The 72,089-nt window shown below is 33.8% G+C and overlaps 5 protein-coding genes and 1 long non-coding RNA gene across 7 annotated transcripts; 5 read left to right on the top strand and 1 right to left on the bottom strand.

Annotated features, from left to right (window-relative positions):
* Positions 1–15,290: 15,290 nt before the first annotated feature.
* LOC140044155 (kelch-like protein 7) lies at positions 15,291–22,672 on the top strand. The gene is made up of 8 exons (XM_072088635.1): positions 15,291–15,317; positions 15,723–15,869; positions 16,296–16,904; positions 17,149–17,320; positions 17,611–18,015; positions 18,131–18,341; positions 18,942–19,039; positions 22,147–22,672. Exons 1-8 carry the CDS (start codon positions 15,291–15,293, stop codon positions 22,446–22,448), a joined length of 1,971 nt encoding a protein of 656 aa, XP_071944736.1. The 3' UTR covers positions 22,449–22,672.
* LOC140049119 (uncharacterized) lies at positions 19,743–21,527 on the top strand. Its single transcript, XR_011845186.1, has 3 exons — positions 19,743–19,997; positions 20,585–20,795; positions 20,905–21,527. It is a non-coding gene; the product is annotated as an uncharacterized lncRNA (long non-coding RNA).
* Positions 22,673–27,371: 4,699 nt separating the features above from the next.
* On the top strand, positions 27,372–37,808 carry LOC140063680 (3-oxoacyl-[acyl-carrier-protein] reductase FabG-like). The gene is made up of 9 exons (XM_072110136.1): positions 27,372–27,610; positions 28,503–28,642; positions 29,392–29,484; positions 30,191–30,329; positions 30,919–30,959; positions 31,167–31,236; positions 34,554–34,590; positions 35,314–35,368; positions 36,955–37,808. Exons 1-9 carry the CDS (start codon positions 27,577–27,579, stop codon positions 37,120–37,122), a joined length of 777 nt encoding a protein of 258 aa, XP_071966237.1. The 5' UTR covers positions 27,372–27,576; the 3' UTR covers positions 37,123–37,808.
* Positions 37,809–38,446: 638 nt separating this feature from the next.
* On the bottom strand, positions 38,447–40,772 carry LOC140063679 (glycoprotein-N-acetylgalactosamine 3-beta-galactosyltransferase 1-like). 2 transcript variants are annotated; one of them, XM_072110134.1, is made up of 4 exons: positions 40,653–40,772; positions 40,006–40,329; positions 39,211–39,890; positions 38,447–38,772 (listed from the first exon to the last, which is right to left on the bottom strand). In XM_072110134.1, exons 2-4 carry the CDS (start codon positions 40,304–40,306, stop codon positions 38,611–38,613), a joined length of 1,143 nt encoding a protein of 380 aa, XP_071966235.1. In that variant the 5' UTR covers positions 40,307–40,329; positions 40,653–40,772; the 3' UTR covers positions 38,447–38,610. The 2 variants fall into 2 exon arrangements, with proteins under 2 accessions (XP_071966235.1, XP_071966236.1); XM_072110135.1 differs by having other exon boundaries at positions 40,731–40,765.
* A 343-nt stretch (positions 40,773–41,115) lies between these two features.
* LOC140049110 (uncharacterized) lies at positions 41,116–52,561 on the top strand. The gene is made up of 10 exons (XM_072093940.1): positions 41,116–41,174; positions 42,040–42,148; positions 42,631–42,742; positions 43,303–43,404; positions 44,335–44,399; positions 45,175–45,282; positions 49,381–49,737; positions 50,195–50,337; positions 50,815–50,974; positions 51,461–52,561. Exons 1-10 carry the CDS (start codon positions 41,116–41,118, stop codon positions 51,521–51,523), a joined length of 1,278 nt encoding a protein of 425 aa, XP_071950041.1. The 3' UTR covers positions 51,524–52,561.
* A 2,202-nt stretch (positions 52,562–54,763) lies between these two features.
* On the top strand, positions 54,764–71,540 carry LOC140063678 (uncharacterized). Its single transcript, XM_072110133.1, has 13 exons — positions 54,764–55,107; positions 57,659–58,002; positions 58,217–58,364; positions 60,471–60,607; positions 61,292–61,427; positions 63,812–63,907; positions 64,356–64,486; positions 64,691–64,785; positions 66,767–66,923; positions 67,415–67,516; positions 68,227–68,385; positions 68,818–68,913; positions 70,475–71,540. Exons 2-13 carry the CDS (start codon positions 57,682–57,684, stop codon positions 70,709–70,711), a joined length of 1,815 nt encoding a protein of 604 aa, XP_071966234.1. The 5' UTR covers positions 54,764–55,107; positions 57,659–57,681; the 3' UTR covers positions 70,712–71,540.
* Positions 71,541–72,089: the final 549 nt, after the last annotated feature.

Raw genomic sequence — 72,089 nt, 5'->3', positions numbered from 1 at the left:
GGGTTCGAATAAATTGATCATTTAGGGGATGACTGACATCACCCATTATACGCAAAGCAGCCTGTATTGATCTATAATTATATAATTCATAATGTTTTCCCCTTTGAATAAATCTTGTTTACGGGCGTACGCAAATCTTGGGCATCTCTTATCTTATCAAACGATGCCACGGTAGTGTTCCAAAAAATTGTTTTATAGTGCCAAGTCATCCATCAAATCAGAATGCCATGTTCTGTGTCTTGATACTGTATATTGTTCATTATTATTTACACTTTTTATTATGACTCCAAAACAAAATAGTGTGGTGCTCCAGCAACATTCGTGACCCCACCTTCTCTGTTGTTGGTTGTTGTAAGTTTACATCTTTTGTTCTGATTTAAAATATTAGTAATAACTGTATCATCAATTGTATAATATACATCTTCTTCGGTGCAGGTCTCTGGAGAAGTATAGAAGACACTCATTTTAGTGTTTATCTGACTATTTTCAGCGGACTGCTGTGAAATGTCGCCTGCAGACTTTCTTTTTAGTAGATATGTAAGAATAAATACAACTATTAATAGACTCAGTGTTGTTAATGTCAGTATTATTGTTGGTAATTTGTTGCAATCTTTACTGTGACATTGTCCTGCTGGTGGCATAGTACTGACATAGAGATGGCCGTTGCTATTTGTCGCTTCAGTCGTGTAAGTGGGCAACACATTATCGACAGTGAACTCTATCGCATCAGATTTGTCATGAGTACTCACCAAGCACTTGACAACGTAATCACCAGATTTTAAATTCTTGAAGCATTGTGTATGGTCATCATTTCCATCGTATTCTGTCCGTGACAGCAGTTGTCCATTTAATGTCCAGTAGTAATTATTCTGACCAGATCCCCCTTTAGCTTGACATTTAAAACAATGTTCACCAACAGCGTGTTTGTTCATAGGCTTGATTTCCACTACAAAAGGACTACTATGATAAACTGTTACTGTTACTGTGTAACACGAATTTACAAACCTGCTAATTGTGTTTTCTTTTGAAATACAATAAAAGAATATACCGTCTCCTTGTTTGTGACCTTTAAATATTTGATCAAAAACTGTTTCAGTATTCAAATGATACGACTGTGTAATGCTATGTTTTCCTTGGATCCATCCTATTGTTATTTTATAGTTTTCGTTGTTCAGTGATGTATTTGTCACTTTGCAAGTAATTACTACTTCATCACCTTCTGTCATATATTGAACGAAATCTTCACAGGAAATTCTCCAATAATAATATTCAGGGGGCTGATATTTTTTGACGTCACCTGAAGAAATCACATATTGCTTATTGTCATCGTCTTGGCATGTGTATATTCCGTCGTATTGTTCGTTGTAAGATAGAAAGTAGTGACAGTTGACTGTTTTAGACTTTCCTGGCAGATGAGCTATGTTGTCTACCGGCTGCTCATCATCTTTTGTTATATGTAACACTTCTTCAGTTATATTACCACTGTAGAATTTATTTAATGATATGACGTTCACAGGCTGCGATTGTACCCAAACATTTGTATAATAACAAGAATCAAACTCAACCAACCGTTCTTCTGCAATAGCATTTCTTACATTGAGCACACTGATTATAAGACACACATGGAGCAGCATTTTTGTTGAGTAATTCAGTAAATGCTGAGTAATGTGTATCAATATCTATCATTTGTTATTTATATTACTGATTTCGCAACACAAGGAAGTAGTATACGCGGTAGAAAATTAAACAATTTTAAAGTTTTAACCTCTGTACATACAGTGGTTTAATCAGTTCTGTAACAAGCTGACTTGCTGAAAAGTGAGGATATTTTATATTATTCTCTTTGCTTTATCATTTCAAAAAATTAAATGGAGGAAAATGTAATTTACTTCAAACAATCCTTGTTAGGATATCAGCAGGCAATGCTTCGCTCTCGTACCATCTAGGTCGTACCCACAGATGGTTCTCGAATACACAGTAATCTTGTTAGGATATCAGCGGGCAATGCTTCGCTCACGTACCATCTAGGTCGTACCCACAGATGGTTCTCGAATACACAGTAATCTTGTTAGGATATCAGCGGGCAATGCTTCGCTCACGTACCATCTAGGTCGTACCCACAGATGGTTCTCGAATACACAGTAATTTAAGCCATTTAAAATGTACGTACTGCAAGAATATAATACATTGGCGATTACAGAATAAATAGACACGATGATTTATCAACTAAAATTAGCACCTGGGAATTAATTCCGAAAGAGAAACTTGTCACAAAATGAGTTTAACTTTCGGATTTGGACTCATTTAAACAAACCTAATTTGTGTTTTGTATGTAAAATTAGGGTTGAGAGATGAGGAACAGGATGGGTACAAAGAAGAAAATTTTTTTAATATATTCTTTATCTACTCAGTAACGAAATATTTGTTCATTTTTTATATGCCTATTAATAACATACCACTAAATAAAGTAAAACATTTGCAATTTAATACTTTGTTAAAACTGTCACTGTCATAGTCGATTGAAATAGTAAAGTACATGTAACGATACACCACTACGACCTTTGTATTTGTTGTAATTATTAATTAATACAAACGTTGAGAAGTAACTGTCAGTAAGTTTATTTGTGTAATATGTGTCTTACTCATATATCTAACTGTACCCACGTACGATTAAATGGTTAATACGTATTTACAGTATTGTTGTCAAAGTATTGCAATACTATATGTAAAGTTTTTAAGTTTATCCCCTAATGGCCCATAAATTTACCTACTTGTGTTAAACCAAATAATTTTACTGAGAGATACTGAGAGATTGGAATGTTCTCTTCATCGCAAATCAATACATTTGTATAAACGTATATTAAATCTATCAAAATAGTATATTTTAAGAAGATCGGCCTGTCTTCAACATTATGATGCTGCATTCTGGCTGTTCAACCGACCTAACCCGATTTACCGAATTTTGCCCTTACGTAAATTTATATACAGATTGTAAAGATATTCCACTTTATATAACTATATTTTTTAATTAGTATAAATAGGGTATACAATAATATGAAAACAAAACCGACGCAGCGGTGACATGAGAAAAAAGGAAGAAGTTCCACGTTATATTGTTCCTTTGCGGATTTTAAAAGTCATGAGCGTTGAACAAATTTAAAATTGAGTTTCAGTGGTAAAGACAGCGCCACCTTTGATCTCATTAATTAATTTTCCAAAACAATACTTTCTGTGTGTCTGTAATGAAACAATTACTGTACCATTCAGTGTAAACGGAACTTGATAAAGGTGGGGTGGGATAGTCAGCAGTAGATTTATATAATAGTTGGTACCGTAGTGTAAATGGAATCGAGGGTTTGTGTAAGTGGTTCTGTATAATTATGTGAGGCCTATAAAGCATACTGGTATCACATATCTAAATCTAAACTCATAAAAAAGGTGGAGCTTGGCTAAAAAAAAATAGGCATAAGTCCTTCGTAAGGACTATAAACGATGATCAGTAATGGTGAATCCAATAATACATATAATGGCATATCATTTTTGTATCTCTTTCAAACTACACAGAAATCAGAAATGGCACGTGATTATTATTTAGGATCACATGAAAAAAAATGTTAAGGCGTGCTAGAGTGCTATCCTGTTATTTTTTTGTACTAAAAAATGTAAAATGTGTTTAGTTGTGTGGTAAGTATATTGAGTGTTATGCGAGATATGCATTAATATGAGATACATTTCCTCCACTGAGTTTATAGCCTCTCTACTCGAACACAAATAAGATCACAAATAAGATAGTTTACAAAAAAATTTTAATCATGTATTTTACCGCCATTTTTCATTTTTACATTTTAATTAACATCGTATCTAAAATTTGAATGAAAACAAATATGGTTAATACTGAATTCAAGCATCTTTTTATGTAAATATACCTGTATTTTACCTACTTTAAACACTTACTTTTAATTGCAAATGTACTTATACGTATATAATATATTCACCAATGAGAATTTAAATAAACGTGAGATGAACTCACACAAGACAAAAAAAAATATGAGATAGGGAAATCAGTTTGTAACGGAAGTATTCGTACTGAATTAAAAACGTTTGAAAATTCCACGGCGTATTCTCATAATTTTACCTGTTTTTTTTTTCAATTATTGATACGCCAGCGATGAGTAACCGGTAAACAATGAAATAATTCATAACGTGCCCTTATTTGGATGCCATTCTTGTAATTGACTTCACACTCGAAACATTATATTTTTTAAACAGAGCCAAAAACAGATAAAGAAACAACATTTTGGCGTAAATGTAATATTGAATGACCAGTGATATTTCCCTTCCCTCCATTTGTAGCTCCGGGTGACGTGTCAGACAAGAGATGCAGAGAGTTTTCATAAATTCCCAGGATTTTCTTTACATAAGAGAATTTAATTTATTTTTCAGACCCCGCCTTTGTTTGCTGCGCATGCGTCGATTGAAGTGATACAGTATCAAAAAACGTTTCGTCAAGACTTAGCCGAGTTGATCAACAGATGAAAATAGCCACCATTCACCAAAAACAAAACTTTCATTATAGTTGACACACTTATACTCTCATTAAAAGAAAATTTTAATTTCAATTAAAATTGAACAATATTATTTGGCTTGAAAAAATCACGTAAAAACATAAATTCACAACACTACTAAGTCTAAAGCTAGTTGAATTATTAAGATAGATTATTATTAAAAAAATTATTAATATTATATTATTATAAATATTATTATTATTAAAAAGATTATTTTTATTCATATCTAAAATAATTGTGTCTAATCTAATTATTCAAATTCAAATTCAAATTCAAATTCAAATAAACATTTATTTCTTTCATTCATATTTGAGTAAAAAAACATTATAATTTCTGATATTTTATAAATAAATATTTTTTTTTTTTTTTTTCAATGAAAGAAAACATTAAATATTTCAAAATGTGTTATGTCTTTATCACTATTTTTAATCGTTTTAACTTTTATAATAATTATTATTAATTATTACTATTATTAGTATACTGATGTACTGGGCCTGGCCGATTCCATTGGACATACGGTACATTATTATGGAACATTATAATGCTTTAGTATTATAATTATCACAATAACAATAATATATATAATATAAATATTGGCCTACAGTCTCACGTGTAAAAAAAAACACATACAATATCTATTAAGCCTGCTATATTATTTGTTGCTACGGTTACATACATTTTGATATTTACTATGCAATCATCGGTAGTTACTAGATGAAAAAATATTTGATTATAAAAAATAAGAATGTAAAATATTTACACAAGTATTTCGGCATTTGTTCATTGATATTTACTTGACCAAGAATATGACTTATATAATTTCTTTCATATATATTATCATCTTTCACGATACAAATTGTATTAATAATTGGTTTATGAAAGAAGGAATTAAGGAAGGGTGTGTATTTTTCAGGATATGTATAATTTGGTTTTTATGTTTTTAATACGCAACATGGCATTATTATGAAAAGGAAATGATTAAACAATATTAAAATGTCTGTTTGTTACTAACATCTACTCTAATTATATAATAATTTATTATTTATTAATTCATATTATAATTTCATTATATATTTGTAATTAATGCTTTCTGTAAGGGTTTATTTTCATACAGCTGAACAACTTATTTTTACTTTATTTACATCAGTCGCTACAACGACTTTATACATTCTACCTAAAAAAAAAACAAGAAACATAATTATTAATTTCTATCGTAGCTATCGCCTGTTTCTGGAAATAAAGATCAGAACATTGTGAAACTTACTCTTAAACTAATTTTAGCCACTCACCGTTTTTTTACCATACAAGACTAGCTACCTGCCCCGTATTTAATTGTGAAATTGAATGAGGTAGTTTGATTTCTCCCTAAGATAATATAACTGCATAGTGGATATTCGGTATTTAGCAATGCAAGTCATGATTTGTGGTGTCTCAGAATTGAGTTGATTAGTACTTAAGCAAGAGCATTATAATTATGGTTTTTCTTAATACTTAAAAATAAAATTACAATAATAACATTTATAACATTATAACATTATTTGGCATAATAAGTACACTCTTTCCATGAGCAAGCAATATACATAGGCCTGAACAGATTAACCTGCTCTCGTTAGAACATTAGCAAAACAATACTATTTGTGATTTAAAGTGAGCAATTAGTTAAAAATTACATAAACACAAATAGCAAATAAGTATGTAATTCTTATATAGCACTTCATTCACCATATAGATTAATACAAAGAATATAAATGATTTAAATTTAAATTCAAATGGATATATTGTCAGAAAGTCAATATAGGTCTAGTTAATATGATGAATGTTTATAATTATTCGTTCTAATCAGTAATGTCAGTGACAATCAAATACTCATTCTCCATATTGTCTGATCTCCTTCTCCGGTAATTTTCTGTGGGACCTTGAATTACTTCCAACAGATTTTGGATTATTACCATGCTTTTTGTGAGTAGACCGATGAGAATAGCAACCACTATCAAAAGGATGACTGTTGTAGAGCCCAGTATTATGGTTGGTAATTTGTAAAGGTCTTCTCTAGTGTCGACTGACAATGTTTTGTTAACAGAAAATTCTGTCACATCAGAATTCTCCCGAGTGCTCACCAGACATTTAGCAACGTAATGTCCAGTTACTAAATCCTTAAAGCATTTTTTGTTGCCATCCTCACTGTCGTAACCCGACTCTGGTTGCAATTTTCCATTCAAAGACCAGTAGTAATTCTTGCGACCAGATCCACCTCTAAGCTTACATTTAAAGCAATGTTCCCCATCAATGTTCAAATCCGTGATTTCCACAGGAGGGTAAACTGTTATATTCATTGTGTAGCAAACATTTATAAAATTTTTAGAATTAACATTATGTTCTGTTGAAGTACAATAAAAGAATATACCGTCTCCCTGCTTGTATCCTATAAATGTTTGATTAAAATAATGTACTGTGTCATTCAGATACAACGACTGTGAATTGACACGGTTTCCTTGGATCCACCCAACTATTAGTTTCCTTGTTTTGTTTTCCAGTCTTGATGTAGTTGTCACCTTGCATGGAATTAACATTTGTTCGTGTGCAAAGATGTAATCAACTAAATTGGCACAAGAAATTCTCCAGTCTTCATAATAAGCAAATGTCTTATTCAGTACGATTTCCCCTGACGGCATCAGACGCTGTTGATCGTCGTGACTTTGGCATATGCATATTCCGTCCTTCGTTCCGTAGTAAGATAGGAAGTAGTGACAGTTGGCATTTTCTGACGACTTAGCTGTTAAATGAGCTTCGTGTTGTACATTACATATGTTGTTATCTATTTCCATAACTTTCACAATCTGAAACTGAACCCAATTCGACATTCTATAGCGATAATCAAAATCAACCTTCTTGTATGCCTTAGCACTACTGGCAATGATCAAACTGACCACCATAAGATATAGCATTTTTATTTTATTCAATCAGTTCTGTGTTGAAAAATGTTTATCAATAATATCAGTGGAGATTCCCTGATATAAACCAACTGAATTGTAAATCTAACTGCACAATTTCGCTAAACAGGGAAGTATTTAAAATTATATTGTAATTAATAATATATAGTATGCTCTATTGAACAAAAGCCACGTAGGCCTACTTTTAGAAAATAAAACAATTGAAGCATAACAATATTTTAGACGAATCTATTTAAGGATTATACATTTAATTTGGTCAGATTTAAAAAAAATCTTTTTTCGCAACTCAAAAGAACTGATTCAGTTTACCAAATGAATTAGTATGGTTTCATATTCATCAACATCATTATCTTTATTTTTGTTATTTCATCTTTTTATTATCTATCTTCATTTTTACCATTCTTTACCTTTGTTGAGATGACCGTATTAACAGTATCTTGTTATTATCATATTATGACATTAAATAAGGCAGGGAAAAACTTAGAGGAACCAAAAAGGCACAAATAAGTCAATCGGGGGGGGGGGGGGGGAGAGGGGAATCCCACAACCTCGGAAAAGAAATAAAAGTAGAGTGGTAAAATGCATTGGTACGAGAACCCATATGCCTAAAAACCAATTCATAATTTCTACAAGAAACTGGTGTGGGCAACAATGCACCATCAACCAAACAATCTAAGTAGAGACATTTAATTACAAATTTAAATTGAAGAAATTGAAGTCTATGATATAACCGGGGTAGTTTGAGGAAGGTAAGCGGGCTTCGTGAGACGAACGGAGGAAATATATAGTTTAGAAATAGCCTGGAAAACATGACCTAGTGAAACGTCGTTGGATAGATTCGATTTGGTCGATGGTACATTGTTGATGTGGTAACCACGCGGGAGCTGCATATTCAATGATTGGCCTTACTATTGTTGTGAAAAGTTTTAAAAGAACAAGGTGGTCACTGGTCTTAACACAACGTTTAATAAAACCCACAAGTCTGTTACATTTAATAACATATTGGGATATAAGCTGGTTCCATTTTAAATCAGAAGTTAAAGTAACTCCAAGGTAAATTTAGTGGGACACAGTTTGGATTTGATTATTAAAGATGAAATATTGGAAAGACTTTACATTTATCAGGATTGAGGGGCATACGATTTGTTTCACCCATTTAATGATAGAGTTGAGGTCAGCCTGTAAAAAGTCACAATCAACTGGGGATTTGATTACTCTATAGAGAACAGTGTCGTCAGCATATTGTGGCATGTGGGATGAGATCAAGGTAGAAAGATCAGCAATATACATATTAAAAAGAATAGGGCCAAGCACCGAGCCCTGAGGCACTCCAGATGTAACGTGAACCGAAGAGGAAAGAGAACCTTTGTAAGAAACAGCTTGTTCATAATTCGACAGGAAAGAACTGAACCAATTCAGTAAGTTCCCACAAAAGCCATAGGCCTACTTGTGCAATTTATCCATAAAGATAGGGTGGCTAACTCTGTCAAATACCTTTGACCAGTCACGGAAAATTGCATCGATACGGTGTGGATTGCGACTATCCAAGCATTCTTTCGGTTAAAACAGGAATAACAGAAAAAGAAGAAAGTTTAAGGAATGAAGCAGAAATTCCATCAGGTCCAGGGGATTTAGAAGCAGCCAGAGAAGCAATTACTGATTTTCACCTCATCCTCACGAACCTGTAATTGTTTCATGATATCAACACCAGGATGACAGCAGAACTCAGAAACAGGAGGAACAAAAGGTGGTTGAGATTAGGAGAGAAATTGCTCTGGAAAACAGATTTGAATTTATTACCAATATTGGATGAGTCATCAACAGTGACGTTATCAACAATAAACAAAGATGGGATATTGCTTGATTATTTAGAATTAACAAAAGGCCAGAACGGTTTCTGATCTTTAGACTTGGCTAAATTTTTAACATACTCATGACAACTTGTTCTACAAGCATATTTCACAGCATTTTGAACTTTTTTATATTTAACCCAAAAGTAGGTATATTGATGTGTTCTAGCCTGTTTGAAGGCACGTTTCTTTCTTCTACTTAATTTAACTATCTCTTGAGTAATCCAAGGGGATCTTTTCTTACATCGCCCTTTACCTTTCGGAATAACCTTATCAAAAATATCAGTAAGAATTCTTTTAAAATTTGTCCAGGTGTAAATAATATCGTTATCGACAAAACAAGATTCCCAATAAGCACTTTCAAGTTCTTCATGTAAAATGCTGGGATTTAATCTAGAGAAAAGTATTTATCTCTACTATTATTTTTAGATTTGATACTGATATTTGAGGCATAGATAACAAAGGAAATTCCAACATGGTCACTATTTGCCAAACCAGGGGTTGACTCTACATACATTAACTCTTGTCTGTTTGTAAAAACAAGATCAAGAGGATGACTATCACAATGTGTTGAGTAAATATTAACCCTTCTAGTTGGAAAATTAACTAATTGTGTACAGTCCAAGGAGTTCATAGAGTCAGGAATTAAACGTTCAAAGTTATTGGTTAGCAATTGCCGTTGATTCTTCATATTAAAGTCTCCACAAAGTATAATAGCTTGATAGTAGTGGCTGATGTCCAGTGCGTCTTCCATAGCTGATGTAAAATCATTAGTGTAAGAGATAGAAGCACTGGGTGGACGATAAAAACAGCCAAGCAAGATCTTTCCCAGATATGACGAGATCAACATTTTAGACCTTTGTAACACACCCTGATGATATTCAAATTCAAAACAGATGGGTTGGGCTGTTTGTTTAGCTAGATTGCCTAGCCTAAATTGTTTGATTATGAAATTTGATTGAAGAGAATATGTTAAGTAAATAGTTCCAGGAATTATACGATTTGTTATAAATAATAAATCATTATCAATCAATTCGGAAAAAACAACAACCAAAAACCACTGAATATTCGAAGAAATAATACAATTAATATGTTGTTGCCAAAGTAAGAATTGAAATTTCATGAAAAACAATAAACCGATTAACCGATAAAAGTTCTGTGAAAATTGGATTTAAATAAGGACAAATTGTTGTCATGCGCAATTAATTTTTTTATTAAATGATCTGATTAATTAAAACATATCCTTATGAAGAAGCATATTTATCATCAGGGAGTTGTTATTAGATAACAACTCCCTGATATCATCGTGGTCATCGTCATCGCCATAGTCATAATGACCTAATCATAATCCTTATCATCATCATAATCCGATGTCTCTGACCGGAGGTGTTCAATGGGTACTAAATTCACTGATTATATTGATGAGTACTGTATCCGTTATATGAAGAGACCGCAAATGACAGGTGAATAACTGTATCGTCATCATCGTGTTATATTATTTTATGTTTTTATCATTGTTAACCCACAATAAATGAATCTAAAGTACATTAGAAATAAAGCGTTTTGACATTTATTGTGTAGCTATATCATAAAATACAATTTCAAAAGGAAAAAAGTGTTTTTTCTAATGTTACAGAAATATTTAGGTTTTTATTATAATGGGAAATACTATAATTAAAATATTTGACAACAATAATGGTAATGATTTTATAGTCCTGCGATACAAATTAATTTTTTTGCTGAAAAAAAAAGAAATTATGTTAAAAACTAATAGTCATTTATAGTAGGCTTATTAATTACCGAATATAGTATAAATTGCAAATTTATGTAAAAATAGGCCATTTGCGGCCGTGATAAATCATGATATGTAACATCTCGGAATTAAAATATTGTTTGTACGTGTGGTTATCACGAGATAATGTAAAATAGTTCCTGATATTACTTTATGATATTATATTGTATTCATAGTTGTTTTTATCAAAACTGAATTCCAAATATACAAATACTTTGCTTCTCTTTCTGTCAAAATTCTTTACACTCTTTATATATAAATAGAAAGTAGTATAGATTACTGTACGTACATTAAACTAACTGTTATTATTACGAGTCAATATCTATAAAAAGTACGCATTATTTACATTTCAACGATAACTAGATGTATAACACGGAATAGAAATTTAAAATGTCGAGATAATACTGCAAACGGATATTTAGGAGTAACAATAATATTCTCTAATTTAGTAGAATTAGCCTACAAGTAAGTAGAAATACGTATAAGAGAAATATAATTATAAAAGAAAGAATTAAAGATATCTTAATATATATTACTTGCTTCTTTTCTTCTTAAAATTAAATACCATTATACTACTTGGATTTATTTAAGTGATTTTCAAAAAAAAAGTAATTATATTTTTGGTCATTTAAAATGCCTTTTTATATTTTTTTCATTGACAATTAACAACGTAACCAGTACACACATTGTTTGCAAAAGCAGCATAGAGGTACGTATATCCACACATATTGTATAAAAAATAAGAGATATGAATATAATAATAATTAAAATACGATTAAATACAAAAATCAACACTTTTAACATTTTTTAAAATTAATCTTCTTTATAATGAAACACATTGATTTATTGGATTGGTTACATTAATCTAAGAGAGGTATTTAAACTAAATCTTCAATTTAACTAGAAATTTAACGAAGAGCACATATACCTAAGAATAGGAATCATATTAGGTAAGACATATTATTAACAAGGCCAACAGCCATAAGTCGCGTGCTAAAACCCATAGTGATACCGGACCGACAGCCAGACCGACCGACCGACATAGTGAACTATAGAGTCGCGTCCACGCGACTAAAAAACTCAAGAATAGTGTCCATTACATTTGAACGGTTGGGAACAAAATAAAGTTATAAGCTGGATAGTTATACTAATAGATTAAAAACATAAAAAAAAAAAGTAGCATGCGTTTAATTTCAGTGTAAACAGTAATTCATCGAATAATTACTAAACTGCATATTAATGTTCAGTAGTTCTGTATTCTCACTTAAGATCTAAGTAGTCGTCAACACTAGTAGTACCGTACATTCTATTCATGTATATCTGTGTTGTTTCAACCTGCTGCATGTAGTCATCTACTGTGTCTTCTAGTTTTTGGTTAAATTCACTTGTTTCATGTTCCATCTCGAACTGCATCCTCTGGTTTTGGTCAATCACTTGTTTTTAGATTCATTGGTGAAATTGCCAAAACATTTCACTTTTCGGGTTGGTTTGGGAGGTGAAATGTCATCATATATAATGGTATAATATTCGTCTTCATCTTGTTCTACATTTCTATCTGTGTTCATAGATTTACACATTACACACACTTCCAATTGTTTGCTTGTTAAAGCTTTCTCGTCAGCATCTTTTATGCTAAATGTATCTACCTCTTCTGATTGCTTTTTAATATTGGAAGGTTCTTCGCTATCTTTGATATTGATGTCGTCGTGTTCTGTTTGTTGATTTCCCGAGGTTGAATGTTGAATTGTCATGGCAATTTTTGACTGCTTGAATAGATAGATGATAATCAAAACGACTACCAATAGGCTGACCGTTGTTGACGTCATTATTATAGTTAGTAATTTGTAATAATCATCTTTACTGTTACTTGTTTCAGTTGGCAATACATTATGGACAGTAAACTCTATCTATTTAGACATGTTTTGAGTACTCACCGCCAGACACTTGACCACGTAATCACCAGCTGATAAATTCTTGAAGCCTTTCTCATGGTCATTATACCCATCGTGTAGTTGTTCATTTAAACTCCAGGAGCGGATTGCTATAAGCGGTCTATAGCCGGTCTTAGCGCTTAGCCGGCTATAATTCGTGACGTAGCAAGTAGTCTTACATTATAGACAATTGCTATACCGCGGTCTAACCTGTAAACGGTCTTTAAAATTAAAGCCTACTCGAAGGAGTCTTAAAACAGTCTTAAACCTCTCTTTTTGTTGCTTTTACGTATTATTTATCGTCAAAGACAACCAATAGAACGAGTTTTAAGTGTTAAATCAAATAATAACGGTGATTTTATTCTTATATAGCCCTAGAATAGATTTTCTTGCGTAGAAATGTACGTACTGTTATGATTGTGAATTGAACAAGCGTGACGAACATTACCTTATTTGGTATTCTACGCGCAAAGTACGCCCTCAATTTGTTACTTTACGCGGTCTTATCTAACGCCCGTATTCTTAAACCGGACTTTAGTCGTAGTTCAAGCTAAAACTAAAAAAATGACGTCATTTTAATTCATAAACCGAACTTCAACTAAATCACCGACTAAATCAGGCCAACCTTGACTAAATCGAGACGGATTTTGATCGATTTTTTTAGTCCTGGAGGGGGCGGACTAAATGGTCGACTAAATGGTTTTTAAACGATGTTTATAAAAAACGTAACAGTCATTGAGTTGTTATATTGGCCAGATATTGAAGAATGAAATATCTATATTTATATTAGCTTAATTAAATATACATTGGTATAAATTATAATAATGAAAATCATCTTTATTTACAACTGTATACAAATTACATTATTTTCTTCGCGCAAGTCCGACTTGAGCTACGTCACGCCATAGCGACAATGGGAGATGCGGCAATTCACCACGCGATGGAAGGTTTAGGGGGCCTAGCGCTTTCTTGTCACGCTATGAAGTGCGTGGTTCGTCGCGATCATACTTTGTTGGGGGCCTAGAAAATATAAAAGTTACCGTACCGCCATGGTTCCTAAATATATTTTGTAGATTTTGTTTGTTGTTAACCAAAAGTACTTCACTGTTAAATTAATACTGATCTTGTTCTAATAATTAACGATTAAAATTATTTTTCTTGTGTATAGTCCTGATGCGTAAAAAGTTTTGTAAGAAAATGGAAAGTGATATCAATGCGCAAAATTTCGTCTGCTCCACAAATACTCTCTTGTCATTGGCCAATGTATAGCCTTTAGTACCCAGACGTGTGAAACTCGACTAAAAGCTCGACTTCATTAAGTCGAACTGCAAACTTCGACTACTTCGTTTTTGAATCGAATTTGAAGTAATAGCTCGAACTACGACTTTTCCAAGTCGAACTTCGAACTACGACTAAAGTCCGGTTTAAGAATACGGGCGTCAGACTGTTTTATAGCAATGGTCTAACAGGGGTGGCTTTAGTAAGACCGTCTATCAGATAAAGCCGGCTTTAATCGGGGAGTTAAGACCATTAGTTAAGACTGTTTTATAGCAATCCGCCCCAGTATTAATTTTCCTTAATATCAGATTTACAGCTACCTTGACATATAAAACAATGTTCACCATTGACGTATCTGTGCATAGAATTGATTTCCACTAGTAATAATTATAGTAGGGTCATCTTTTATGATCTTTGTGTAACAGGTATTTAAAAATAAGTAACTATTAAAGACTCTTTATTCTGAAATACAATAAAAAAGCATACCGTTTCCCTGCTTGTAACCTTTAATTACAATATCAAAATATAATGGTAAAGATCTTGTAATTACTTTTTGAGTAATCCTGCTAACAAACAAACAAACAAACAAACAAACAAACACACAAACCAAACAGATCAACATACTTGGCCAATTTTCAATTTGGCCAAGTAACAAACACACGCTACCGATTACATATACCTCCTTGGCGGAGGTAAATAAATTATATGGATAAAGTTTTTTTTTTAAAGTATGATGCATAATAGATTCAAAATTTGAAATATGATTTAAGAATTAAATGTATTAAGTTATCATCACTATTACCTCAGTAATAAAGATAACAATTAAAAGATTATTATCGTTACATCTGAAAAAATACATATACATATTTGTGTACATCGATTTAATGAATTATGAGTTATTATGTCATACAGTAATTAGTATAATGCCTATAATATTTCACAAGAAAACCGTTTGTTATACAACATAAAGCATTATCAATCTTATGAACAAAACCACTAATTTATATAAAATTGATATTTTGTTACAAAAGAAAGTATTTTCGGGAAAAAGAAATACTTATTTAATAGGCCATGTTTCCGCAACAAAAAATAACCGATAATTATCCGATAAATTAACCGACATGTACAAAATAAAAAATTAACCAATAAAAGTTCTGTGGAAAGTGATTGGAATCAATTAATTGATTCCAACATTAATTTTGTAAAGTAATTGCTAATTTTAAAATCGAAGACAAAGATAAATTAAAAACAATAAACTCAAACTAAATAAATTGATAAATTTAAAACAATGTACAGTATTCATTCGTTACTTAAATAGCTCAGAGAAGTATTGTTATTCATGATATTTAAATTAGCATATCTTCACCACGTGTAATCAGAATTTGCATACGGCACGTTTGTTAGAGAATAGACAGCCTGTTAGAAACCTGATTACATTAGATCTACGGCTTACAGCAGGAAGGTCTGGAAAAAGTACTTGTCGAGTCACAGTTGTACAAAAGGTAGGGTAACTAATCTAGGTTTTGTCTACGCTTTCATTTCTTTGTAAAATGAGGAAAAAGATATTAAGTAGGTTAGTATTAGTAGTAGTGGGAGTTTGTGTACTGTATTCAGACCTATATTTTGCTACCTAGTATTTGAAATACAAACACGGAGGAAGACTGGCGAATATGCAATATATTATTATAGAGCAAATCCTAATGTAGAAACATTCCATGCAGTTCTACTATTTAACCGGTAAACTTCCGTTGTAAAATGGCGGTTTACAATATTGTTCCGTTTATAAAAAAAAAGACAAATAGTGTCGGTTTTTAGCAATTAATGGTTTTTTTTATTATATGATATATATTCAATTAAAGCACCTAACCACCATCGTGCGGAAAATCGTAAAAAGAATAGAACATTGGTTTTTACAAATTATTTTTCAGAGATACAGTATGAATGGGAATATCGAAACAAACAAGACTAACAGTCCTAATACTGTGTCTAGACGACGGTTAGGATCTCTTACTACAATCAACAAAATGCGTCAAAATACAGAATTATGTGACGTGACAATCTTAGTACAAAACGAGACATTTCACGTACACAGACTCGTAATGTCGGCATGTAGCGAGTTTTTTCGTGTCATGTTTAATTCTACAATGACTGAATCGTCATCCAAAACTATTCAGCTTTCGAACTATGTAACTCCGGCCGCCGTAGGTATCATAATCAATTTTGCATATACTGGTGAATTGGATATTCACCCGTCGAACGTTCAAGAAGTACTGACCGCTGCCCACTACTTTCAAATAGATGATGTCATACAAAGTTGTGTTTGTATACTTTCCAATGAACTTTCTATATCGAACTGCCTTGGAATCTGGAAACTTTCCAGTTTTCTAAACTGTGAAAGTCTTAGAACTGAATCTGAAACAATGATATGTGAATCTTTCATCGATGTGTCCAAAACTGAGGAGTTTATGCAGCTGTCACTTGAAGTGTTGCTTGAGTTGTTGGGAAAAGATGGCATTATGGTCCGCAACGAAGATGAGGTAATGTTTAATGTCAAAAGTGTTTGTTTAGAAAGTTATCCAATGCAAAAATAGATTAAAAGTAATACAATAATAACGGCCTTTACTAAATTCAAGGAAATCTATTGTAATTATGCCTCTTGTTACTTCAGTAATATTTTGTTTAAATACGCTGATAATTGCTTATGTTTCACCAATTATTACGTTTTTTCTTTGTAGTTTCTACATAATTCAAGTGAAATACCAAGTGTATTGAATCTTTCAGGTGTATAGAGCAGCAGAAAGGTGGTGGCTTCAGGATTCAGCAGTTCGCGATGTTGATAAACCATCCGTATTCTTGGCTTTAAGAACTCCGTATCTTTCAAGCGCCACTCTCCACAATGTTTGTCAAGACGAAGACATAATTGTTGAAAAAAATTGCGTCAAAAAGATATTCGGTAGGCTCAACTTGTATTTTTTTTTTAATAAACCCAAAACATTTAGTCTTTCATAAGTCACAGACACTGCACCGATAACAAGCAGCAGCAGAGCGTAACGATCAATGCCTACAAATCGATATACCCGGCGATTTGGATTGGTACTGATGCCAAAAAGGTTACCGTACTATCAACTTTTTTGTTTTTGTAAGTCTAAATGAAATATCCAAATATTAAACGCATTCAAAAGGAGAGAAAAGTCAACGAGTCATTAGTAATTAGTAATTGTATTGTATTTTTTATAACTTTAGAGGCAATTTGGTACCAAACGCTTGGTCCAAACAGAGATACCGCAAGTAACATTCCACTTAAGGACCCTGTAAAGCCTCGCATCAAGAAGTCGAACATTCAAGTGGCCTTTTTATCTGGACATCAAAACTTTAAACACAAGTTGTTCGATCCCGTGAAACTTATCTGGGCCGATGCAAAACTTAAAAAGTTGGAACGAGTTCGATTCACGGCGACAAGTGTCTCAAGTCGTGTGTACATTTTTGGAGATGTTTCATCAAGTTCTAGGCCTACAGATATAGATATGTTTGATTTCTCTACTATGCGATTGACCACTGGTCTCTTAAAGCTAAGCCCACCAAGAGATTCTGTAGCAGCATGCACAGTGGAGGAACAGTTAGTTGTCTCCGGAGGATCCAGAGACGAAGGTAACCATTTCATAGTGTTATTCAAATGAATTCAATTTGTTTACAGAAATGTTATGTAGTTTAATGAAATGTTAACATCCATCAAACCGTAATAAACTGGTTTAATTTTTTACAGGTAGAAAAACAATTCGTAATTGCGAGTATTATGATCTAAGAACAAATACTAGATTGGAAATTGCACAGATGAATAAATCACGCCATCGTCACGGACTAGTGTATACCAATGGGTTTGTGATGGCATGTGGTGGCTACATCTCAACCAATCATGAACACGGTCCACTATATGAGTGTGAAGTAATGGTGGCAAACCCAGTACCAACTGGCAGGTAAAAACATATGTTTTTCAAGTAAATTAAAGAGCTCTGAATTTCTCATTTCAAATAGTTCCTGTAATTTGGAAGAGGGCTACCCATTATTAAATATTATAGTTTTAATGAAAGTGCTTATGCTTATGCTATGGTTGGGTGTATTGTGTACACCCTGTTGCTAAGGCAGCAAAATGGATCCGTTTCTAAAAGAGTAAAATGGAGTAAATTACAATTATTAGTCTTACAGTATAATAATATCAGTTCGATTTTCTAAAACAGTCGATTAGGCTACATAGTTTCCTTACTAACAATGGCCTGAATAAAAAATGACGTACGTTTTGGCTTTACTGTATAGTCTTACAAAGTTTCACATTGAACATTCGTGTATAGGCCTAGTAATACTTATGTACGCATAAGGTATTATTATTGTAGTGCTGGCCAAAGTTTTCTAACGCGTGTAAGAATAGCAATTCCAGCGATTTGTAATTTCACAAATAGTGTTAGTTTATATTCAAGAATCAACTATTCAACTATTTTACGCTAATTATCGATTTCATAGTATGCGCTTAAGTATGATTCGGGTTGTGAAAGTACATTTTCTCTACTCAAATATTTTAGATGGCATTTGTTGTCCGGATTACATTTTGGTAGAATAGATCTAGGACTTGCAGCTGTAGATGGAAAGGTATTTGCTATTGGTGGACAAGATAGAGATGGTAAGTTCAATATATGTAGACTTAATCTCTATCTACTATTGTAAAATGATAAAGCTGATGGCGCATCTGCTGCCACCTACCAAACTATCTACACACTTAAAACTAAAGGTGCAATAAAAGGTGCAAACCTATAAAAGGGTGCTAATTTGCGCCTTTTTCTCATAAAATGGTGCAGAGTTCATAAAAGGTTTATTTTTGCACCTTTTATATCGAAAAATGCAGACAAGTATAAAAAGGTGCAGAACTGCACCGCAAAGGCCCAAGTAGGCCATGGTGACTGTGTGACAAATAAGACCTATTAGATTAATGAACGCTTCTTGATATGTTTAACTTAGGGCTTCTAAAAGCTTAAAAGGTGATGATAAGAACATTTTTTTTAGAATGACATTATTGTGGTAAGTTAAAACAAAAATAAGAAAGATTAATAATAATATAGATAGGTTTGTGGTGGGGACAGCTATCGGAATTCGAACAAATCTTTTTTTTACGGAACATTAGAAAGTCGCTGGCTTGTAACTGAAAATTAAATACCTTTAACATGATAAATTCAAAGGTTCAACTGGGCACCCTATAAGGTTTAACATCAGTTAAAAGGTGCATAATAGCACCTTTTTGTACAATTTTTGTACAAGTTTCGTACCGTATGCGCACGCAAGATGTCTGTAAACAATTGTTAAAATATTGAATTTCAGAGGTTATTTACTCTGGTTTGCTTAAGTCTAGAATAAGTAAACTTTTCTTTCATATTTAACAATATTATTAGAATATCTAATATCATAATGTAGGCATCTGTTCTAAATTTATTTGAAACAGGAATTGAACAATAATTTTAAGCGCGTGCGGTTGTTAAACATGCAGTTTGAATTGAGGAGTTTGCGCCCAAAAAAATCAGGCTATAAAATTAAACTAGGCCTAGGCCTAGCTCCCACACCTCTCCAGTGTAGGATAGCTGTTAAAAGTAAGTAACGAAGCTTTATAGGAATGTAGTTTGGTTGTTTTTATTAGATTAATTATTGTATAGGGCCTAGGCTAGTAGGGCCAGGCCTATAAGCCTAGGCTAGGCCTAGGCCTAAATAAAACTTAAAAATGATAGGCCTAGCTAAATAAATAAATAAATAAGGCTAGCTAGAGGCCTCCGATCCTACCTAGCCTATCTATGCGGCCTCTATTAGGCCTAGCTAGGCTAGGTTAAGCCTAAAGTAGGCAGTCTAGAGGCCTACTTAGCCTACAGTAGCCTTTCGGGCGGGGGCTAGACCAGGCCTAGCCTACTTACCTGGGTCTAGCTAGTAGGTTAGGCATAATAGGCTAGCTATGCCTAGGTTATTTACTAGGTAGGCGGCGGCCTACTAGGCCCAGGCCTAGACCTTAAACTTAATTAAAAGCAGTCCTAGGCCTAGCTAGCCGGCTAGGCCTATAATTAATAATAGGCCTAGCTAGGCAGGCCAGGGGCCTAATTATTAATATTAGTTATTACAGTAGCTGGGTATTATTAGGCCTAGGCCTATATTAAATTCTTATACACATTATCATTATTTTTAATTATAGTTACAGCCTACATGATGTCATGGAGGGATAAAATAAGTTTAAAACATGAAAGAGCACCTCTGCTCTAATCAGCAGCAATAAAGATGTTCAGAAAAGGAGAAAGAAATGTGACCACATGTACTGTAATACTCTAGTATACAGGGCCTACTATACTACGAGCTGAGGAAAGGGAGAGGAACATACTTTAAAGTATGTGAAGCATGTGGTCAAGGTAATTTGACTTTAAAAATCAGAACAATGTCAATAATGTATTGTATGATGTTGTCATATTAATGATAATATTAATATAATAGTTTCCCTTCCTATTTCATGCTTTTTAGGAAAGTACATAATCAGGTGAAAATGTTCGGAAAAGGTGAACCAGACATCAAGAACACTGTTTCAGATATATGGGGATAAGAAGAGAATACTGCCAAAGATGTCATCATTAGATAATTTTAACAATAGGCCTATTGTTGGTTTGAGAAGAGATGGCCACACTCTATTTAAGGTGCAGAGACTGGTAATTGCCATCCATTAATTCAGCAGTTGAATTGAATAATGTAATGTTTTAAAGTTGAATAAAATTATACAAAGCTTAATCAATATTTTTTGTATTTTAGTGATTTTTATTTGTGCACCTTTTTAACAGAAATTTGAATCTTAGAGGAGCATTATTGAACCTTTTATTAGGGTGTAAAGTTGCACCTTTATTTAGAGGTTGAATTTTGCTCCTTTGGGGAGCTGCTATTGTTGCATTTAGTTTGCACCTTTTAGGGTAGAAAATTACACCTTATATGGTGCAAATGTGAACTCCAAAGGAGCATTATAGCACCCTTTATCAGGGTTCAAAATTGCACCTTCCGTCAAAGGTGCAGTTGTGCACCTTAAAGGGAGCTGCTATTGTTGCATCGGTTTGCACCTTTTTAGGTAGAGATTTGCACCTTTTTTTTTTAGTGTGTATAATCAACTGTCTTGTTGGGCTCATGGGTAAATTATAGGCCACACGGTCATGTCATTGTATGGTTTTTGTTATTGATTTTAATTTGTTAAATCCACATTCATTGAGTTTGTCCAATTTTTGAAAGCAGCTTCCTCAATGGAAAGTGTTCTGGACGAAAAGGTGTACGAATACATTTTCTTATTAAACTTCTTAAAATGTTTTTTGGCATAATGTATTGCCCCACAAAAACATGAAAAATGAAGATTAATTAAATCAGACTTTAAATATTATTTTGTAGTTTTAATAAACATAATCACTTTCGTTGAAAAAAACGAAAACAAATGTTTTCATTTCTAAAATGACAAAATAAATTGTTAAATTCAACCAAAAACCCGGTGTCTGGCAGTTAATTAGACTTTTTTTTCTTTAAATTACCCTTTTTCAGGTAAATAATTTTGTTTCCATCCAATTTTTGGTCAAAATGAATAACTATTATGTGTAAATGGCATATTACAATTTTTTAGGGGAACAATACATCTTTAAGATCGCAAATAAAAATAAAATAAAACTACGACGAAATAGAGATTGATACACTGCAGATAAACAAAAATATAGATGCTCTTATTTTAATTTTGTTTAGGAGCCATACTAAACAGTGTAGAATATCTGGATATTTCAAAGTGCTCTACAACTGAAGATGTCAAGAACTGTAATTGGAAATTTGCTACGTCACTTCCTGTTCCTCTTACCAAAGTCAAGTGTACAGTTGTTGGAACTTCCATTTTCGTGATAGGGGGTACTGTAAAGTTTACACCTTATCAAGATAGACTAATGTACGTTTTGGAATATCAAGTGCCAGATAATTGTTGGAGACTCCATAAATCAACCCCTGCGTGTGGAAGTACTTGGGGAGCCGTAGTAACTGTAGATCTCTGTGCATAATTATAATATATGAATTTAAAATTCAAAGTTTGCTAGTTTGATTGAAATATTATAGTAACGTATTAGTAACTAGTTTTATCGTTTGTAAACAGTCGTTTCTTGAACATTTCACATTTTGTAATTGCACATATTATAGTTATTTTATTTTGAATATTTGTATAGTTATATTTTTATGTGAAATTCTTATATAAGTAAATGTATTTTAGTATTTTAATTGATATCAATAAAGTTTATGAGATAATTATATGATTGATAATTTTGTATTTCTATTATTTAATATTTACTTACTGTGATGGCGCTAGTTAGAATGACACAATTGTCTACTGGGTCCCGTTACGTGTACAGGAGAACGGATGATACATGACGTCATGCTATTGTAACAACCAAATTGTAAATACTAAATGATATATGAATCACTGACCAACATCGTTACTAAACACGAATTTCACTGACTCTTGGAGTTTCGCCCCACACTCAATAATTATTTTAGAATGTAATTTTTTTCTCCAAAATAACTGCTTGGAAGCTGTCTAGAGGTCGCTAGGTTGATAACATGATGTTGATATCTAAGGTTTACGGAGTGTTTTTATAATTGTTGCATAATTGCATAAATTGCTTGATTATTGATAAAACAGAGTTGGCAAATTGACATTCATTTGTCATTTCTTGATTTTCATAAATGATTCACTATAAATGATTAGTCACGGTTTTTTTAAACAAGTTTTGCTGAAAAAATTAGAAAGCAATCGGTCATTTATTGAGTAGGCCGATTAACGTCACTACATCGTTTTCATCGAATGATTCTCTGTATTCAAAATTTAGATTAATACGTTAAAATAACAATCTGATTATAGTAGAGATTGTTACCAAATTGGAATCTCGGAATTATGTTTTGTTTATCCCATTTCAGGGCGATATCATTTAGAATAATCTTTGAAGCGCCGACATTATTAGTAATAATTATAATTGTTCAGATACATGGAAAAAATCACGATTCTGATGTTAAGCATTTTGAATGTTTATTTGGTAGCTAAAAAATAAAAGAAGTAGTTTTGATCGTAAAACTATTGTAATGTGACAAGCTTGAATAAACAACAATGCAGTTAAAAAGTTCAATTGTAGGCCTAGGCTCAGTTAACATAAAGCAGTTGATGTTATAAAACATAGCCTACATTTCGAATCGTGTTGTTCACAGAAATTGGATAGGTTACAATGCTGACTCGACAGCAGACGGAAATCCAATTTATTGTCATCGAATCTTATAAAAATAGATTATAAATGTATGACAGCCATATATTCGATTTGAATGTAGTTTGGATATAAACCGGATATTCTATTTTAAAATTCAAATCCAGAGATACTTTACAGAGATTACGTTGGAAATCAACTACAGACCGTGAATAGAACCTTGGTGATAATAATTATAGGATGCGTACGTTTATCTATATCTGTTCTACATACAACTCGTTATAATCGTGTTCAGTAGTAGACTATTCGTGTATTTGAAACGCCAACTCAACCGCAAAATTCCAGAAATACAGAGATGCATCATTGTTAGCGTAAACGTCACATGAATTGTCTTTCTTTGTACGCGATTTCATTTCTAAGGCCGACGGGCTCCTAGACCGGTAATTGGGTTGAAATCATGGACGGTCCCAGACGTCTTCTACATTGGATATACATGTTTTTTACAGTGTAAAGTCAGCCAATTCATATGCAGTATTATAGGTGTCTTTTCTATTGTGTCGAATAATAATTGGAGTTATAAAAAATGATCAAATTTAACGAAAGTTATATAGAAGAAGAACCTGATTGGGAATTTGATATATTTGTTTATTGCCGCATTGTGTACATAATGTGCGCTGTTATTGATGTCATTGGATTCTGTGCGAATTTATTTACTATAGTTGTGCTGATTAGTCAACGAAAATTACGCAAAAAACATAATACTTTTGTTATTAACTTAGCGGTTGCTGATTGTATGGCGGGGTTTTGGGGATTTCTCTGGAACGCGTTTTTTGGCTATCAACACATTTTGAACGATAGAGAGTTGGGGATCATTGGAATTGCTGTCTGGTGTATGTTTGATTATGTTATCATGGCATCCATTTTAAGTATATTTGCTGTTTCTTTGGAAAGATTTTCAGCTGTGGTGACTCCATTAAAACATGCCCGATACACAAGCCAACGAACTTTAATATTTTATATTATTTTGATATGGATTTTTTCAATAATAAATGCTTTTGATCATTATGCTCGACCGAAGTTTTGCTATCTTGAACGGTCGGTGATACTGGTAATTGTGGCTTTAATTTGCTTTATGTACATACCTATATTTCTAATCGCTAAAAAGACTGTTGTCATTAGCAGAACTGTTCGCAATAAAGACAACATTCACACTGCCATGCGTATGTTAAAAGTGTTTGGACCAATAGTAGCAGTTTTGTGGTTAAACATGTTTCTCCAAATTGGAAATGTTATATCATGTGAACATAAATATGTTTCGAACGATTTTATATCGTATTATGTTTACACATTCTGGGCATCTTATGCCATAAACACAGCTGTAAACCCTTTCATATATTGGGGGCGCCAAACAGAGTTCAGAGAGGGCGCTTGTGACATGTTGCGGGATTTTAAACTTATGTTTCGAACTTTACCAAATAATAATAATAATCAACATACCACCACTGTTACAATAAGAGATATTTAAACTCTAGGATTTCAACGTGTTTTTGAAACTGCAAAATTTGTAATAAAATATTTGTGAAGTGTCTAATCTTGGTAGAAAATTACAAATCAAGTTTCTGTGATTTGTTTATTATCATTCATTAAGGGGTAGCTCCAGGTATATTATTTATTATAAAATGTCAACGTTTGCCACAAATATTTAATATAACCCCACTTTTTTTACAGCAGTAAAACAGAATAAGTCATTTTAAAAAGTGGGTAACTATTTTTACTGAAAAAATGTTACTGTAAATGTATGGTTGATTGATATTCTTGTTAACCTTTAACCTTTAACATGTATAGCATAAATGAAGGTCAATCTTTGTCTATCTTATAACATTACGAAACAGTCATGCACCACCACTCATGCCAAACACTTATTATGAACACTTGATCTGCTTCACCATCGTCGACAAAATAAATAGTGTTATATTATCAATGTTACAAACATTATATTTATCTTTTTTTAAAACACCTCGTATAGTAGTTACCCTTTAAGCGTTCCATCTAGAAAACCCCTTCCAATAATTGTGTTTTCCCCCGCCTGTGTGATATAAAACCTGCTTATGGTTGGTTGAAAGTTAATTGCCACCGTAGATATAAACTCCCGCTTTCTTATTTTGATTTTACCGCGTAGCGATGTTTGGAGCGCTTTGCGTCGGTTTAATCAATTTAAAGTACAGTTTATGAAATATGAATCATATTTTTGATGCAGTTATTGTGAGATAATGTGGCAAAATAGATACAAAGCCCATTACATCTGTGAACTTAGGATTAGGCAATTTAATATATGTTTTACGTTTAAACCCCCAAAACATAAAAACAGTTTGTACGACTTAATGTAGGCCTACCTTTGTATGTAACCTTATATTAATGCACTTAAGTCAGCCTTTATTTCATCGAAGGTGAAAAGGACACATATACGTAGGCGCGCCTACGAGTTCTTTAGTTTGCTCTTGTTAAAAAATCTCAATTTTTAAGTGAAACCCAATTCTTTTGTTGAAAATAGCGTACTTTAAAAATGTCTCTTTGTAAAGTGTTTTACTTCTTTAGGATTAGCCCATCTGGCATATTTCTCACATTTCTTAATCTATCTAACATGTTTGATAGACTTTGATTTCAGTATGATAATTCCGTCTAATTGTGGCTAGTAAACTTATCTCAGACAAAAAATACAATGGTTTATGATGATGGTTACATTAGAGCAACGTGATATAAATACGATCCAAGCAACGTAAACCAATATCAATTGAAATTTACAGCTCATTTTAAATTTATCTTATACAGCTTATTTAGGATGTACATTGGGTCTTATATACTGTTGAAATCCTATATCCGTGTACACACTGAATTATACGAGGACCGGAAACGAGATATTCGAATACACCATTTGAGCGCACGAGATATTTGAGCACATGAGATAGTCGAGAACACGAGATATTCGAGCACACGAGATATTCTCATGTACACGAGATATTCTAGCATACGAGATATTCTCATGCACACGAGATAACCATGCACACAAGTTGGCACACGAAATATTCATGCACATGGGATATTCGAGTGCACGAGTTATTCAGTTGTAGGTCTAGTACAACTTTAGTAGATAGTTTTATTCGCGGCAGTTTTAAATAAAACTGAAAGAGTGGTGAAAGATCATATAATGGTATGAAGTGTAACGTTGAATGCCATTCATGTGTCACTTGCGAATAGATCTACCGACACCACTCCACGTCGGTGTTGCATATTTACTATGGAACATTTTACTTCCTATAGCCGAAAAACGATCATACGGGTATAATCAAAACGAATTGGTTCATTTAATGTATATAGTTGAATATGTACATATACTATTAACAATAATAGTCCTTAGCTTGTCCCATTTCATTAGTATGTATCTATATCGTTTAAAACATGTATGTAAGGAGATGCCACGCTGTCTGTCGTTATTACGAATAAAATAAATCAGCATTATGTTTTGTAATGTAATCAATTCAGGTAATTAAAAAACCTTTAGGGCACAATTATTTGGAAACTTTGCATTATAATGACAGTCTTATATTTTCTTTGGACATAAATTGTACAATAATGTAAACATAAAAATGAAACGCAAGAAGACACGAATTTAGCAATATAACCAAACATTTTAAGCGTATATACAGTGAGAATAATATACTTAAGGGTAGGGCCGTGTTGAAAGCAAAACGCAAAAGCCTCGGACCGTATAAAGGCGTTTAACATATACCAGTACAACTAATAATTTATTCACATGTTGGTGGGTTCTATCATAGTACTATTCTGCTGGTATGTGATTTATATGTTATTTACACTTGTGAATTAACTGAAGACAATCGGAACGAAATTAGTATATCAAGACGTCACATAGACTATCACAGTGATGACATCAAGAGGGAAGGTTATTCTGATTACAGGTATATTATAGGCTTATTGTCATATCATTTTCTTTAATTATAACACTAAGCTTTGAATGATGTTATGGTTTGCAGGCTTGTTGTAGAATTTAATATTAAAGGCCAATTTACATAGAATTTGTATCTATCTTGAAAGGAAACCAATCGTTTGCGTTGTGTGTAGCCTAAATAGTAATAAAGAATAACACAGATTCTATATTGTTATTACCGTTACCGCTCGTCTGTGTAAATTGACCTTTAAAGCGTGGTTCCCACTAGCGACGCAACACAAGGACGTAACGCAACGCAAGTGATTTGACCAATCACAAGCGATGGCTTATTCGCTTGTGATTGCTAACTGTCTTAGTCTGGGCTCCAGACGGAGTTTTTTCTTAATATTAGTAAAAATATAAATATTTTTGCACATATGGCGTTTCATACGTGTATTACTTGAGTTTGGATAACAAAAATCGCGGTCGAAATAAAAACAAATAAATAAAAAAAAAAACAATACAGACTTGGGGCAAGTCTACTAACTGTCTATAACTTGCTAATTGTCATTGGTTAAAACGCTTGCGTTGCGTTTACGTCCTTGCGTTACGTTCTAGTGAGAACCAAGCTTAACGGTATTATAATCACATACAACATTTTAAAATCTAGATTAAAGAAAAAAACCTAACATCCACAGAAGTGTTGCCTGCTTAGTATGCTAATTATCACTGTTAGGCCTATTCTACCAGTCACCCGAATCGTTTCTCCATCACTATCCATTTAGGCGATATATACTGATGTGTCAGTACGTCAATGTATTCCCGCCCTTTTCGTCTGTCGGGTCTGGCTGGATACACTTATTCTCATTGTAAGACACTGCACTCGTTTTATGATGAATCGTTTAATTATTTCTATTTTTTAGGTGCCAGTTCTGGCATAGGAGAGGGAACTGCAAGTGAGCTTGCTTCACGTGGTTATCAACTGTCCCTTACTGGAAGAAACCTAGAAAGACTTAATGGAGTGAAAGACAAATGTATTCAAGAGGGACTGAAAGAAGACCAAGTTGGTTCCCTTAATTTCTGATATAATAATGTTAATCATTAAGTGGTTTAATTTAACGTTTAGCTTTAGTCTTACTGAAATTGTACAGAAGTGGTATTTATTAGAAGCAGTTTGTTGTTGATTCTTAGCCGACTAGTAAAGTATCATTACGGTCATTCATTATTCTACTGACTGATATTTAATTTTGTTTTAATGTTGATGAGTACCCAAATACCTGCTAATTATTTGCATAAAGAAAGAGTAAGCAAAATGGCGTAACCACAGTAGTAGAATAGTAGAATTATGGTGACCTCTAAGCATGTTTTTATGTGTGTAATTCATTTTAGGTAAGCATTTCTCTGTGGAGAGCCTCTCGACGGTTATTTTTTATTAATAACTTTTAGGTGATCGTGCCTCATTAATTTACTGTTGTAGTGTTTTATGTCTTACTTTGTACTTTGTTTGGCGAAATAAATGATATGATATGATAAGAACACGTACTGAAGGCAAAACAGCCAAGATAGTTTAGGTACCAGCTATAAACAAAAAGAGATTCATTCTTCTTTTAATTACGAACGAATTTTGGAATTACAGATATTGATAGGCAATTATTGATAATTTTCTGAAAGCCATAAAAAGTCCATAATGCTAATTAAAAACTAAACCTTGTCTTCATTATCTTAATTGCAAATGACATTCCATCTTTAATTATCTTTATTTTCGATTAGGATTATGTTTTAATCTTTTCTGTTGTATACTTGTATACATAGATTCTTGTTGTTCAAGGCGACATGTGTAGTGATGAAGACGTCGAAAGGATTGTGAAACAAACGGTTGACTTCTTCGGATCTATCTATGGATTGGTAACCATATTTTTAAACATTTGAATTCAATGAGTTCTACTCTATACAGACTACAAAATATAGGCCTAAAGATCTTTCAAATAACCGAGTGGTGGAGCCCAAATGTTTAAACTCTATTGTTGTTGATTCACCAGCTTAAAATCTTGATCTAAAATTTGAAATGTTTAATATACTTTTATAACCTTTCTTTCAATAGTAGGCCTAAACTTACTGTTTTAATGATTCGTTTGGGGTTAGCTTTCATTTTGAGTTTGATTATCAAATATAAAAAATAAAAATATATACAGGCTGTTACTTTGGATGTAACATTTGGACGTGGATTTTGAATTTGTATCCTTCACTATTATTAATTATAGTAACAATCCTTATCAACTTTCATAACAAATATATTGATTATATGTTTCTTATATAATAAACCAAAAGGCAAATTACTGAAAATGCTGTGGGTAGCAGTGGTTGCATTTCAATAGAGACACAAAATAAAATAAGCAAAAAGATAAAAAGAAATTGAAGAGCTTTCATGTAACATTACCTTTTCATCAGTACAAGTGAGAGAACTTATAGGGAACATGGAAAGAAATATAGAGAACGTGGAGAGAAATAGAGATACAGATAGACATATGTACATAATATTATAATAGTTACTTATATTTTCTAAATTAAATAAATCTTGACTGTTGTATCATGATCTGTTTGTAATTCATAGGTAAACAATGCTGGTATTCCGTGTCCTGGAAATATGCAAACGTTAAAAATGTCCACTTTTGACAAAGTGATGAATTTAAATCTTCGTTCTGTGATCTACATCACCAAGCTTCTGATACCATATTTAATCGAAACTAAAGGTATTTGATCTTATTACTTAATGAACACATGATACTATGTTTATGTTATATAAATATTTTATTCAAGAATTTCTAAGAATTGCTTGTTGTATTATATTTTACATTGAAACACTTTCATTAAAAATAGTGGTTTTGAAATTACGTCAGAATTGTACTCCACACATAGCAAAAATGTAGATGTTTCAGTAAATGCAACAATATTCAATCTTTACTGATTATTCACTAGGTATATATTGACAGTCTTCTGTTGAATATACAAACGTTTCAAGATAAATATATTTTTCAATGTTCTTGTTGAATATTCCATATTAATGTCAAATAACAGTTAGTAATTTTGACCAAAATTTGATTTAAATGTAATTAAAATAATAAAATAATAATTATCTGGAAAAGTCAAATTGACAGGAAGTCAATGGGGTTTTGGTTTACTTGATTTAACTGTGAAATGGCCTATTCGAAGTCTTTTTATTATTAATCTTCATTTTTGTATGTTTTATGGGGAGGGGGGAGGGGAGGGGACACTACATCGTTAATACTCGATTGCTGGGCTCGCATATTACTTTATTTAAATTACGTTTTTATTCTACAGGTTGCATTGTCAATGTTTCTAGTGTGGCTAGTTTAGTATCGGTAAGATTTTAGCAACATTACAATAAACTATTTTATTATGACCGCGATCTCTCTCGTTACGTTAAAATGTACATGAAATAAATATGTTATCGCTTGTATGTTATTGTAGCATGTGCTACAGTTAAATACTATGTAGATTCCTTCCAACCATTCTAGAAAAGATAATGCTTAGCATCATGTAATGATCCATAATAATTATTCTTACAGACCGATTACAACCCTATCTACAGCATGGCTAAGGCGGGTTTGGATAAGTTTACTTCGAACTTAGCAGCCGGTGAGTTATTTTGAATTTTTTGTATATTTTCAAGATTTAAGATTCAAGAAATGTTATCGGTCCATTTAAAATGGAAATTCATTTTGCTTGGCGTAATTAAGACAATAAAACTACAAGACAAATACATCAAATTGCCATTTTAAATACAGTTAAAATGATTAAAATTTAAAACAAAAATTATTGTATTACAGTATTGAGTTATCGTCGAACATTTGAATTATACATATGAATGCTATTTACAACTAATTACTTCCTAGTTCACATATATTAGCTGTTTTATGGTCGTATAGTCTAATGCCACATTTATTAAAATAATTGTAACAGTAATGTAATGGATTTCCTGCTCTGGTGCCCCAGAGGTTCTGGTGCCCCAGAGGCTCTGGTGCCCCAGAGGCTCTGGTGCCCCAGAGGCTCTGGTGCCCCAGAGGCTCTGGTGCCCCTGAGGCTCTGGTGCCTCTGAGGCTCTGGTGCCCCTGAGGCTCTGGGGCCCCAGAGGCTCTGGGGCCCCAGAGGCTCAGGGGCCCCAGAGGCTCTGGTGCCCCTGGGTTTAGCCAGTGAGCCGTTTACGCCACTGCAGCAATATCTAAATTTCCTTTTATATATTTAATTAAAAATATTTTGTTATGATATAATTTTAATAGTACGTTTCAGTACGTTACATTGCATTCATTTATAGTTAAACAACTTAAATACTTTTATATTCAACATACTCGTACATCCTCTCTCAACATAAAGACTTTTTAAAATACTTCTACCAAACAACCCTCTTTAACTATTCGCAGGCCGGTGATAGTGTATTTAGTATTTGTCTTTTGTCTTTGTATTTCCAATTGAAGATTAATAAGAATTATTTTAAAAATACGACCTTGAGTTAACGATATTACTACATTTTAATTATGCATACAGTATATTTTCCATAACTAATTCAAGTCGGCAACAAAACACAATCCTAAATATCTGGTCTTGTTATTATTCCAAGGTATCATTAATTAAGTTAAGACTTTCTCGGAGTATCACACAAATCTATGTTTATTTACTGAGCACAATACAGCAAAACATATTATTTATCGTAATATGACTTATTAATTTGGAAATATTATGACTGCCATGCAAAATGACGTACATCCTGGTCATACACTGACTATACCTAGTATAGTTTTCAGATCAGATTCAGATTCGAGTTATTAAGTCATTCATATAATAATATAGTACAAATATAATTGTTTTCTTGGCAGAAAAACGCACAAATACACACATAATATTTAGATTCATGATCAACATGGAACTTAACAACTGATCAAGCAATATAAAATACAACAGACCTAATGACCTATCCTTAGAACTCATTGTTGTATAGACTAATAGCGCTAGGTAAGAATGAAAATTTATGTCTATTTGTTTTAGCTGCAGAACTGTTGTTAATCTTCCAGATCTGGTAACTACTAACTTATTGTAGAGACTGAGATTCATCAGCTAAAATACTATTTAATTTTAGATATTTATGTCATCTGTACCCGATATAGGCCTACATTTCAATCACGAAAGTTGTTATGATAATGTTCAAACATTTTAAACCAGTAGTAAAAAGTGTCAGTACAATTTCGTCAGTTTATGAACATTACCTTATATAGGCCTATACTACATGTAGGCCTACACGTCAGGGAAGAGTGAACACTCTTCCCTGATGTACATTGAATTCAGATAAAGTTTTCAAATTAGTTTTAGTCGTGTCGGTCGGTCAGTCGGTAAACACTAACTCAACTTTGCGCACGCGACTGCAGCCATGTATATGACCTTGTTATAGTTCGTTTTTAGTCGCGTGCAACGCGACTTTACAGCTCACTATGTCGGTTGGTTGGTCGGTTGGTCGGTTGGTAAACAATAACTTCTATATGACCTTATCTTGATATCAGTTTAATCTAGCTAAGTCAATTTTTTACAGTATATTCCTTATGGCCAGGAATCAACGTGGTTGTGTTTTCACGGTGCGCAATAAAAAATTACGCGGTCTACGCACGATTTAACGAAATCACGTTTGTAATCAAGCATGAATCACAAATAAAATTGGGTACTTATAAATTTCAGGGCATAAATCATCATAATGGCAATACAATTACGTGCGTAGCGCATGTAACGCATGCGTACGCGCGCTTAAAATTTTCCAAATTGTCAACATTTATTTTCGATGAAATAAGAGTACGTTTCAGGCAATTTTAAGCGTTTAAAAAATTGCCATGAGTGCGCAGTTTTTGCACGCGTACTGAGCGTTAAATGTTAATACGCACTCTTTTTGACCGATTTCTGTTTTCTTGACTTACTTTTCAAATCGAAATTACGTTATACGACCACGTGAAAAGTGAAAAATATAAATGTTTTTAAACATTTTTAAACATGTTCAGCAATTTCGGTCGGTTGATCGATCGGTTGGTAGGTTGATAGGTCGGTTGGTCGGTCGGTTGGTTGGTAAACACTAACTTGAGCACGTCACGCGCCTGCAGCCATCTATATGGCCTTGTTCCTTTACATCGAAATATGTATAAATTAATAATAAATAATTTTGAATTTAACGTCATTTTTAAACGATTTACACCTTTAGCTGTCAATATTACACATTATACATATTATTTGTCTGTCATAGCAATTAGTCAATTTCCGGATGTCAAAATATAGATTTTTATGAATAATATTGTAAGCAGGCCATTTTCAGTGGCTGAAATGCGGCCTTAGGTAAAGGAAAATGTCAAACAGCATAACCCACGTCTTGCGGCCTAGTAGTAATTAGTAGTTATCTATATAAGAGTATTCAATCATAGCCAATGGTCATTCTCGCGTCTTAAGCCTAAAGGTCAGTTCCTGGGGAAAATGGTTTAACGTCGGTTCTCATACTGAGACCAACTATTTTCTATAATTCTGTGTAATGATGTGGTTAGTTTACACAATTACAGTGGAATTTGTGTCTTTTTAAACAAAAGATAAAATAATGGGTAGGCCTATAGAAACAAAACAGAGAAACACCATGTCGTCGTCGTTATTAAGATATGCGTATAAAACTCTGCATGTTTAAAAATATGCAAACATTTCACAAATACAATTGACATATTTTATTTTGAAATCGTCGCAACATTAAGATAACCATACATACAATGCTCTCTCTGCTGAGACCCTTTCTTCCGATTCGGAAACCGATGATAGAAAAACACCAATGGAACTCTAACAATCCCACATTATTAGTGTTGTATAATGTTAGGCCTATATAATAGAGCAAGCATTTCACTATAATAGAAAAATACTCTTTAATCAATGTTGTTTATTTTTAGATTTGGCGAAACATCAAATACGTGTAAACGCTGTCAAGTAAGTTGATTTTCTTCTTCTTTAAGGCCATTACATTTTGATTTCGTTGCCATTGAACTTACAATTGGTACTGTAAAAGTTCGACTTATGCATTGATAGACATCACACTTATGACACTCATTCCCAAAAATCAGATAGGAAGACTGGGTCAAACTTTTGCTCCTGTAGGACACGTTTAAAAACATTTGCCACCACCAGGAACAAATCTAATACTATACAACAATATAATGGGGAATGGGATTGTCTGTTCTATTGGTTTTTTTCTATCATCGGTTTAAAAAGGGTCAATATCTCAGCAGAGAGCATTCGATTTGCAACGACGACACCTAATACACAATGTTAGGTCAAGTTAATTCATTGTGCCCACTATATATACTCGACACAGTTTTGGTAGTTTTGTTAAGACGACGACAAGTGACAACAGAATGCGTAAGTCGTCGCAAATCGAAAGCTCCATAATATTTAACTTTTCTATGAATATGAATTGAATATGAATTGAACATTTTCAAGGAAATTTCTATACTAATTCCAGTCTGTGTTATTTATAGCTAGCATAGCATATTTAATCAAACCTGTAGCCTGTACATTGATCTAAAAACGTTGCGTCACTGCATTCCTAATGGTATTTAATCAAGACATATTAATTGTCTCCGTTTAATTCAAGTTATTGTTCACATTATTGCGAGCGGCTTCTTTTATGGCCTGTTGTTTCTACATTCACAGCCCTGGAGTGATAATTACTCCGCTATATGATACACTCGGCTATACTTTGGAACAGGTAAGTTAGAGAATGACAAACCATAACACACTTTTAAAAATGGATTTATTAACCCGTAAAACATTAGTAATAAAGTGTATCACAGTGCATTTCAAAGTGATTTCTCATTTGCTAATTTGAGACTTTGCCATTATTATCAAATAGCATTGCGAATGTATTCACCGCATTGCTTTCGCAAAATATCCAATGTTACAAGTTGCCATATAAGGAATTGACAGACTGGTCACGTCAATGTGACTGAAGAACTTTCAAAACTGTCAAAATACACCTTCGGGAACTACAAAAAGTAGTGTCCCTTGACATGATGTGAGTAGTGGCTTTAAAACATATACCGCTTGTTCAGTGTCCGCCTTAATTGAGTTTTCCCTTATGCTTGGTTCCCACAAGAGACGCAATACAAGGACGTAACGCAACGTAAGTGAATTGACCAATCACAAGCAATGGATTATTCGAACTGTTGCTTGTCATTGGTTAACACGCTTGCGTTGCGTTTACGTCCTTGCGTTACATTCTAGTGGGAACCAAGCTCAAGTATTCAAATGGTGAGGGCTTCTTATCCTGAGTAGGGGTGGGAGCTGTTCTAATTATTAAAACAAAACAATTATCGTTAAAACATTGTGGAGTTTACTACGAAAACTCATTACCCTAATCATTTTCGGGAAAATGATCGTACGAATAAAAAAAATTATATGGTTATGACGTAGCACGCTTAGCCTATTCTAATTTGTAATTTGATGTTCTACATTCACTTTCGAATCTGGTTTTTCGTTTTGATGAATAATGATAATATTGATATTACTGTTAAAAGTAATGAATTGTGTCTCTCTGCAAGCTGCTATTAATATTTAGAAACAATAATAATGACTCTACTGAAATATCTAATGAAAGCCCATTAATGAAACACTGACTGGGGAATACGAGTCTCCTCTGTCAACCCTTAAATGACGTCAGATATAAAACAACGTTTTACAGTAAATCTTATTAATGGCAATTCTACGAATCCCTTATTATCGCAATTATTAAAGCTCTGTCTACACTATCAAACTACTTTGACAAAAAAAAGTGTAATGTGCACTAATATGGTAGTGATACACCCAAATATGATAGTGATATGACGTCATCAAGTCCATATATGGACAAATCACATGTTTGCCACATAAAGTGTGATATTGTGGACAGAACATAAGAATATTTATCCGTATTGTTTTTCCACGTCCTCAGTTAAAATTTAATTTTTATATTAGTGGCATCCGTCAGATCTTTGTTTTAAAGAATTATTTTGAACAATAATTACAACTTACGCGCAAAGAAGTGTGAATACATGATCTTTAATAATCTTGTATAATATAGCAGCTAGCTTTCATTTCGGGGCGGCAGCGGGCGAAAATCGATAATGAACGAAAACGATGCGGCTTATGCATGCGCAGACTACTAACATTAATACCTGTAATACTAATATAGTAGGCCTAATACTGTACTCTCTGTCTGCCTCTTTCCGTCAACATTCTCGCGCTATTTTTATAGGAATCATAGTAATGTATTTATTTTCAAATAACTCTCGGTGTATCTTTCTGTTCAATATCCAGGTGGAGAATGCTAGTAGAATTGGTCATGCGATGTGTCGACACGGAGAAATGGCAGAAGTAACCAAAGCAATTGCATTCCTTATATCAGATGATTCGTCATTTATTACTGGTGTGCGTTTACCGATTGATGGCGGCAGGCATATCATGGTTAAAAGTGAAATACTGTAACACTTATTATTATTTGTTTTATATTAATTATAAAGATAAGTGGCCCGAAAGGGCTTCCGTACATTAGGTTTTCAAAGGAGCGTATATTCAATCAATACACCCACCCTGTTTCACATCATAAGAAAACGGAATTTTATACCATACTCTTATTTGCGTTGGTTAGTAATGTATGTGTTAGCTTACGGGGCGCCGAATAAGACAACAATTATAAATTAAAGATTCTGTTAAAATATAGTATGTATACAAAAACAAATATTGTATTAATTTATTCAATACAATCGGACTAAATAACATTTAAGAAATAATAACTTATAATATCGAAATAATTACACAGTACTTTAATTAATTTACTAAATTTTATATTTCAGCAGTAGAAATACAATACAGTAGCCTACTACATAAACCATTTTGTTTTTAATACAATACATAAGAAAGAGTAAAGTAAATATATTTATATAAATGTTAATTATTAATATAAGTAGAATATACTTTAATACTGAATACATATAAAAAGTATGACGTTATAACCTTTTGTAAAACAAGCTTCATAGTTTTTGTTGGGCAGTCGGTTTGTAATGTACTGTAATTAATTTATTACACGCCATAACTAAACAAGTTGAAATAAAGATGTACTTCACGTTTTTCCCATTGAAGAAAATTGTATATTTAAACCAGTTGTAAAATACTGAATACATACTGAATAAAATATTTGACTTAAAAAACGATGTTCGGTTGGTTATTTGAAAGCTGTGCATTAACTGTCTGTTATGCTAAATACACTACATTACTCATTTCTTGTAGATGACGAGTACTGTCAAAACCAGGTATGGCATGCTACAGTCTACAGTTATACCTCAGTATAGGTTCTTGACCGTGTTTCGAATTAATATTTCTTTTTATAAGTGGCCAAGGATTACCAATAGTAAATTAATCACTGTCCTATCAGATAGGTGGCAATCCCCCTGATATGGGTTGCGGACACTCGCACGTTATGGCACATTGTCGCTGTCCCTATTTTGTGAACCAGTTCACCTGGGTAACACCCTACTCATCTCGTATGATGAACTGGGTTCTGTGCACACAGGTTCTAACTGACACACTGGGCCTACAGTTTATAGTCCTTATCCGAGAAGACTTGTTCCACCACCAGAATTATCAAAAAGATAAATATTTTGGCACATATGGCGTTTCATACGCATAATACTTGCGCTTACAATCACAATGTATTTTCCAGGCAAAAATCAGAAAGCCGACTGGTGGACTAACAACACATAACAAAGACAATAAATACAGACTTGGGGCAAGTCTACCCATCCCCCCCCCCCCCAATAGTATTTCAAGAATCAAACGAGTTGTTTTAAAATATAAACAATTTAAAATCATACTAAATCCAGCTGCTACCCTTGTACAGGTATATGCAATGATCATAGAAAATTTATTTATTTTGAGTTCTATTTTACCAGTATTTGTTCAGTTCAATTATTTATCCTAAATGTTCTTAGATTTGGTTAAATCTGCTTTTTGGTGCTTACACGTGTAGTAACCAACACCAAACGGTTTCATATGATACACTAGGTATTCCATTAAGTACATACTCTGTGGACTGATATAATGGAATGATATACTGTTGTCTGAGCAGCAATCAAGGCCCTAAAAAAAAAAAAAAACATTCTATATTAATAAAAATATACAGTAAAGCTACATTCACAATTAGTTCTATTTCATGGAATGGAAGACAGCGCAAGTATGTAAGTGCAATGATGCGACATTTTGGATAATCATCCACCACTTTTGATTGGTCAAAATACTAGTGTTGCTTTTTACGTTGCGTCATAGTGGGAACCAAGTTAAGCATTGTACTGTCGGTGTCACTGCAGTAATTCGTCATCTTCCTATACTGTGCAAAACCTCATTTGAGTATAGTCACACATATATTCCTTAATTCCTGTAATATATTTGTTTCATGTCAAGCACATTTGATAGGTGTAGAGCAAGCAATTACGATTGAGATTGTTAGTCACATCACCAAGCTAGTTAATTTTGTTTAAGACTTAAATAGATTTACGTATAAAACCCAAGACAATTTACCTCAGTGGACGGATAGAAAATATACTTCCAGTACCAGAAACCTTTCTGGACAGATCCTGGAATCAGATGGTGCTCTGGAACAAAGGGATGGAATCGATCCTGACCCAGTTCATCCCTAGAATCGCCAGCAACAACTTCAACTGCTTGAAGACATCGTCCAATGTCAACATCTTCAGCTCCACCAACAGCAGTAGCTGGACGACATTTTTTCGAATCTTTAAAAGCGACTTCTACAAGTTTCTTAACTGCGGCTTTACTCAAGACATACCCCGCCCCACCGCTCATGTACCCTTGCTTAACATACGGCTTAAATTTACGACCGTAATACAATGGTTCATTTGTGTTTTTATCGGAAAGAAAATATCTTAAATTTTCTACTATTATAAAAGTATCGTCGTCGCCTTTCAGAAACCAATCTGCTTTATCCAAATAATTTTCATAAATGTATTGAAATGCTCCTCTCGTTTTCTGCCATAAATACTCGCGTCCCTCTTTGGTCTCTATCTTGACTGTGGGAAAGTCTGGATTATTTTCTGAACTTATAAAGAGTGCAACGTTGCATCGTTTTGCCCATGTTTCTTTTACATTTGAAGCTTTCAAATCCAAAGTCTGAGGAGAGGTCATTATCCAGCACAAAACTCTAACTTTGTCATATAATTCTTTTGCAACTTGATTTGCATCTGAAAATAAAAAAGTAATTATACTGTAATTAACATAAATCAGCATACACATTTAAATAATGGTTTTTATTTTGCAATGTTTGTTTATTAAAAAATAAACATGTTTTTTTCTCACCTTTATAGTGAAGATCCTTATGTTGTTTGAACTTTAACTTTTCATGTGGATCAACCTTGTTTCCATCATTGACCTCAATATGACCATGGGGGTCAGAAATATTTACATGCGCCAGTGAATTTAATTGGTCCAGATTGGCTTGAGTCTTCAATTTTACTATATTTGCGAAGTAAGGTTGTCTCCGGTAAAATGTAGTGTAGACGGACATCATGCAGCAACCTAAAATAACTCCTACTATGAATAGCATAAAATTAGGCCGACTGGCCTTGCTAGAAACACCAGACACATCACCCTTCTTCATTATTGTTGGAAGTTGTTAAAAACCTGAAAATAAATAGTCACTAAAGTTAATTCATTTGCATTTGCTAGGTACTGTCATTGTCAATCAAATAAATCAAGGAGATAAAGGATATGCTAAGGGAGTAAATGAATATTAGTACTGTACGTACACGGTAGTTCATTAAGGACGAACCGACCAAGTGTGGAACCACTTCACAGCAAAACACCCGCAACTTCGGGCTGACACTACACTTTTACAGTAGCTAGCTAGAGTTCTACTAGGCATAGGGTAGGCCCTCCTTTGTCTAGTCTAAAAATTATAGTTGTGAAAATAATTTAACACTGTAATTCATAAAATTATTGCTTACAGACAATTAGATTATATTGTACGTGTACATAATTAAATCGAAGTAACAATTCTATCATAAAATCTGAATTTCCTTTACTCTTTTTTAGGCCTAAACATAGGACCTGTTTTGTCTGTTAAATCAGTCAAGCGTACAAGAAAGAAGGTCAACGTTGAATGGTATGACACGCTTCATGTTTTAATGACAAAAATACAAATAAATAATATAGGCCTATTAATAGTTAAAGACATGATGAATGAAGCTAAAATTTCGATAAGTAATCAATAAATTAAAATCAAATCTAAAGAATCAAAATGTCAATAAGGAATTATATTTATTATTACGGTTAGATAATTTAATTTTACTTTTGGCTCACACACTCATGCATGGCGCGCTCCATGTTTCAGTTATTGACTTTACACTTTGAGCATGCGTAGAGCGCTAAACTTAAATTGTAAAAAACTGTTTATCTGCTGTGAGAGGGATGGCTGAAATAACAAACGGAGGAGTTGTTTCTAATGAAAAACTCGATATTATTCGTGGGTAAGGATTGTTATGTCATTTTTCATGCCCTATGAATTAAGTAATTAAACTGAAAATGAAGTTATGATCCAAATGTCCAGCTTTTTTTAAGCAGCATATGATCTCACACTCCCCAGCCAACCAGTCTCATACATACTCCGGCAGGCTCACTACTCACGCACTCACTCTAGGCCTAGGCCCTAGGCTAGGCATAGTCAGTCAAACAACAATAAATAGGCAGGCATGGTAAGCCTAGCCTAGGTAGTACCTGTCCTAGTATTCGGGCTTGTTCAGTCTAGGTCCTACGGGCGGGGCCTTGTTACTAGGCTAGTATAGTAGGCTTACTATCTAGCTAGTAGTAGGTAGCATAGTGGCCAAATCTGGCATAATTATGCCGTCTGGCATAATTTTGACCCATCTGGCATCTAGCATTTATGCTAGGCATAATCTTAGAAAATCTGGCATAATTTGAAAAACGCATTTTTTACAGTGAATTGGCATATTATCTGGCATATTGTAGAAAAAATCTGGCATAATTTGGTAAAAATCTGGCATAATTTAGCCAAAAATATGAAGACCTTTTTTTTTTTTTTTTTGGTTTCCGACCTTTGTGGTACATAAAACATAACCATACACCGCCCTCTAATACATTGATTTTGTGCTATTTTGGCCTTAATTGTGTCTGGCATAATCTGGCATAATTTTGTGCTGCCATCTAGCATAATTTGATTTTGATCGCTGGCCACACTGGTAGGTAGGTCTAAATATTATAAATAAATAGATATAGGCCCTAGACTTTAATAGAGGCTCCCTACTGTACAGTATGTAGCCTTCATTCATCATGCTTGTAATTCTACTTTTTTTCTACCACTTTTATCAATTTTAGATCAGTTGAAGAAGGATTTCAAAGGCATAAAATCCTTTCAGATTTTGGTGGTGAAGACGATGGAAAAAATGATTGTACTACAAGAAAAGCAAAGTTGGCGCTGTCTAAGGTACAATGGACCCCGCCCCATGGTAGATACTTTGTGTGGTCACATACATAGATATTCACCTGCCGTATGACATTTATTCATAGTGTTTAGTTTTCAATATATTTATTTCTACAAACATACAATAATAATATATATCAACATTTTGTTCAATATAAAACAAAAGTAATGTATTGTACAGACTTTTATTATCAATCATAGTCCAAAGACTGGACCTTGAAGAAAAGAATAGACAGTAGTCAGTGAGTATAGGGGAAAATGACAATATGCTTCCTACATTCCCTTGTAACATGACCACAGCCATTTTTCCTCTAACTGTAGTAAGTAGTATCATAAAATATATTAAATTTCATATGTATTTTTGTAAATGCAATTAATTTTGTTTTTTGTTGTTGTAATACATACTGTATATAGGCCTAATAATTACCGGTAATACTATTTTGAAAAATAGCTGAGTGACCCAAAAATGTTTTAATTTTATTTAGCAAGAATATCGCAAGTTGAAACAAGACTCTCAAGCATTACAGACCAGGTTGCAGATTTTAGACTACCTGGTGAATGTGAATGAAGAAAACTGGCCAACAATCTCATCGAAAGGTAATACTGTACAGTATTCACAGTTTTAGCTCAATTCCCAGGTGTCTTGCTCAATTCCCAGGTGTCTTGCTCAATTCCCAGGTGTCTTGCTCAATTCCCAGGTCTCTTGATTGCAGAAGTTCCCTATTTTTCATTGTTTTTAGTCGTGTGCAACGCGACTCACAGCTCACTATGTTGGTCGGTTGGTTGGTCGGTAAACACTAATTCAAATTTGAGCACGTGACTGCAGCCATGTATATGGCCTTGTTGTTGTCTCCTGTCTCAATTCAGTGTAATTTCTAGTGTTGGGTAGGAAAAACAAATATTTCTAGTCTTCTAGTTTGTTAATAAAGGCAAAAAATGAAAAAAAATTCCTGGCATGCTCATTTTAATAATATGATTTTTAAAATAGCATCCGCTGTTGTTTGATATATTTTAAAATAATAATACTGTCCTTTATGATTGACAATGCTAGATAATGATCATGTCATTAGGGTGGTTTGGAAAATCAAATTAAACTAAATTGTAGTAATTATTTTAAATGTTGTATTAACATATTTCTTGCCTGATTATTTTAAAAGATGATGAATACAAAAAGGTGTATGAAGAGAAGAAGAAAGTAAGTAATGACTTACTCGACTTAGAAGATGAGATTCAGGAATTTGTTGAAAAAGCCCAAGAAGGTAATATTAAGTTAAAAGGCAATGAAAAATACGATATTCTACCATTAAAAAAATAATGATAATGGTAGCCTATTAAAGTTTTGGCCTAAAAAGAATGAAACAAAAAATTGTTAATATATAATTTCTCACATTGGTTTCATAGGAAAGGGGTGTTCCACAGAAGGGGTTCCACTACATTATGTACAGTATAAAGATTGCACTGATGAAGGGCTAGTGTTGCCCGAAAGCTCTGCTAACTTTTCTGGCTGTTTTACTTATCGTTTTGATTTAGCTTTTTGCTTTTTTTTTTGTATCTCCATTGAGATCCTGCCACTGATACCCACAGCATTGTCATTTTGTATCTGCATTGAGATCCTGCCACTGATACCCACAGCATTGTCATTTTGTATCTCCATTGAGATCCTGCCACTGATACCCACAGCATTGTCATTTTGTATCTCCATTGAGATCCTGCCACTGATACCCACAGCATTGTCATTTTGTATCTCTTGAGATCCTGCCACTGATACCCACAGCATTGTCATTTTGTATCTCCATTGAGATCCAGCCACTGATACCCACAGCATTGTCATTTTGTATCTCCATTGAGATCCTGCCACTGATACCCACAGCATTGTCATTTTGTATCTCCGTTGAGATCCTGCCACTGATACCCACAGCATTGTCATTTTGTATCTCCATTGAGATCCTGCCACTGATACCCACAGCATTGTCATTTTGTATCTCCATTGAGATCCTGCCACTGATACCCACAGCATTGTCATTTTTTCAGTAATTTGCCTTTGGATCAGTATAAAGATTAAATGTATGTTAGTACTGTTACTTATTTTTAAATGATTTTAAAATGGTACAAGCTTGCACAGCTTCAATGAAAAAAAGTTTTATACACTTTATTGATTTATTTTGTTTGACATAATGTTATTGTTACAGAGAGTTCTTTGTTACAAGATAAAATATCAACATTGAAGCAAAAACTAGAATCAGTTTCATCCAAGGTAATAAAGCAATTAATGTATTAGTTTATTTATTAATTAAATGTATGAGGCATAACCTACCTGTACCACATTGGTTGAACAAAGGATGGGTTTATTATATTATTTATTATGTACGGTATAATTTCTAATAAGGGACACCTTCAGGTCTCAATAGAGCCTCTGAATAGGGGTTGGCTGTAGTGTTAACATATAATATATCCTCTCTCGTTCAACATGAAAGTGTCCCTTGAATAGGGGTTGACTGTAGTGTTAACATATAATATATCCTCTCTCGTTCAACATGAAAGTGTCCCTTGAATAGGGGTTGACTGTAGTGTTAACATACAGTATATATCCTCCCTCATTCAACAGGAAAGTGTCCCTTGAATAGGGGTTGACTGTAGTGTTAACATACAGTATATATCCTCCCTCATTCAACAGGAAAGTGTCCCTTGAATAGGGGTTGACTGTAGTGTTAACATACAGTATATATCCTCCCTCATTCAACAGGAAAGTGTCCCTTGAATAGGGATTGACTGTAGTATTAACATACAGTATATATCCTCCCTCGTTCCACAGGAAAGTGTCCTCTGAATAGGGGGTTCCCAAAGGAAGGATTCTACAGGATATATTATTTAATCTTTAAGAATACTTTCCACATACTGTCAACTGCCAAACAGAACGCAATACAGGTGGCTCATTATTCTTGTAGCAAATGATATCTGCAGAAAACATATACTGTAGTGTAGTATGATTATTTCATATGTATTGTTTGTATTATTAAATATTGTTGCAGAAGCAAAAATATGAAGAGCTATACAAACAACACACAGAATGCCTAGCTAAGTGTCAACTAGAGCTATTGAATAAAGAAGAAAACTTCTCCGACATTCTAGAACAGCAGGTATGAACATTGTCTATAAACAGTCTTAGCAAGCAAGTAGTCTTTATTGTAGACCATTGCTATACCGCGGTCTAACCTGTAAACGGTCTTTAAAATTAAAGCCTACTTGAAGGAGTCTTAAAACAGTCTTAAACCTGTCTTTTTGTTGGTTATACATGTTATGCGCGATTTGAACGATTTGCGCAATCTGCAAATTGCGCAAGGTTTTTCGACAGATTGTGAAATCATGCACACCCATATTTTGTTAGTAATTTCTAAGAATGATTCAAAATTAAAGATTATATCGCATTTCCTTACCCTCCCGGGAGGCTCCCTCCTGAAATTTTTTTCCGAATAAAAAAAATCTCGAATTCCCAATGGTTCTATAAAATACTATATTCACACATAATATGAGGAGAAGGCATAAATAAATACCAATAGTAATATAATAATTTCAATTCAAATATCAGTACTAATGACGATTAATAAGACTAATTTTTTAGTTTTTAGCAAGAATTCTTTGCGCAATTTTAAATTGCGCAAATCGTTCAAATCGCGCATAACATACATATTATTGATTGTGAAAGACAACCAATAACGAGTTTTAAGTGTTAAATCAAATAATAGTGATTTTATTTTTATATAGGCCTAGAATAGATTTATTTGCGTATAAATGTACGTACTGTTTAGTGTTATTACTGTGAATTTACCTTATTTGGTATTCTACGAGTAAAGTATGCCCTCAATTTGTTACTGTACACAGTCTTAGCTAAGACTGTTTTATAGAAATGGTCTAATAGGCGTGGCTTTAGTAAGACCGTCTATCTGATAAAGCCAGCTTTAATCAAGGATTTAAGACCATCAGTTAAGACTGTTTTATAGCAATCCTCCCCTGGTCTAAATTAAAAAATTTCTTATAAGGGTTATTCCATGCCAACTAAAAAAATGTAATGGCTGTGTACCCCCTCAGATTTCCTTGAAGCTCACATATAATATGCAACTATATGTCTCACGAAGACACCAAAAATTTCAGTTGCCAACTTCATTAAGTCGTTTAAATGTTATGGCCATCTGTAGCATTTTTAGTCTTAAAAAATTACTTTTTTGTAAAGTTGCATTTTTTATTAGCCATATTTTAAAAACTATTAAAGCTAATAATATGACAATAAATATTGAATATTGATACACTGACATAATTTTGGTCATACAGATACAGATCTTTGTCATACAAACTAAAGTAGTAGTAAAGTATGAAATTTGTCTTCTTGTTGCGAAAAAGAATACAACACATGATTAAAAATATGAAAAAACAATTGCTGTATCTCAATTAATTGTCGAGATTTTGGTCCCTAGAGACTCCAAATTTATTTTGTCGCAAATAGCTTCGGCAATTTTCACCCCTTATTTAAATATGAAAATACATTTTTAAATTTATTTTGTCCTATACATTTTTAATATGGTGTTAAAAATGTATCCATACAAAAAAAAGTTCATCATTTTAAAAATTCATCTTAGTGGTACACTGTGCGTCAAAAAGACACAAAATACAAAAAAATCATTACTTTTTTGTTTTGAACTTTGACCATGTGGGCAATTATTCCCAAACTTGAAACTAATCAATGCATGTTTCAGCTATGTTCCAAATACCAGTTTGGTGTCTTTATTCCTTCATGTCCAAATATGACTATGAAATGAAGGCGTTTTGTGTATATTTGTAGCACTTTCAATGTAAAACTGTGCTATCGTAAATTTTCGGAAGATCATAATTTCAGCATTTTATCTCCTAGAGCTTTGAGTTCAATTTTAGACAATTTTTGGCCCTGAATCCATTTCTGCAACATTCAAAGTAAAAAAAATGAATAGTTTAAAGGGGGATTCTGGGTTTAAAATTGCTTTTAAATATCGTTTATTTATTAAATAAAAAACATTATAACAATATAGACATGTCAGAATGAAGAAGTAATAACGAGAAATTAAAAAAATTAAATTTCATATACATTTTAGGGTAAATTCATGGAAAGTCTGTTTTTCAGCAGCTTAGGGAAGCTCATTAATATTCATGAGATATTCACAAAATCACGTCATCAGTGGATTCCAAACTCGCGACGTCAAGCTTGTACGTTATGTTCTCTCTCCTCTGTCAAACGATGACCACCCGATCATTGTGAAATACATTTTTTTGTAGATTTGCTAAGCTAGGCCTAAAGTGTAATAATAACAGTAGTAGCATATATTTATTTGACATTTAATGAAATACAAAATTTAGTACAGATTACGGAGTCATAAATTATACTATTTTTATACCTCGAATTAATAGTACAGATCGTATATCGGCTTCACGTACTAGTAGGCTAGGCCTAGCCTAAATCATTTTATTCATGCCGGGGTGAGAGCCATTTCTGACTAGGGATTCCATGCCACGATGGCTACGTTAAAACATTGCATTGGGGCCATCATTCATGGGCCTAGCTAGCCTATTACTAAACGATTGGCCCATAAATAACAAAACTCAGTGGATTCCAAACCCATCCTATCAAAACCAAACTCCTAAACAATCTAGGCCTAAACCTAAAACGTTCTACAAAAATCGGCTGTAAATATTGAGGCAAAACAAGGTCCGATCGCCGTCCGCACGTCTAACTTTACTCCATGCTAATAAGTAGGCCTAGTTAGTTTACTCACCAAAAAAGCGGATACTGCATCAAGCAAGTAGACCGGTAGTAGGAAGGAGACCTAGCTAGCCTAGCCTAGCCGATCCGGCCCAGTTAAAAATTGAGCTAGCTAGTGTAGTAGACCCTATGCGAATTGATACTACCAGGCCTTTTACTATAGGCTACACTTGTTAAAATTAGCAATACTGTACTTATGTTTACAAATATTCCAACTCTCTCATTCGAGCTATATTATCTATACCATTCCGGTAGGTTGAGTCGACCTTCAATCAAATACTGTACATCGTTCATGTTGTGATATAGACGGGGTATACTCGACCCGACCAGTTTGGTATTGTATACTGTATCTGCTTATCACGTGACGATGCCAGGCATGGGCAGAGAGAGCACGTGTATCGTCGTCTCGCTCTCCTCGCTCAGCAGGTGGTGCAGGATTGTATACGTTACGCTTCATTGATTTTGAAGGCTTTCCCTAAGTCAGTGCGAAAATCGGCAAACGTAAAGTGCAAACTTATCTAATTTTTCACTGTTTTGATGGATTTTCATAGAAAATTGATTTTATAAATGGGAAGACCGACTAAAATTACATAAGATAAGTATAATTTTACAAAAGTAATTGATATGGTTAATGATAACGAGTCGTCGGAAGATTGACCATTTCATGAATTTCGTATTCTGTAACCACAGTGTGATTTTGCCGTAGCTGCACTTGTAATCTGGCCTCATTTCACAGCCTTCGTTCTGTTTCACTGGACGCTTATATAAATTGAAACTTTTACCGTTCAAGAGACAAACAAATATATTTTACATTTTTTACTATTCATTTTAAACCCGGAACCCCCCTTTAAGAGATATACATAGGCAAAAATGGCTCAAGTGCACATATTGCTAGAATTGCGATATTTAAATGGACATAAGTTTTAAACCGAAACCCCTAGAACATCACAACTTGTTATCCTGGCAAAACTTTTGATCCTGAATCCATTTTTGCAATCAATGAAGTAACAAAATAAATAGTTTTACAGATACATGTGCTAAAAAGTGACCCTAGAGTGAATTCACACAGCAACAATTGCAAATATGTATTAGTGTACACCTAAGATGAATTTTTAAAATGATGGACTTTTTTTTAATGGATACATTTAGCACCATATATTGATATTGTATAGCAAATAATCAATTTAAAAATGTATTTTCATATTTAAATAAGGGGTAAAAATTCCCGAAACTGTTTGCGACAACATAAATGGCCATAACTTTTTAACGACTTGGAGTTGGCAACTGAAATTTTTTGTTGTGTTCCTGAGACATATAGTTGCATATTATATGAAAATTTCAAGAAAATCCGAGGGGTTACCCAGCCATGATTTTCAGAAAATTTGTTGAGTTGGAATGGAATGAGCCATAATTATTTTGATATAATCTGTACAACTTTTTTTTTTCACAGAAACAAAAGGTAGAACTAACAAATGCAGCACTACAGAAATGTAACTCAATGATGTCAATGTTAACATCAAGTATTTCTGAAAATGAAGAGAATCTGCAACAGCTTATTAAAATAGGACTGGAAAAGCTACAGATTATGGTGGAGAAAAAGAAAAAGAAAATACTTGTAATGAAAGAAGATAGAGAATGGTTCGAGGCGTATACTAAACTTAACAGCAAATTATTTGGGGTCGGTGAGAATTACCTTTCAGAAAATGAATGGTGCGTTGATCTGGCTTCCAGCAATGAAGGTAGTGACATGGTTACTTTGGAGCTGAGTAGAGATCCCTTGAAACAACGTCAATGTTCAGATGTAAAGGTAAATCATTGTGATAGGATGAAATAGGTTTGGTGACCCTGGCACTAGGTCAGTTTCATCTCTGGACCTTAGTGCAAATAATAACTGTATTACATCTCTTTTTAACTTCTGGCCTATAGACCTAGAATTACTTGAACCAGCGCAGTGCACATTGTCTTGTCACAATCCATGAGCTCTTGCCCAGTTCCCAGCAACATAGTGACTACTTTTTTTATTAGTTAGACTAATTTAAATCCACACCTTAATTAGTCCATTTGCTGAAATATCTATGACTAAGGCAACATCTACACTATCAAACTGTATGTGACAAAAAATGTGATGAGCCTCTATATGGACATGATGATGTCATATCACTACCATATTTGATCATATCACTACCATATTTGGGCACATCACAATTTTTTGTCATAGTTTAGACAGAGTTTAAGTAGACATTACTGGTATTTTGTGTTTTTAGATTGCTGGTGATGAAGTCAGCATAAATAATGCAGCCCAAGAAGCCATGGATTCCAATGATGTCTGTTATGCTATTCAAGAAATCCGTAAACAGTTCACAGCACACGCACCACTGGCTAAGGAGATTAATAGTCTCAGACAAAGGTAAAATATTTTGTGTTTGTGATTTTCTCTACTAATACAAACTTCTAAAGATCAGCTTAGTAATATACAGTATACAAATGATGGATGTTTATGCAATGGTACAAATAATGTCATGCAGTGAAAGATGAAGAGTTCATAACTCATGAAATTATTTGTTCTATTGCACAAATATAAAACATTCATTGTTTGTTTTTTACACACCTACTTTTAACAAGAGACTAGGGCGCATAAGTTGATCAGACAGCCTAGCTTTGTGTCGCGCATGGTTGCTCACAGTGCCTTATATAACAAAATTGATCTCACATTAACGAAATTGCACTTTTGTTGATGTAATGACGAGTGACGTTCAATAGGGGTAGTTATTGAATATCATGTGACCCACAATCTTCCAATCAAATGACAAGAATCTACTCAGTCAGGTGTCTTATAATAGTCCCAATATAATTAACTAACAGTTAATTATGTTCTTCTTGCTAGATTTGCCATTGATTTTCTGCAAGATGAGAATGTGTTAATTTGTATGTTTGGTAGTTGTGGTAACATTGTCTGCAGGCTTAAGATTAAGCCAGGTTACCCATCAAGTGGTCAAATCAATCTGGAAAAGGTCACAGGTCACACTGAGGATACTATTTGTAATGTAAGTACTGTATCAACTTTGAATTGCACAAAGTACTACTGCTGTCAAGAATTAGACCTAGGCATGTTCACTTGCTCTGTCTACACTATCATACTAGTTTGACAAAAAAGTGTTATGTGCCCAGATATGGTAGTGATATGACATCATCGTGGTCATATATCGGTGTATCACATTTTTTTGTTACATAAAGTTTGATAGTGTAGACAGCTTTTGAGAAAAAGGATGTGGTAGATGGACAAGTGAGAGGTGGATCTAGAGTGTAGCACAATGTGCGCTTGCTCCCCTTTTGACAGCTAAAATGAAATCATGGACTATTTTTTGCTATCTAATTTTAACATACAGTACTACTAATTATATGTTAGTGCACTGCTTTGTCGTTTAAAATATCCTGAATCCGCCCCTTCTTCTTTTCAACCTTAAAAATTCTTGCCCTGTGTACAAAACAGTATAGTATTAATCATTATTATTATTTATTTTTGTTTTTAGCCACCAATGCCAAATCCAACATTGACTGATTGGCTGATTCATCTTCAGCAAATCCTTGTGTGAGATCAAAATTTCATTTCAACCAGTCGTGCGCCTTCTATATGTACATTGAATTGTGGACATTTTACAGAAATGAATGTAAAACTGTTTATTCTGATTTTGTAATATCTTTTTATTGACTTTTGATTTTCTCACTGTATGTATGTAAAATCATCAGGATGCGAACATGCTACTAGGTATACAAGTATGCCATTGTCTATAGAGTACTACAAAAACTGTGTTTGTCTTATCATTTTAGATTAGGTTTGAAGCTTGGTTCCCACTAGGACGCACCTCAAGCTGTAAGTAAGCCGCAAGGCAAGCCAATTGACCAATCAAAAGCGACAGTTCTTTCGCTTTTTATTGGTCAATTCGCTCCTTTTGCGACTTGCGTTGCGTCCTAGTTGGAACCAAGCATAAGAAACGAATGACTAAATTGTAATTTATTGTACAGTATTAAACTATGTTTTAACATTAACATTAAAAGCAACTATCTTGATGCACTATAATATACATTACCCTATATTAGCATTCGTTAATATTGAGTTACAGTATAGATTTCATGCTTTTTTTTCTGATTTAATACCACCATTGTGCTACGTCATGCTCAAAAGCGAAACTTCAATAAAATTAGTAGTGTTGATAATTTAAGTTCTTTTTCGAATTTATAATGTTAATAGACAATCGTGTAAAACGCAATGTTGTGACGTTTTCTCGGTAATGTAATGGACCGAAAAAGACCAATGGTCAATTTTGTATTGGGCAACAAGATACATTTAAAGAAAAATGACCTAAAATAAAGTCATTTATGATCAAGGTCAAAGATTAAACAAGTACTACTGTATCTAGTACTACTGTATCTAGTACTACTGTATCTAGTACTACTGTATCTAGTACTACTGTATCTAGTACTACTGTATCTAGTACTACTGTATCTAGAATTTTAGATAATTATAGAAGAAATAAAATATACCATGTGTGAGTTTAGAGATTTATATAACAATGTTTTGCAAAATATTCGAATGAGACGTATTCATCACATTTGTGTGATTAAAGCTGCTTATTTACCTCCACCAAGGAGGTATATGTAATCGATCGCGTGTGTTTGTCTGTTTGTTTGTTAGCAGGATTACTAAAAAAGTAATTACAAGGTCTTTACCAAAATGAATGTACAGATAGATATCTGGTCAAGGACCATTCCATTAAACCATTTCGGACCACGGTCCCAATTCTGGACCACTTTTTAGTATACTTTTCAGACCTGCTAGGGTTAAAAAGATAGGACAGAATTTTTCAAAAGCCGGCGAGCAGTCTTAAAGTAACAAGTAAACTCAAATTGAATTTTTTCGAGAACTACTTGTCCAAAAAACTTCATTTTTGTACAAGAGGCAAGAGTTATAATTTGTGATTTGTAATTTTAAAACATAATTTGATTTAATGTGCACGTTTTTTTATGCGAGTAGTTTACAAAACCTATTTATTTTCAAATTCACTCGTTTGATTTTCGCGTTGCTGTTCTATTGTTAATCAACTGAAGCTATTGTTAATTGAAAGGCTTGTTACATAAACCATTACACCAAACTCGCATACACATGCTTTTAGTGAAATTAGCGTAAATCACAAACAGCATTAAGACACACAAATATATATATATAATTTTTTTTTAACCGGAGAAATCTTATGTAGGAGAATTTTACAGTAGGCGGAGGTATGCACTCTCGGAGTGGCTTTCTAGTTGTATCAGGTGTTTGGTATTTTCATCACAGTGGTTTATAATATTCAATAATGAAATGGTCAACTACTGTACAATGGACACAATTTGTTTGTTTACTTAACAAAATACAATGGGGCATTTATTGGCCAAATGAGTAAGCCAGAATCAATACATCAAGTACTCTTTACATGTCATCAATATTGATTTCGGTTGTAAGATTCGGCCACATCGATCAAACAATTCAACGTACAGTTTTTTGGTAAAGTGGTCAGCGGCATGAACAATGAGGAATACACTATAATGGTCTGATCTGCAAAGCATAATGCGTCTGTGTACCATGATGGATTGGATTAAGCCTGGGTCGTTTATACGTATTCTATTTTCCAATTCATCTGTATAATTCATATCTTTCCCGCAGTAGGCCCTACTGCTTTCCCGTTCAATTTTTACTTTTAATTCGGAACACATTTCCGTCACAACTTAGAAATGGGATCCGCTACGTGGCGTAGTGTGACCCACTGCTTGGTTCACACAGCCAAAGTCGTACGCTAAACCAGTCTCACGCCACATAATTACACCAATCATATATAACAATAGTAGCTTTTCTTCACTCTTCCCTGCTTTAACAGAACTTATTTCCCCATTTTTAACAGAATCGAATTAATAATCAAAACATAGTTATTCGTCTGAATAAATACATTTATTAATTTCATTTCTATTTATTCGGACTTATCCATAGAAAACAGTATAGAATAATTATATTTAAAATCTACAAATAAATCTACGCAATCTAATCACATTTACTTCCGTTTTGATAGAACACTCTGTCGATTGTTAAAGTAAACACTGTATTGTATTCGTCACCTACTGGTCATCTATAGACATTAAATTACGTGATTACATTTATTTAAATCTTAGTAGGCCAGTATCTATATTGTCCTAAAAAGACTCTAGGCCTATTAGTTCACACTTGAACTTAACAGACTGACGCCCATCTTCCTCTCTCTAGGTGTCGAATCCTCTGGACAGAATCGTTCTTATTTTTTTCAGTACAGTTTGGTTACAGTACACTTTTTAAATATGAAATATGACTACTGTGGATCTTTGAGGTGTATTCAAATTGTTTTAGCTGTTTGTAATTAAAAAAAAGTTTTACATGACTATGGTTTTTTTCTTATATTAAACTTATTAAAAATTGTTTTACTTTGTTCAAGTCAGCATATTTTATTGTAGTATTAAAAAAACATAACATTTTAATCGGCATACTAATTAAAATAAAAGAATGGTTATGTACTGTTTTAGATAGCTGGCCACAAGTTGTCCCTGTCGGAAAGTTGAATTTGAACTTTTCTGTTGACCAGTGTGAGTCCATACAAGTTTAGGCGTCTGAAAGAGTTAAGCTAGTTGTGTTGATTGTTTCTAAGCAACGATGTAATTGTTAACTCTGGCTTCAGAACTCTGCATGTGTATTGTGTCTTACTGATTGAAAACCTTTCAAGGAATGTGTACATTTCGGAAAGGATACCCGCGACGTGTTTGAATAAAGCAACCCTTATGCCCGTCGTAAAATCGCCTGGTTACACATTGCGAAGATTCCATGCCTTCTGGTTATTATTACCAAAAATCTAAAGTCGATGTTATATAAACTTGAACATTAAGACATTTGATTCCTTTACTTGCTCAGTTGACTGACGATGCGTAGCAATGCGACCAATGAGAATTTAAGAAGTGTTAACAACAGCGTGATTCTAAGACGTGAAAACCCCACAACAAATAGTTAGTTGCATACCTTTTATGAAAAGGTGAAAACAACAGCGATCTCACCTAGCGTACATGATTGTAGCCAAACAATGCAATCGGATCTACGGGAATTACTTTACAATTAATCCTTATGGTATGTATACAGTTTTCACTTAATTATTTTGTCGATGTTGAGGTTGGGACAAATGTTGTTGTAGATATTCAATTAATTAGACGTATGTTTCGGAATCTTTTGATGATTAATGTTTTAGTAGGCTTACACATGGTTAAAAACGTAATGTTTCTCTTATGATATTGGCACTAAAAGAATGTTTACCAAATAAGCCTAAACGTGTTGGTACCCTATTTTCACCAAAATGAAATAACACTGAAAATTAAACAATTGACTTATTTTATTATTGTATTATAACACCTATAAAACTAATTATGAGTAACTATGAGTAACTATGGGTAAAGAGGGAGGTCGGTCTCAGCCTTCGCACGCAGATATGGTGGTAGAGAGGTCGTGTGTCGTTTTATACTAAAATTAAATAGCAATAAACATTATAAAATCATATTTAAATATAGGCCTACATTATAAAGTGCGTAGATTCAACCAACAGCAGCCTGCTTAATTATATTACGGGGTTTTTTTTTTTATTAGGGAGTGTAGGTTTTTATTTATTGAGGAAAAAAATAAATTAATAAACCTAATAAAGTAAAGTAATTTAGGCCTAATGCTATGTTAAAAAATTAGTTTAAATGCCCTTTTTAATCAATCATTTTCGTTTAAATAAAACATTTGTTTTTAATAAGCTAATTGCGGTATAGCTAATTATATTATTAATTACGGTACTCATAATTCATGCTGTGTACTAAATGCCTTTGGAAAAAGAAACAGAATTTTCTCACTGTTTTATTAATTCGTTTTACCGACTGTTTACTTATTCCAGTGTTCGTCAGTGCAATTATTAAAATTGTTTTGTGTTTGATGTCAATTAGTCTTACATTCATCCAGGAGTGTTTAAAACATCTTTGGCTGGTCCTAACATTGATCACTTAACCAGAGGAGAGGCATAAGCCAATACGTACGTCTTAGGCAGATACTAGATGCAGGGGCTACCATAAGAGTCAGCAGTGCTGATTTCAATGCCTTATGGGACCCCAGCCCCATACAGCACTCAATATTCCCAAATGGTCTCCCATTCAAGCTCTAACCGGGCCCAAAGTTACTTAATAACTTCGGTGATTAATATAGACTCGCTACTTGATCATCGTACTTATCGATTATCGTTATCTTCTTTGCATCAATAAGCATGCAAATGTGTCTTTTTTACATCACTTTCTGTTCTCAATAATCGATGAAAGGGTAATTTTTCGGAAACCATTTTCCTCTTCATTTATAATATTCTAGCCAATCTGTAAACCTTTTGCGAATTATATTGCAGTAAATTTTGAACACTAATAGTAGTGTTATCCCTCATAGTTCATGAACTCATTATAGGGTCCTTATTACCAGTTTTTGGTACATAGGCCTATCGATTATCGTGCTTATTGATTATCATATTATAATATAAAATGTTATGACCATCTTTACTGATCTATTTTCGTTCAATCTGATGTTTCAACAACATAATAATCATTTATTTAGAAACAGTTCATGAAATAAAAACAGCATACCTTAATTACAATAACTTAAAATGGTAACATAAAATAAGAACTGTTTCAAGGATCAGAAAAGAAGTAAAAGAACTTGTCAAATACCAACCCCTAAACAAAAACAACAAAAAGCAACCGCATGACAAATCATTAGCTAATAATAGTAGATCTATAAATTATAATCCTAAAAAAAATCATAAATTAATGTTTTAGATATTTAATTTCGTTCTGTACGTATGGATTATTTAGTATTGAAAATCTTAAATCTAGTGATCTAGTGTATTATCGATAGGCCTACAGTAGGATGGCGTACTTTTGACTCATTAAAACTTATCTATTATCGTACCTATCAATTTAATTAACTGATTACTTCCTTATAAGATCCTGTATCAGACTGAATAAGTGGTTTAGTGTTAGATTGCCTTGGGTCAGTCATTAATAACTGAACTCTATAACAAAGGATGTGGGTATGGTAATGTTTACTCGAATGAACATTGTCTTTCGTTTCATTATTAATGACCTTTTCGCCTCATAAACTCGTCCTTCATATCCGGCACTATTCTTATGAACACTGTAATGGTTTCTCTTTAGGTCTAATAATGGAAAATTATCTTGTCTTTATGGTCAAATTATATCCAAATATATATATATATATTTTTTTAAATACCAGGATTATGTAATGTTGACTAAAGTAGGTTTCCTATTTAAGTTTATGTTTAAAATTTTATAACTTTACGCATGCGGGCTATGAGGATCATGTAAAACGTTATTAAGAGACAAAATAAATAATTTAGCGTACAATTATTTTAGAAAAGGTATTTGTGTCTATATATTAAGATTGATTTATCCAACTAGATAACTTTACATTTAATGTTCACCAGATTATGCAGCTGTCATTAGATAGATTCTAACTGACTATCGCAAGTATTTAACACTGATAGACTCGTTTTTAGATGAATGCGATAGTCATTTAGTTAGTCTATCTAGTGACCGTTGCAAGTTTAAAGTTGTATATAACTTATATTCTTCGTTTTATAATGATTCAGTTTAGCTAAAGACATCGACAGAAATGGGAGGAAAATATTCGAAAACGGTCGCGGTCAGTCCAAAGTCACAAAAGAAAACGACTCCATTCAGTGACGATGATTTCAACGACCCAACATTCTTCCTTGGTCAGGCGATCCCTGAAAACTACCAAGAAATCGACAATCTCAATATGTTCAAAGATTCCTCAAGGAGTTCGTTACGTTCTGAAGTCTCTGCAGTCAGCTGGTTCAGTGATAACAGTTCTATTATGGACATCAATTATACAGACTACCAGTACCCATTCGAAAACATTGTATTTGAAGGTGGAGGAAATAAAGGCATCGCTTACGCAGGTGCTATACGGGTTAGTTTTGTCGCCACTAGAACGACATGATATTCTTTGTAAATTGTGCTACTTCGAATTCTTTTAAGACCCAGAAGTTAGAACTTCACAATACACTTCAAGCAAGCAAGTCAAATTTAATTTATTTAATTACTAGATATATTAGTACATTTTTGCTCAATCTTAAAATTACGTATTGCTAAGAATACATTAATATCTCAACATATTTACAAAGGTTCTAGAAGACGTGGGCATATGGCAGAACATTATACGTTTAGCTGGAGCTAGCGCTGGGGCCATGACTGCAGCTCTACTTGCTGTCGGCTTCACGTCCAACGAGATTGAAAACTTTCTACGAATGGACCTACGCAAGATATTTCTTGGTAATAACATTTTTAACGAACTAAATTCATTTAAAATTAATGTATTTCGGTTGACTGTATTGTTTGTTGAATTATGGTCAATACAAATCATTAGTGGATTTTACGTACTGGTACCGTCTACAATAGTGTCTATTATAACGTGGCAAATTCTATAATACAGTATCACACGTATCATAAGTCTAACCAATGCGTTCTACGTGTGATAAATGTGTCACTATCTATATATAAATTTACGTAAGGGCAAAATTCGGTAAATCGCGCCTTACTTCTAGAATTTTTACACGGTGGTATATAAAGTTGGTTGGTACTTTCGGTACTGATTTTAACCACCTGATGTAACCCTGTTTACTAATTAAATTAAGTTAGATAATTAGTTATTGACGATTAAAACGAATTTAGGTTCAACGATTTGCCCCAAATAGGGGTGTTTTCCGATCGTGGTATACACTGTCTAATGGATGTCCGTCTTGAAAAATACCCGCCACAAAAATGCGAGGAGGCTTCGCATTTTCCTATCTCCTCCTACGATAATTGTTTTTAATAGCTGAAAACCGGTTGAACAGTTCGAGTACAGCATCATAATGTTGAAGACAGGCCGATTTTCTTTAAAAAATACTATTTTGATACATTTAATATACGTTTTTACAAATGTATTGATTTGTGATGAATGGAACATTCCAAATTATTTGGTTTAACCATACAGGTATAGATTTAGATTTATGGGCCCCCTTGGAGAATAAACATAAATAGTATTGCAATGCTGTACAATACTGTTAAGGTATTAACCACTTTTGATCGCAATTTGAATCGCAAATTTCTTACTGTGAGTGTTGGTACTGTTAGATGTAATATAAAAATATATACAAATAAACTTTATTACTGTGAGTGTGGGTAGGCCCTACTGTTAGATTATAAACATATAATATAGAAATAAACATTCCAAATTATTTGGTTTAACCATAGAGGTATAGATTTAGATTTATGGGCCCCCTTGGAGAATAAACATAAATAGTATTGCAATGCTGTACAATACTGTTAAGGTATTAACCACTTTTGATCACAATTTGAATCGCAAATTTCTTACTGTGAGTGTTGGTACTGTTAGATGTAATATAAAAATATATACAAATAAACTTTATTACTGTGAGTGTGGGTAGGCCCTACTGTTAGATTATAAACATATAATATACAAATAAATAAATGTTATTACTGACAGTTGCTTCTCAACGTTTGTATTAATTAATAATTTAAAAATATATAAACGTCGTAGTGGTGTACTTTACTATTTCAATCGACTATGACAGTGAGAGTTTTAACAAAGTACCGTATTAAATCGTAAATGTTTTACTGTATTTAGTGGTATATTATTTATAGGCCTATAAAACATTAAAAACAATATTTCGTTACTGAGTGGATAAGAATATATTTTAAAATGTTTCCTCTTTGTACCCATCTTCTCCCCCATCCCTCAACCCTTAATGTTACATACAAAACACAAATTGGGTTTGTTTAAATGAGTCCAAATAAAAAAATTTGACTCATTTTGTTTTTCTCTCGGAAGTAATTCCCAGGGTGCTAATTTTGGTTGACTACATAAATCATTGTGTATATTTATTCGTTTCTGTAAACGACAATATGTATTATAGTCCTGCGGTACGTACACTGTTTGAAATCTCCATTTTTTTCTCGCTGGAAATACTGTGTATTCGAGAACCATCTGTGGGCACGACCTAGATGGTACGCGAGCGAAGCGAGCGTGCCATCTAGTACTTAATAATTTGCCATAATACTGGACAGATAATGCCATATTTGGAATTACAGTTACAGAGAATCTGGTGGAAATTATAAGAGCTTTAGTAAGACTAATATTCCAAATACATTAATTAATAATTTATTTTTTACAGTAGAACAACATTTTTGGACTAATCAAATTTAATTATTATTTTAAAAACCGTGTACTGTACATTTTAAAGAAGAACATTTATAATCGTCAAAAGTATATTTATTCAATATTTTTCTTGGATTTATAACTAATGCAACAATACAAACAATGGACTATAGTTACACTATAAATAAGTAGTATTGTACAGTATTTTTCTTTCTTAGATGCTCGCTGTGGTGTCTTCAGCTTATTGCCTAACTTAAACCGTTATTACGGTTGGCATCCAGGTAAGAGATTGTTTAACTGGTTCGGAGATCAACTTTACGAAGTTACACAGAACAGGGATATCACATTTTTGGAGGTATATGTTACATTTCTAACAGAAAATAGTCTACGATATGCACAATATGTTAAAGTTCCTACTTACGCCTACAACATTTCTGAATCCATCATTGATTAGAATATATTAAATACATTTATCAAAAATTTAAATTCTATAATTAAGCCAATTATGAATGCAAAATGGAGTTTTAAGTTGGTATATTGTTTCTGGGTGTTACAGTTTATTATAATTCTCCCTAGTTGAAAATAACATGTATTTCTACTTGATTGCTCTTTCATGTCTGATATATGTCAAATGTCAAAGCGTGGATTTCAACGCGATTTAGAATACACTTATGAGTTATTTTGGTTACCACTAAAAAAATTGTATAGGCCTACAATTAATATTTGAAATTACTATTAGGCTTAACGCTATTCAAACTATTGTATCACGATTTAAGATTCGTATTTATTTATACATTTTATTAATTTTAAATTCCATTATGCTATAAGTGATTTCATTCACTGTTTTTCTCATGTGGCAACCCTGTCCACACGACAGACATATAATATGCTCTACATAAACCAAGTCCTATAACAAATCTTTGGGTGGGATCATAAAAATTGTAAATAGGTAGAGAGTTAAACAAAAACAGAATCTTCTAACAAACATACATGCGCAGTGACTGACAACTTATCTAAATTTGTTTAATGAACGTTTCAGCTTTATACAAAGTTTGGTAAGGAGCTCTGCATTGTTGTTACTAATATCAATCGAATGGATGTCGAATATTGTCACGTGAAAACAACTCCTAATCTACCAATCAGGATTGCTGTAAGAATGTCTATGGCTATACCAGGTAAGTTAGATTAGATGGCCTAAATAAAATGTTTAAATCGGATCATCGTTATTAAAATCTACTCATTTTACAGTCCAGTTACAATAACCATATCACCGAATTCCTGACACGTGCTGTCAAGATGCTCGTAGCAATTGTCATCATCATCAAACTCTTCGGACACATCTGTAGCATTGTCATCGTTCAGTTGCATTTCACGAGCACTCGGTTTTGGAGGAAAGTTAGTCAATTTTTGAATTCGAGGCACTTGATAGTGTGGCTCTTCCTCCCATGGTTCGTTAGCAATTTCAGACATGAGCCCTGGATTGGTGTTTACATAAACTTGTCGACAATCGCTCACCGTCGCCGCGTCAATTATTTGCTCATGGTGCTGATTTACCACGCTGGTGGTTGTATGAACGGCAGCTGTATCGTCTTCTGCAAAGAATGTTTGAACCCCATTTCTTTGCCTGTCGTTAAGGAAGCGAACACTCGCTGCGTTTTGCTGTAGCCCAAGATTCTTGTACTTTGATCCACTAATAAATCCATACACAGACGCCCTAAAGCTACTTGTACGACGGGCACTTTTTGATGAATTTCTCCTGGGTATATTTCCTGCAGTCTCGTCCGGGTCTGTTGTCTTACAGCACTTTCTCTTACACAAGTAGTAGACGATTGCAATTGTTAGGCTTAAAAACACAAATGCACCTATACCTATAAATATGTATTCTATGGTATCAAAGGAAATGTCATCAGCATCGTTGCTGTCGGTGGTTTCAATATATATCCTGGTTGACATCAATGTAGACTTTTCAGAAGGTGAAGGGCCCCTACTGTTTATTTCAGTCCATATACCGTTATTGATTTCAGTCAGTTCACCAACTGTGGTAGTATATTCCATTTTTAAGGTAATTACAATGTATTCCAAAGACTTCTTGTAAATAAGTTGGACCACAATTCAGTGGTCATTGTTCGAGAATGCTAATATATAAACGTTTATAGTTTGTTTTCAACCTTTTGTCGAAGAGCCTACTTATTGAAGCTGCTATCTGTTGAAGCTCCTACCTGTCAAAGTTCCTATCTCTTGAAGCTCCTATCCGCTGAAATTCCTATCTGTTGTAGCTCCTATCTGTTGAAGCTTCTCTATTGTAGTTCCTATCTGTTGAAGCTCCTATCTATTTTAGTTAATATCTGTTAAAGCTTCTTTCCGCTAAAAATCCTAACTGTTGAAGCTCCAATCTGTTGTAGCTTCTATCTGTTGAAGCTTCTATCTGTTGAAGCTCCTCCTGTTAAAACTTCTATCTGTTGAAAATCATATCTTCTAGAGCCCCTATTTTCTAGAGCTCCTATCTGCTTAAGTTTTTTTTTGCTGGAACTCCTGTCTGTTGAAACTACTATTTTCTAGATTGGAGCTCCTATTTTCTAAAGCTCCTATTTGCTGTAGCTTCTATATGCTGAAGCTCATATGCTAAAGCTTATATTTTCTGAAGCTCCTATCTGCTGAGTCTCATCTTCTTGAACGCCTTATTTGCTTGTCTTTGTACTGGATTATGTCCAACTTATGTGTTTAAAACAATTTACAATTACAGTAGATGAATTGTTGGTTTCATTTTCTATCAATTATGTATTCTTCGAATGTAGATCCGCGAAACCGAAACATACATAATGTTTTCTTTTAAATAATGATTATTTCCTGTTTACACTAGTCGCGTAGCTTATAATTTTGAAAAGGTTTGATAGTTTCCCAATATTTTCAACGTACAGAATTTAGTAAGGAAATTTGTACAGTAAGCCTACTGTGTACAGGCTGAGAGGAAATCGGTTCTAACTTGTCTTAAACACAACATTTAAATTTCTTAATAGCCACAAAAAAAGTTGTGATGTTCTGTGTTTGTTTTATGGATGTTGTGATTTATTACTTACTGCCCTAAACAGGAAGCTTAAAAGTGCTACCTTAATATTAAGATTCTCGTTAATGACTTCATCATTTTTAATATAATCTAAACACATGGATGACACTTTAAGCTTCAACATGTGAGTGAGTGAGTGGCCGAGCGGTTAAGACAGTGGAACAGTAATTACGTAGCCATAACATCGCAAGGGGTTTGAGGCTCACTCACTCCATGGTTCTGGTGGTAGAACGAGTCTTCTCAGATAAGGACTATAAACCGTAGGTCCAGTGTACACAACTAGCTCGTGTGCATTTTAAAGAACCTAGTACATCTTTCGAGACGAGTAGGGGGTTACCCCGGTGTATTAGTACTGATCACCAACTGGGCCCTCTGGGAGACCAGTCTTTGACTGAAGAGGTTACCCAGTATAAATATATATTTCAATCAATCAATTTCAATCAATTATTAAAACTATTTAATTTTAAATAAATTATAAAATATATATTCTTGTAGGTTTATTTGGTTCCGTAAAATATTTCAACTATGGAACAACTGATATTTACGTAGATGGCGGTTTACTCTGCAATTATCCAGTCCACTGTTTCGACGGTAAAAAGTTTTTTTAACTTAGTAAATTAAACAATAATAATAATATATATTACTATAATATGTAACTATCATTTATACACAATTAAGTGTGATTTGTGTATATGAAAAGGGAGAGAGAATGATGTTTATATTAGTACATGTTGATGTTGAAAGAAGATGGTCATTTTACACTAGGACTATTTAGATGGAATAAGAAGATGATGATAATAGTGATGATGATGACATTTACCAACTCATGCTACTTTGTATTATAATATATATAAATGTTCACCACGACGATGAAGGTAAAGACGACGCCGAATGACAATGGAAAGAAAATTATAACAATCATGATATACTAATAATAACAGTTTAAATTATTAAAACGGGATGTTGATGACAATGAAGATAAATATGACGAAGAAAAATAAGAATCATTTGTTACTTCTCCTGATTTGACATTTTTTAGGCTGGTGGTTATCGCTGAATGAACAGGACAGCTTTTTACGGCGGTTACAACCTCTAGAAGACATAGGTCGTCTTTGGGACAAGAAAGAACGTTTTGGGACGCCTACAAATAAAACCATTGGTTTACTGTTGGTAAGTGATATATTTACATTATTGTTGATATTGTGACGATGACATGCGGTGACACAGTTAGTTCTGCGTAAAACGAAACCGATTTATGTCATAATGTACAATTGAAAATAATTACATATTGATAGATATCTCATGACGTTTAGCTGCACCAATTGTTGGTTTCAATTATTGTTGTAATTAATATATTTTTTTCGGTTTCAATAGTATGCTAGTGATGAGTCAGATCTTATGATGTCCAAACTAAATCGTCGTGTTGGAATCGGTGACCCACCCGATCGGCCTGACACTAAGTTGTCTAGGTAAGAGAAACTGCTCATCGCAAAATTTCACCAAATGTTTGGTCCATTTAAGAAATTGGAGTTTTGATCGCCATGCTTCCTGTACTCTCGACAAATTGTTAAAATCATAAAACCATTTATGAGGTCATAATCATCAATGTAATCAATCAATGGATACTTCAGCTTCCATTTCATTTGGAATCTTTCTACTCCCCAAATTGTTTCAGAGTTCCCTGTTCTTCCTGCCCTTCTATGCTTTATTACTGCTCAAAACAAGTTGCTATCTGCTACTAAACAGCCTACCCTATATATATATATATATATATACTTTGTCTGCTGTGTTTATATATATATATATATATAAACACAGTAGGCAAAGAACATTAATTCTAAACCGCCCGGTGATATACTGAAATTTAATTAATTAATTTGAACCGATAAAGATGAGGAAATCTGTGAGAATGAGAAAAAGTCGCCCCAACCGAGTCTCGAACTCGGACCGTCTGCTTGATATGCAGTTGCCCTAACCATTAGACCACTGGGGCTTTCATGGTATTGTTCAAACTCGATTGGATAGTGACTCTTTAACACTCTCGGCGTGGTACGGCGGAACAGCACTAGTCCTCAGTTGTACACACGCGCAACAGAGATCAAATTGATACGCCCTCATCTTACAGTATTTTATTCACGAGGCGGGATCTCCGAAGAGATAATTTTATATATATAAACACAGTAGGCAAAGAACATTAATTCTAAACCGCCCGGTGATATACTGAAATTTAATTAATTAATTTGAAACGATAAAGATGAGGAAATCTGTGAGAATGAGAAAAAGTCGCCCCAACCGAGACTCGAACTCGGACCGTCTGCTTGATATGCAGTTGCCCTAACCATTAGACCACTGGGGCTTTCATGGTATTGTTCAAACTCGATTGGATAGCAACTCTTTAACACTCTCGGCGTGGTACGGCGGAACAGCACTATATATATATATATATATATATATATATATATATTAAATACAGTACCGGATTTATTACTGACTATATCTGTCATTTATCGCTCTAAACGATACGCCACCCCACATCCCAACTTACTATATCCGCCCCTGTATAACGAGACGCCACCCCACATCCTAACTTACTAAATCCGCCCCTGTATAACGAGACGCCACCCCACATCCTAACTTACTATATCCGCCCCTATATAACGAGACGCCACCCCACATCCCAACTTACTATATCCGCCCCTGTATAACGAGACGCCACCCCACATCCCAACTTACTATATCCGCCCCTGTATAACGAGACGCCATCCCACATCCCAATATAAACTGCCAAATAGAGCCAAACAATAATGATAATAATATTGAGAGAATTCACGTTCTTTATCACATCAACACACTTATTTTCTTAATTAAGCTTGGTTCCCACTAGAATGTAACGCAAGGACGTAAACGCAACGCAAGCAATGACAAGCGAAGTTATAGACAGTTAACAATCACAAGCGAATAAGCCATCGCTTGTGATTGGTCAATTCACTTGCGTTGCGTTACGTCCTTGTGTTGCGTCGCTAGTGGGAACCACGCTTTAAGCCGATTTTCCACTAGGCGAATTTGTTCGCGCGAATGGAAAGCGTCATGCTCTGCGCATGCGTATTCGAGTTTCTGTCTGTCATACTCCCTTCTGCGACAAATTCTAGTTCCTTTATTTTTCGCTTCAGCGAAATTTACTAGTTCGAATTGTTTCTACTTTTTGCGAAGCGAAATATTGCGCAACCAATCAGAGCTCATGAAATGAGCTATGACGCTTTCATGAGCACTCATGCGAATCGAAATGCTCAGCAACCACTATTCGCTCATGTAGTGGAAAGAGAGTAGGCGATTTTGTTCTCTTCGAAACGTTGGATTCGCGCGAACAAATTCGCCTAGTGGAAAATCGGCTTTAGGTTACAGTAAATTATTTGTTGCGTATTGCGTATTATGGCTCTGTTTTATGTGTAGGGAAAGGGCTGAAACCAAATGCCAGAAGTTAACGGCGAGTCGAGAGCACGCTGTAATTACAGAAGCCATGTCCATGTTTATGAAGGTGCTGGCTGAAAACGATATTACTGACTCGTACACAGTTTCCAAAGAAGAACTTGCAATCGCATTTAATAAGGTATATTATATTGCAATGTATTTGTATAAAAAAGGAAAAAGAAGAGAAAAATATTCAAATTGAGTCATAAATAGTTGCTACGTATTTGTGGAAATTCGTATTTGTTTTAATTAATAATGTGGATTATGCATGGTTGGTGTGTGTGACTACATCCTATGAAATTCAAGAACTTAAAGCCCGGCGCACACTAGAGCTTCCGGCTGAGCCAACTGGCACGAGTAACACTTGGCTCACTAAAAAAATTGCCGCAAATTGTGATCGCGTTCTATCAGACGCACACTAAACGCCTTCAGTACGCGATTTTCTGATTGGATAGTTACGAATTCCCCGGCGCACACTGTGAGTCAAGTGTTACTCGTGCCAGTTGGCTCAGCCGAAAGCTCTAGTGTGCGCCGGGCTTAAGCACCACAATATAAACATTCGTTACCCTTTTAGCCATACAAATCGTATATCCGTGCATTTAGTTTTATTTGTTTTTTTAACTATTATAGGTTGGAGACCAGTTCACTGAAGCTCATGCGAAGAAACTGTTTGGAAAAAATTACAAATTACAAGATGTGTTCGATAGTTTAGATACCAACAAGGATGGAAAGGTAGAAATAATATTCTTCAAAATATAACTATATAATTATCACATATAATCAATCTGTCATAAGAAAACTATAATACTTATAGTCGTCATCTCAATCGCTAAAACATTTTCAAGACCAACCTGCTTCGAAGACGTCGCTTCGCTGATGCACTCGCACGTTCTTAATGCACAAAGCGCCATGAACTCCACATGGGTTGGGGAGACCGGCGCTATACAAGTTTTCATTTATTATTATTTCTTCATCTATTAACGGTGGTGTTAACGAACACCGATTCAAGATTCAAGACATTTTATTGGTCCACTTAAAATGGAAATTTATTTTGCTTGGCATAATTTAAGAAAGTATAAGACAATAAAGCTACAAGAAAAATACATCAAATTGCGCCAACGCTAATGAAATACGATTAATAGGCCAATGTTAAAATATTGTTAACACGATTAAAAATGATTAAAATTCAAAACAAAAAATACAGTATAGAGTTATTGTTGAACATTTTAATTAATACATATGAATGCTATTCACAACAAAAGACTTTCTAATTCTACACCAGGGAAGAGTGATCCCTGGTTCTACATAGATTGGCCGTTAACCACTCAGTCAAAAGACAAAGTCATAAGATGATTTGGTCTTTTAATTATTTTCAACCGACTTAGCCTTCAACGTGATATTGTACGACTTTATACTAACATTTATATTTTTCATTTTTGTAGATTAACTTCCAGGAGTTGATGGCATTTATCGAGAGGCGAGGTATCGGTGTTCAATCTCACTTCCTTGGTTACAATCGACGGAACGTTACAAATTTTAGAGAGTTCTTGTCAACAGTCCAGGAATCATTACTTGTTAATGTCAAACGGGTATTTGTTGAAGTACGTCTTTGAAAAAACCCCTCTTTTTATCTGTATGTATTCGTTTAGATAGTGATTAACAGTCGTTGACATTTTAAGCCCATGTCTCACATTTGACGACGGTGCCAATAGTATTCAAATTAACATTACGACGTATTATGTATTTATGGCATCATACAGTTAGATATGGCGTCATAAAGTAGATATGACGTCATGTATTATTTGAAACAAAGTTCATGTTTTCCTGCATTACAGTATCATCATCAGAATCGTCAACGTATTTACCACATGACTGAGTTTAAGTTGATGCAAGTGAGAAAAGTCTCGAAATTTGGTCAATGTACTTCTGAATTCCAATCTAGTAAATATGTATAAATAAAACAGGTATTGTAATAAGTACGATATCTTGAAGTAACTTTATACTTATTCTATTTTTTACATGGTACTATGAAGAAAGATGATATCGAACGAACCATTGGGATTGATACAGTATATTTGAATACAACTGATTTTAACATGGAAACTGCAGACAAAGATTTCCTTGTTGCGGTAGGTTATAATGTATAATATTTTCACTTAAAATAAAAATAACAAAATAAATGGTTAAATTCAACCAAATATCCATTGGCTGCCAGTCAAATTGACTATTTTTTGCTTTACATCACAGTTTTTTCAGGTAGGCCTAAATACATTTTTTTTTTTCGATAACATTTTGGTAAAAGTGGATAGGCCTAATGATTATGTGACATTAAAATGACATATTCAACAGAAACATTTTAAATAATTATTTTTGCAAGGGGACAATACATCTCTAATAAAACACTTCCACTTCCAACTACCAGCTACGCATGTTACAAACGTGTAGGCCTACAAGTAAACGTGTAATAAAACTCTAGTCCCGAATTTCTCTAAAAATTAATGAAAGTTTTTAATATATATTTGTCGAATCTATAGAAAGTGTAATAATTATGTTTCCTAATTTCTGATTGAAAAGAGTGGGATTTAAACCTAAATCTGGGACGCTTAGCAAGTTGGTTCAACGCAAGTAGGTTCAACGCCAGTGAGTTGACAAATACAGTGACATTGCTTGTGATTTTGGTCCGGAATTACTTTGTGTGCGTTCAATTGGAAATCAAGCTTAAAGCTAGGTTCCCACTAGGACGCAACGCAAGGACGTAGACGCAACGTAAAGCTAGGTTCCCACTAGGACGCAACGCAAGGACGTAGACGCAACGTAAAGCTAGGTTCCCACTAGAACGTAACGCAAGGACGTAAACCCAACGCAAGCGTTTTAACCAGTGACAAGCGAAGTTATAGACAGTTAAGCTTGGTTCCCACTAGAACGTAACGCAAGGACGTAAACGCAACGCAAGCGTTTTAACCAATGACAAGCGAAGTTATAGAAAGTTAAGTTTGGTTCCCACTAGAACGTAACGCAAGGACGTAAACGCAACGCAAGCGTTTTAACCAATGACAAGCGAAGTTATACTTAGACAGTTAGCAATCACAAGCGATTAAGCCATCGCTTGTGAAGCGTGGTTCCCACTAGCGACGCAACACAAGGACGTAACGCAACGCAAGTGAATTGACCAATCACAAGCGATGGCTTATTCGCTTGTGATTGCGAACTGTCTATAACTTCGCTTGTCATTGGTTAAAACGCTTGCGTTGCGTTTACGTCCTTGCGTTACGTTCTAGTGGGAACCAAGCTTAATTGGTCAATTCACTTGCGTTGCGTTACGTCCTTGTGTTGCGTCGCTAGTGGGAACCACGCTTTAGCAATCACAAGCGAATAAACCATCGCTTGTGATTGGTCAATTCACTTGCGTTGCGTTACGTCCTTGTGTTGCGTCGCTAGTGGGAACCACGCTTCAGTGAGTTTACCAATCATAAGCGCGGCGATGGATTATTCGAACTGTCGCTTGTCATTGGTCAACACGCTTGCGTTGCGTGTACGTCCTTGCGTTGTCTTCTAGTGAGAACCAAGTTTTAAAAATGATGTATGAATAATGATATTCATTACAGCGGGCCGGGCATTCACTCAATTTGCAAAGAATTCATTCATCAAACTTTCAAATTTTAATTTATTGTTTTTCTTTATAATAAACAGCAAGGAGCAAGAGCCACGAGATCATTCCTTCGTCACTGGATTCGTAATAACAATCCAATCCGCCAAGGAGTACAAGCAGACGACAACAAAGAGGATGTGTTGTTTCACGAATCGCCAAAAGAGACAAAAACAGTGGAGACAGAGCCTAAGGTTAAAGGTGTTTTACCGTTGTTAACCGATAAAACGAAGAAGTTACCAGTAACGAAGAAGAAAAAGATCGTAAAGCCAATTAAGTAAAAAAAAAAACACACCACAAAACGACACTGTGTCATTAACTATTATTAATATGTTGCAAACCTGGCATACAGTAATTTGAATGTAGGAATGAGCTTTGTAAGATTAATGCTACATTGAATGTATAATTAATTTTTGACATTTAAAAAAAATACTGATTCGTAGGCTATTGGATCATCGCTTTACCAGCAGAACTGAATCAAACATTTCGTTAGGGGTTGAGTTCGTAGGTACTAAAACGAATGTACAAACACAACCATTTTTACTTGTTTAGGCCTACTTGTTTCCGGAGCAAGATTATTATTTTGGTTTCTACCGGTAATAAAGTGTAACCAAATGTAAATGCATAAATCAGTATTAAAACTGTGCCTTAAGCTAGCTCTGTCCACACCATCAAACTTTATGTGACAACAAAATGTGATGTGCCCATATATGGACATATTATCAATACAATATTTAAGCATATCACTACCATATTTGGGCTATCATCGGTTTTTAACGAAAATTGTGTGACTAAAATTTAGATGAGTTAGATTTAGATGATTTGATTTGATTTATTTGCATCTCTAAACATAAATATTAACACAATGAATAATCACAATACAATAAAAAAAAAAAAAACAATGTACATTAGAATGTAAAAAAAAATCTGAAAAAAAAAAAGAATAAGAGATGCAGCTGGATAGCCCATGATGAAAGTCCTGTTAAACGTATCCAATGGGGTCCATTACAAAAGCGCCGGCTGTATTTTTGTCATATAAGGTTGAGAGGCAGAAATGAATAATGCACGAGTCTAATTATTTCTATGATACAGGTACGGTAATCTCTGCTAATCTAAACACGGAGTGGGCGTCAAACAGCCCGGTACTGTAACTATAGCCTGGGTGCAGTACAAATTTTTCGGGAAAAAAGTATAGGAAATTTTTTTTTCTGATAGAGTATACCATATAGAATGTCACAAAAAAAATCCCCATCCCAGGGTCTTGGGGAAAATTATTTACGGCACTTTTAAATTTTGGCCTATATAACACACACAAATACCTATATATAGGGGATAGGGAAAACCAATTCAGGTTTTTTTTTACTTGGAGTTGTGTTATGATGATTAAAATTAGCTGAGGATTACTTTAATAACTACTTCTCATAGTAGTTGATACATCGAGTCGATAACAATGACATCATCATGCCAGAATCCAATATGGCGTCCAATTTGGGCGGCAAAAACAGGGTATTGCTAAACCCCGCAAACCCCCGAAAACCTCCAAAAAAACATAGCAAACCCCACCGAACCAACATAAAAGTGATTGAATCATGTAGTGTAGAACTCACTCACTGGGTATATCAATGTAAAACAAATATTAAATGTCTGCTGTTAACTACT

The sequence above is a fragment of the Antedon mediterranea genome, chromosome 1, assembly GCF_964355755.1.
Source record: "Antedon mediterranea chromosome 1, ecAntMedi1.1, whole genome shotgun sequence".
Lineage (NCBI taxonomy): Eukaryota > Metazoa > Echinodermata > Crinoidea > Comatulida > Antedonidae > Antedon > Antedon mediterranea.
The sequence above is the reverse complement of the archived record's forward strand: the minus strand, read 5'-3'. Positions and strand labels throughout refer to the sequence as shown.

Bases quoted from the DNA above. Each gene is read 5' to 3' on its own strand.
- LOC140044155 (XM_072088635.1), top strand. From the start codon at position 15,291: ATGCCTATAATATTTCACAAGAAAACC. The intron at 15,318-15,722 runs GTTTGTTATACA...TATTTAAATTAG, and splicing joins TAATATTTCACAAGAAAACC to CATATCTTCACCACGTGTAA. The intron at 19,040-22,146 runs GTAAGTTCAATA...AATTTTGTTTAG, and splicing joins TGGTGGACAAGATAGAGATG to GAGCCATACTAAACAGTGTA.
- LOC140063680 (XM_072110136.1), top strand. From the start codon at position 27,577: ATGACATCAAGAGGGAAGGTTATTCTGATTACAG. The intron at 28,643-29,391 runs GTTGGTTCCCTT...TTGTATACATAG, and splicing joins AGGGACTGAAAGAAGACCAA to ATTCTTGTTGTTCAAGGCGA. The intron at 29,485-30,190 runs GTAACCATATTT...TGTAATTCATAG, and splicing joins TCGGATCTATCTATGGATTG to GTAAACAATGCTGGTATTCC.
- LOC140063679 (XM_072110134.1), bottom strand. From the start codon at position 40,306: ATGAAGAAGGGTGATGTGTCTGGTGTTTCTAGCAAGGCCAGTCGGCCT. The intron at 39,891-40,005 runs GTGAGAAAAAAA...TTTTATTTTCAG, and splicing joins TAAGGATCTTCACTATAAAG to ATGCAAATCAAGTTGCAAAA. The intron at 38,773-39,210 runs GTAAATTGTCTT...TTTTTTTTTTAG, and splicing joins TTTTCTATCCGTCCACTGAG to GGCCTTGATTGCTGCTCAGA.
- LOC140049110 (XM_072093940.1), top strand. From the start codon at position 41,116: ATGGCTGAAATAACAAACGGAGGAGTTGTTTCTAATGAAAAACTCGAT. The intron at 42,149-42,630 runs GTACAATGGACC...AATTTTATTTAG, and splicing joins CAAAGTTGGCGCTGTCTAAG to CAAGAATATCGCAAGTTGAA. The intron at 50,975-51,460 runs GTAAGTACTGTA...TTTTGTTTTTAG, and splicing joins CTGAGGATACTATTTGTAAT to CCACCAATGCCAAATCCAAC.
- LOC140063678 (XM_072110133.1), top strand. From the start codon at position 57,682: ATGGGAGGAAAATATTCGAAAACGGTCGCGGTCAGTCCAAAGTCACAA. The intron at 63,908-64,355 runs GTAAAAAGTTTT...GACATTTTTTAG, and splicing joins TCCAGTCCACTGTTTCGACG to GCTGGTGGTTATCGCTGAAT. The intron at 67,517-68,226 runs GTAGAAATAATA...TCATTTTTGTAG, and splicing joins ATACCAACAAGGATGGAAAG to ATTAACTTCCAGGAGTTGAT.